This window comes from Pongo abelii, chromosome 9 (assembly GCF_028885655.2).
Source record: "Pongo abelii isolate AG06213 chromosome 9, NHGRI_mPonAbe1-v2.0_pri, whole genome shotgun sequence".
NCBI lineage: Eukaryota > Metazoa > Chordata > Mammalia > Primates > Hominidae > Pongo > Pongo abelii.
Window position 1 is genome coordinate 11,761,832 of NC_071994.2, and position 71,666 is coordinate 11,833,497.

A 71,666-nucleotide genomic window follows, 5' to 3' on the forward strand; every position below is an offset into this window, starting at 1 on the left:
TCATCTTAGGAAAAACTGACGTCTTAATAATATCGAGTGTCCCAATCCATGATATAGTTCTCCATTTATCTAGGTCTTCACAGTGATGTTTTGTATTTTCATTGTATAGGTTTTGTACATCTTTTGTCAAATTTATCCCTACAGATTTCATATTTTTATACTATGTTAAAAGAAAAACTTCAGACAAAATAAATGTAACAGATTTTATTTGAGCATTAAAGCATTAATGAATTGGGCAGCACTCGAAATCAGAAGAGGTTCATGTAGCTGCACTTAACCACTACAAGCAGATCTTCATAGTCTGAACACAGAAGTAAATAACTTAATTGACTACAGGTAAGCATTTGTTTTGTTTTGTTTTCTTTGTAGACACAGGGTTTCACCATCTTGACCAGGCTGGTCTCGAGCCCCTGGCTTCAAGTGACTCCCCCACCTTGGCCTCCCAAAGTGCTGGGATCACAGGCATAAGCCACCATGTTCAGCCACTACTTATCTTATTTGGGTATGATCTTGTGGAAAGTTCCTAGTTATGTAACTAATGGCTAACTGGCTATTTGTGATTGGCTGAAGCTTGGTATCTGTTTTGGTTTCCCAAAATTAATTAGTTACAAAGAATGCCTCTAGGTTAAGTTTCACCACTTTGCTTGTGTAAGGGTTCTGGATACAGAAACAATTCCAGGTTAATAACTTCCTGCTTATTTTGCTTTAACAGCTATTATGAATGGTATTCTTATTTCAATTACCAATTGTTTGTTGCTAGTATATAGAAATACCACTGGTTTTTAATATATCCTACTTGCATCCTAAAAACTCACTCAAATCACTTATTAGTCTCAATAGCTTTTTTGTAGATTCCTCAGGATTTTTGGTATAATCATGCTGTTTGCAAATAAAGGTTTTTTTTTCTCCCTTCCTGGAATTATTTTATTTCTTTCTGTTGCATTATTACATTGCCTAGAATCTCCAGTACACTGTTAAATAAAAATGGTAAGAGTGAATGTCTTTGTCTCTGAACTTAGGGGAAAAACATCGTCTTTCACAATTTAGTATAATGTTACCTATATTTTTTCCATAGTTGTCTTTAATCAATTATCTCTTGAGATGGGATCCTTCTATGTTGCCCAGGCTGGTCTTGAATTCCTGAGCTCAAGGGATCCTCTTTCCTCAGCCTTCTGAATAGCTGGGACTATAGGCATGTACCACCACACCCAGCTTATCTATTTTGAGAAGTTCCCTTTATGCCTAGTTTGCTGAGAAGTTTTATCATGAATGGATATTGAGTGTTATCAAATCCTGTTTCTGTATCTATTGAGATGATTATATGGTTTTTCTTTTTTAGTCTATTAGTATGGTGAACTATATTAACTGATTTTTTTAATGTTAAACAAATCTTGCATTTCTGGAATAAACCCCACTTGGTCAAGATGTATTACCCTTTTTATATATTTTTGTTAAATTTGATAAAATTATATTAAGAATCTTACATCTATGTTCATGAGAGATACCTGTCTCTAGTTTCCCCTTTTGTAATGTTTTGTCTGGTTTCAGTATCAGGGTAATTTCAGCCTCATAGAATGAGTTGTGAAGTATTCCCTACTTTTCACCTTTCTGTAGGTGTTTGTGTAGAGTTGGTATTATTTCTTCCTTAAATGTTTGACAGAATTAATCAGTTAAGTCATCTGTTCCTGGAATCTTCTTTGTGGGGTGGTTTTTAAGTATAAATTTAATTTCATTTAACATTCCTTGCAGTGCAGGTCTGTTGCTGCTGTGTTTTTTCAACTTTTGTATGCCTGAAAAGGCATTGATTCTATTATCATTTTTGAAAGATATTTTTGCTGGTAGAGGGTTTTAGGTTGACAGATTTTCTCTTTCAGCTTTTAAAGGTATTTCTCCATTGTCTTCTGGCTTACATCATTTTTGACAAGAAATCTGCTGCTATTCTTATATTTTTTGCTTTATATGAATGGGTCTTTTTTTCCTCCAGCTGTTTGTGCAAGATTTTATCTTTATCCCTGGTTCTAAGCATTTGATTTTGATGCACCTTGTACTTTTTATAACATTATCATATCAGAGTTAATTTACCTTCTTGGATCTAGGATCTATAGTTTTTATTTTGAACTTTTTTGTTTGTTTGGTTTGTTTGTTTGTTTCCTTGAGACAGTGTCTTCCCCAGTTTGGAGTACAGTGGTGCAATCTTGGCTCACTGCAACCTCTGCCTCCTAGGTTCAAGTGATTCTCCTGCCTCAGCTTCCCAAGTAGCTGGGACTGCAGGCGTGCACCACCACACCCAGCTAATTTTTGTATTTTTTAGTAGAGACGGCTTTCACTATATATTGGCCAGGCTAGTCTCAAACTCCTGACCTCAGCTGATCTGCCCTCCTCGGCCTCCCAAAGTACTGGTATTACAGGCATGAGCCACCACACCCAGCCTATTTTGAACTTTTTTCTGGGTCACAATAAGTTACTTTTCAAGGCTTGCTTTTAGGCTTTGTTAGGTGAGAGCAGAGATGCTGCTAATTTTTCCTCTCCAGTGATCTTTCTGAGTTCCCTACCCAGTGCCCGAATACTATGAGTTTTGTCTTCGCTGTGGCTGGTGGGAAGATAAACTGTTCCTGGCCTGTGTGAACTCTGCGAATCATCTAGGTTCTTTCACCAAATGTATGCATCAACCAATACTCACCTGAAGATTCTATTAATAACAAGACCCCCTACAAATCTCCAGTGCTCTATGCAGCTCTCTCCTCTCCAGTCCTCTGCCCTGTGAACTCTTGCCACCTGGGTCTCCCCAGACTCCCAACTTTGTTTCCTCAACCCAGGGAGACTTCTGGGCTCTGAGTAGATCCTCTCTCCCTGTTCTGCAGCCTGCAAATTTCCTCCAGGAAGTAAACTGGTTCATAAGGCTCATTCTGTTTGCTTCCCTCTCTCAGGAACAACTGTTCTGAACTGCTTATTGTCCAATGTCTAAAAACAGTTATCATACAAACCTAATTTGTCAGGTTTTTTTATTAGTTAAAGGCAGGAGAGCATTTACTATTTACTAGTCCCTGTTCCTCCATCTTGGTTGGAAGCAGAATCCTAACAACTGATATATTATTGTAGTCTCATGACTTCTTGCCAAATACATTTCCATAAACAGAAATGATTGAAGACATTAAAGACAATATTTTCTTATTTTTATGCATAGGATAACAATGGCATTGCAACACAACTAAAGAAGAAGACATCACTCAGAAATCCTTAACTTGGTTCCAGTTGTCAGAGGCATTCAAACCAGAGCAACTCCATCTTTAATAGGGGATAGATAAAGTAAGGCTGAGACCTACTGGGTCGCATTCCCAGAAGGTTAGGCATTCTTAATCACAGGATGAGATAGAAGTTCGGCAGGATTGGTAGCACAAGATACAGGTCATAAAGACCCTGCTGATAAAATAGGATGCAGTAAAGAAGCCCACCAAAACCCACCAAAGCCAAGATGGCAATGAAAGTGACCTCTGGTCATCATCACTGTCCATTATATGCTAACCAACTTTAATGCATTAGGACGCTGAAAGACACTCCCTCCAGCACCATCACCATGGCAACATCCAGATGGTACCCTATATAGTCTAAAAAGGGGAGGAACCCTCAGTTTTGGGAATTGCCTGCCCCTTTCCTAGAAAACTCATGAGTAATCCACCTCTTGTTTAGCATATAATCAAGAAATAACCGTAAAAATAGCCAACCAGTAGCCCTCAGGGAAGCTCTGCCTGTGGAGTAGCCATTCTTTTGTTTGCTTATTTCTCTAATAAAATTGCTTTCACTTTATCCTACGAACTCACCTGAAATTCTTTCTTATGTAAGGTCCAAGAACCCTCTTTTGGAGTCTGGATCAGGACCCCTTTCCAGTAACACAGCTACGTGGAGGATGAGCTGGCAGGATGGCTTGAGCTCAGGAGGTCAAGGCTTCATTGCGTTGTGATCGTGCCACTGCACTCCAGCCTGGGTGATAGAGTGAGACCCTGTCTCAAAAAAAGAAAAAAATGCATCTCTTCTGCACCACGTATGGAACCAATTGAGAGACACAGCTGTCAAATACCTTACCATGTGGCCAAAAACAATAAAAAAACACATGCTCTCTGAAGGTAAAGAGGGCCCAAAAGAAAAGAAGAAGAAAGTAGCTATACATGCCCTGTTCCTTCTCCCAGATTCACTAATCAAATAACCCACTCCTTATTCCATAAGGAAACAAGAAGCCAGAAGAATGGAAGTTTCTCCCTCTACTCGCTACCCAGCATCCCCCTTTAGAGAGGAAGAAAGACACTTTCAATTATACAAGGAACACTGTTGTTTTAAATGCGTTCAGAATGGAAAAGGAAAACTTCCAGTCATCAGAAAATAATAAACTTCTAAAACAACTCTCCCATTGTAAAAAAAAAAAAAAAAAAAAAAAAAAAACCTAGAAAACTGGGCCGGGCACGGTGGCTCACGCCTGTAATCCCAGCACTTTAGGAGGCCAAGGCAGGTGGATCATGTGGTCAGGAGTTCGAGACCAGCCTGGCCAACATAGTGAAATCCCATCTCTACTAAAAATTAAAAATAAAAATAAAAAAATTAGCCGGGTGTGGTGGCAGGCGCCTGTAATCCCAGCTACTTGGGAGGCTGAGGCAAAGAGAATCGCTTGAACTCAGGGGGTGGAGGTTGCAGTGAGCTGGGATCGTGCCACTGCACTCCAGCCTGGCAACAGAGCGAGACTCCATCTCAAAAAAAAAAAAAAAAGAAAAGAAAAAAGAAACCTAGAAAACTGAAAGAAATGTGGAAAATAACAATGTTCAGACATTGGACAACAGGCAGCGCAGGACTGTAATTTCTGTGAGAAGGGAAACAGATTATTTAAGGCCTATTATTAGGTTGATGCAAAAGTAATTGTGGTTTTTGTCATTACCTTTAATTGCAAAACCTGCAATTACTTTTGCACCAACTTTTATCACCCAGGCTTTCTGCCTGGGAGCAACTTCTGGACTGCAGTGTGGAGATGTGGAATCCAAACAGAGCCAGCAACCTCACTGAGCTGAGGAGAATAAAAGAGAAGTTCAGGATGGCCAAGGCAGCTAGATTTCTCAGGCGAGGAGAGAGCTATGCAAACAAATCTGCAGAATATAAAAAGTACTCCTACAACTCAATAAAAAGAAGTCAAACACCCCAATTCAAACATAGGCAAAAAAAATTACACATACACTTCACCACGGTAGATATATGAATAGCCAATAAGCACATGAAAAAATGCTCAACATCATTAGTCATCAGGAAAATGCAAGTAGACCACAATGAGATGTCCCTTCATATTCATATAAATGGTTAAAATGAAAAGACTGGACATATCAAGATGTCGGCAAGAATGTGGAATAACTGGAACTCTCATCCATTGCTGGTAGAAATATAAAATTTGGAAACACTTTGGAAAACAATTTGACAGTTTCTGATAAAGTTAAATATATGACCTAGCAATTTCACTTCAGTTATTTACCCAAGAGATATGAAAGTACATGTCCCCTCACTATACACAAATGTTCATGGCAGCTTTCTTTGTAATAGCCAAAAACTGGAAACAACACAAATGTTCATCAACAGGTGAATGAATAAGCAAACTGTGGTTATACATACAATGGAATACTATTCAGTATTAAAAAGGAATGGGGCCAGGCGTGGTGGCTCACGACTGTAATCCCAGCACTTTGGAAGGCCGAGGTGGGCGGATCACGAGGTCAAGAGATCGAGACCATCCTGGCCAACATGGTGAAACCCCGTATCTACTAAAAATACAAAAATTAGCTGGGCGTGGTGGCGCGCGCCTGTAGTCTCAGCTACTCGGGAGGCTGAGGTAGGAGAATCTCTTGAACCCAGGAGGTGGAGGTTGCAGTGAGCGGAGATCGCGCCACTACACTACAGCCTGGCAACAGAGCAAGACTCCATCTCAGAAAAAAAAAGGAATGAACTACTGGCACACTACAAGGTGGATGAATCTCAAAAACATTTTGCTGAGTAAAAGAAGCCAGACACAAAAGAGGATATACTGTATGATATCATTCATTTGAAACTCCAGAAAAGACAAATCCATTGCCTAGGGTAGAAGATGAGAATTGGCTAGGATACAGTACTAGGGAATTGCTGGGGTGGGAGAGGCAGGAGATGAAAATGTTCTATATAGTGGTTATGTGGTATAAAAATTTATCAGAGCTGCCTGTAATCACAGCACTTTGGGAGGCCAAGGCAGGTGAATCACCTGAGGTCAGGAGCTTGAGACCAGCCTGGCCAACATGGTGAAACCCCATCTCTACTAAAAATACAAAAATTAGCCGGGCGTGGTAGTTCACACCTGCAGTACCAGCTACTCAGGAGGCTGAGGCATGAGTATCTCTTGAACCCAGGAGGCAGACGTTGCAGTGAGCCAAGATCGCACCAATGTACTCCAGCCTGGGCAACACAACGAGACTCTGTCTTTAAAAAAAAAAAAAAATTGTCAGAGCTTGTAAAAATGTACCCCCAAAATTGATGCATTTTATTGCGTATACTAAACCCTAATAAAGTTTCACTCAGGTGCATGAACCATGTTCAACTAATCAGTACTCACACCTAGGGCCTTGACTCTTGCGATAGAACACAAAGCTGCAGGAACATTTGGGAAATGACACACAATAGCAATGACTGTGAGAGTCCAGAGAAGAATGGAAATCTCCAGGGAATACTCCAGTGGCGTCCTAGCCAAACTGTTTCCTGGCCTCCCTCAGCTCCTGCCCATTTCTGAGCCAGATTCTCATCAACTCCATGAGCAGCCCATTATCCTTCCAGTGATTTTTCTACAGCTTACATTAGCCACAGTCTGTTTTTGTTGTTTACACCCAACAACCCTGACTAATACAGCCATTCTATCACTCAGCCTAAGAGGCTTCCCTGGCTTCAGTTTCCCTGTGCTTCCGGGTTATGGCTTTTTTATGGCTCTTTTTTTTTTTTTTTTTTTTTTTTGAGACAGAGTTTCGCTCTAGTTGCCCAGGCTGGAGTACAATGGCACGATCTCGGCTCACTGCAAACTCCACCTCCCAGGTTCAAGCAATTCTCCTGCCTCAGCCTCCCAAGTAGCTGGGATTATAGGCATGCGCCACCACACCTGGCTAATTTTGTATTTTTAGTAGAGAGGGGTTTCTCCATGTTGGTCAGGCTGGTCTCAGACTCCCGACCTCAGGTGATCCACCCACCTCGGCCTCCCAAAGTTCTGGGATTACAGGTGTGAGCCACCGTGCCGGCCTTTTTTTTTTTTTTTTTTTTTTTTCTTAAGAGGGAGTCTCCACTGTTGCCCAGGTTGGAGTGCAGTGGCGTGATCTCAGCTCACTGTAACCTCTGCCTCCTGAGTTCAAGCGACTCTCCTGCCTCAGCCTTCCAAGTAGCTGGGATTACAGGTGCCCGCCACCACGCCCGGCTAATTTTTTGTATTTTTAGTATAGACAGGGTTTCACTATGTTGGCCAGGCTGGTCTCAAACTCCTGACCTCGTGATCCACCCACCTCGGCCTCCCAAAGTGCTGGGATTACAGGCGTGAGCCACCGCGCCCAGCCCAGGTTATGCCTCTTATGATGGAAGTATTAGCCAGGACTCTTTCAGTTGTAAGTGACACAAAACTAACTGGCTTAAGCCCCTGCCCCAAAAAAAAAAAAAGCAGATAGCAGATTTGCTGGCTTCCATGATTCAGGCACCCAACATCATCATGGATCCAGGTTCTTTTCAACCCTCTCCTCAGCAGGTCAACAACTCCCCTCATGAGAGCAAGAGGGCTGCAGTGGCTACAGGCATCACCCCCTCACACAGCATCCAAAGGCAGAAAAGGAAGTTACTCCTCACATATCTGTTTGGAAGAGCAAGACATCTCTTTTGAAGACCTTTCCCAAAAGCCACCTCCCCCACGATGGGCTTCCTGCCACATTTCTTGGCTAGAATTGTGTTACATTACAGATATAAGTGACAGCCTTGGGCTGCCATAACAAAATACCACAGGCTGGGTGGCTTAAACAACAGAAACTTATTTTCTCACAGCTCTAGAGGCTAGAAGTCCACAATCAAGCTGTCATCAGGTTTGGTTTCTCCTGAGGCCTCTCTTTGGCTTGCAGATGGCCGCCTTCCCACCATGTCCTCGCGTGGCCTTTCCTCTGAGCACGTGCGTCCCACCCTGCTGTCTCTCTCTCTTCTTGTAAGGACACCAGTCACACTGGATTAGGGCCCCACCCCATGACCTCATTTAACCTTCATTACCTCCTTAAAGGTCCTATTTCCAAATACAGTCACATTGGGGGTTAGGGCTTCAACATATGAATGAGGGGGACACAATTCAGTCCATAACAGGGGCTAAGATGTCAGAACACCTGGATTCGCCCGGGCCTTGTTCAGGGCGCAGACCCCAGTATGCCCAGACAACTGAAGAATGTTAAAGCACCTGATGGCTCTTTATCATGTCACATACACTGGTACAATTCTGGAAAGGGGGAAAAAATTGGGGGTGAACTACAGAGACTATTATAATGAGAAAAGAGACCCTGCTAACACAAACTTCTAACAAAGAATTCCTCCTTCAAGTGAAGGTTGAGCTGTGTCCTGGCCCTCGTCTAGGGCTGAAGGCCCAGGCTCAGGGATTCGCGCAGAGGTGATGCTCACAGGTTAAGGGATGCCAAAGCCCACGCACCACGGCATTTCTGCATGGGCTCTTCCGAGTCTCCCCAGTTCAGTCTGGCTCAGAGTGAGGTAGGACCTGGCCCTGAGAAAGGAGAGCTCAGCTCAGGCTTCATGCTCACACCAGCTTGGGCCCCCCTTAACCCCTTCGTGCTTGCCCTTCCTGCCCACATGTTCCAGTGTGGTGAAGAGACTCAAACATGTCCCTCCTTCACAGGAAGGTACTTTCCTCTGCCGAATCCAATTTTACTTGCCCATTTGACCTCCTGGAACAAACCACTGACCTGATGAGTCTTATAATTAAATGTCTGACTCTCAAGTCAGTTTAACTTGGTGCTTCAAAAGAAGTTATAAAAACTACCGGGCCAGGCGCGGTGGCTCACGCCTGTCATCCCAGCACTTTGGGAGGCCGAGCCAGGTGGATCACCTGAGGTCAGGAGTTCAAGACCAGCCTGGCCAACGTGGTGAAACCCTGTCTCTACTAAGAATACAAAAATTAGCCAGGCATGGTGGCAGGCATCTGTAATCCCAGCTACTTGGGAGGCTGAGACAGGAGAATCACTTGAACCCGGGAGGCAGCGGTTGCAGTGAGCCGAGATCGTGCCATTGCACTCCAGCCTGGGTGACAAGAGTGAAACTCCATCTCAAAAAAAAAAAAAAAAAACTACTGCTGGCCATTAGGAGGCCTAGGGCTACAGCAGACCCAGGAACTGATAGGTGCAGGAGACAAAGGCAGCCCCTCTCCTCCCCTCTCCTCCTCCTCCACTGGCAGAAAGGAAACGGGTTGCTTGATTTGCAGACCCAGCCCCCAGCCACTTGACCAGGCCTAGTTTCCATGGCCTTCAATGACCTCATGCAGAAAATGGGGGGTGTCAGCTACTTCCAGCAGATCCAAGTCACCCTGGTGGTCCTCCCAGTGCTCCTGTGTTTGCACACTACTCTGCAAAACTTCACTGCCACTGCCTCTCCCCACCCAACCCCTGCTGCCCCCACCTGCCAACGCCAACCTCAGCAAGGACAGGTGGCTGGAGGCTTGGCTGCCCCAAGACTGGCAGGTGTGGCCTCAGTCCTGCCTCCACTTCACCTCCTCCCAATGGGGACCACCTTTTCCTAATGACACAGATGCCAACAACATGGGGCCAGAGCCCTGCACCAATGGCTGGATTTATGACAACAGCACCTTCCTGATGACAACTGTGACTGAAGTGAGGATAGCTGGGCCCTCTGCCCCCTTCCAACCCCTGTGCCCTCATCTTACCATCCCACCTACAGATGCAGACTGTGCAACCTTGACCCAAGTTTGTCTGAATTTGGGAAGACCCTGGAGCTTCTAAGAGTTTTACCCAGGATGAAGCTAGGGAGCTTCCTGGAGGAGGAGACATGAAGTCCTTGCAGAGAGCTGCTCCCTGCCTCCCAGCCCCCACCAGAGAGAGACGCTGCTACAGGAGTTGAATGTTCTACTTCATTTTCTCAAAATGTCAAAAAACCCTGAGGGATAAGACAATCCTGTAAGGTGAAGAGGTGATACAGAGAAAGGGAGAGAGGAGGAGTGCAGGTGGTGAGGGCAAAGGGGACATTCCTGAGCAGGGGATTCTGGACTCAGAGTCTTAGAAACAGAAACAGTTTGCTGACTTCATCTAGAAATAGATCTTAGCAGCTGGGGCCAAGAGATGGAGAGCAGCCAAGGAACTAAGACGGGAAAGAGAAGATGGTTATGGAGCGGGGCCGGGGGGGTCCTTTCATCTCTAGTGATTTAACGCCCCTCCCCGTAAACATACACACACACACGTGCAATTGTAGTCACCCTGGCCTGCTGAGTGGTTCATCAGGCTGCATTCTGTACTTAGTAGCTGTCACATTGATCATGTTCTTAACATCTGTTCTAGTCAATGGTCTTTTGGACATAAAGAAGAGAAACCCCATCGAATCAGCTCTTGGGAAAAGAGGGCATGACTGCAAGGATACAGAGATTACAGGGAATTCAGGAACAAGAAACAAAGTGTGTTCAGGCCTCATGGAAACTGAAACCAGGAAATGGAGCATCTCTGTACACTGACTCCATTCCTCTCTCCTACTTAAATCCATTTCATCTGTGTGCTCTTCTTAAGGGATGACTACCAGTCCCAGCTCTGATTCATTATTTCTCAGATTTAGAGCCCATCAGCAACCAGAACATTTCTGTGTTTCTTAATTCACATTCCTAGAACAGGCTCATATTGATGCGCCTCTCCCTCCCCACTTAAGTCAGGTGTCCACACTTCTCCTTATCAGTGTGCCAAAGGGGAGTGTAGTGAGATTTTGCTGGCCCATTGTCCATTAGTCACAGCTGTGCAAAGAAAAGATTTTCCCCCCTCCCCCCCTTGGCTGGGTGCGGTGGCTCACACCTGTAATCCCAGCACTTTGAGAGGCCGAGGCAGGCAGATCACCTGAGGTCGGGAGTTCGAGACCAGCCTGACCAACATGGAGAAACCCCATCTCTACTAAAAATACAAAATTAGCCGGGCGTGGTGGCGCATGCCTGTAATCCCAGCTACTCAGGAGGCAGAAGCAGGAGAATCACTTGAACCCAGGAGGCAGAGGTTGCAGTGAGCAGAGATCGCACCATTGCACTAGAGCCTAGGCAACAAGAGTGAAACTTCGTCTCAAAAAAAAGAAGAAAGAAAAGATTCCCTGAGAAGGGCTGCAGTCAGGCATAGCCCCACCAAACCTGCCTCATGCAGCAACTCTCTGAAACTGGTAAAAGTTAAGCAATATTCCTACTAGAAAGACCCAAGACACAGATGCAGAAGGTAACCAATATGGCTAGTCTTCCTCTGATGCATGTAGGCATCATATGCAATCTCCTCCACGCATAGTTATGGACACTTTCTTCATTATTTGCTAGCCTCAACCCAAGTTCTTAGATATCCTTGTCCACCCACCTTAACTTGTATGTTATCCTCCCAATTCGGCTTCCCTATTTCCCTTCTTAAACTCTACTCTCTGTGTTCCAAGGCCAACAATACTCCAGGAACTATCAACCTACCTGTTGATCTTCTGTTCAAAACAGCAGGCAGTTCCATCCAAAAGCCTAGATTCCTTGCTGTCCAGAGAATCTGGATGAGTGAGCATCTTGGATTTCCTTCTAAATGGGGACTCGGTAGTAATCTCCTTACCATTTTTGGTAGTAATCTCCTTACCATCAGGTTATCTCAATAGGCACTGTGGATGGGACAATCATCCACTACCACATATGGGCACGGGGCACTAAAAGGCCTATTTTATGAGCACAGCCAAGATACCTCTTCCTTGGGCCAATAATGTCAAAGCCTATGGCTGCATCAGGAGAACATCTCATTAGGAGGATGGTTAGCTTGCATGCATAACCTAATGTGAAGCTGGATTGTTAAGCAAATGAAATGGCTCATAAGCCAACAGGGGTTACTTAAGAACAAAACATTCAGGCTGGGCGCAGTGGCTCATGCCTATAATCCTAGCACTTTGGGAGGCCGAGGCGGGTGAATTGCCTGAGCTCAGGAGTTCAAGACCAGCCTGGGCAACATGGTGAAACTCTGTCTCTACTAAAATACAAAAAATTAGCCTGGTGTGGCGGCGTGTGCCTGTAATCCCAGCTACTCGGGAGGCTGAGTCAGGAGAATCACTTGAACCTGGGAGGCGGAGGTTGCAGTGAGCCAAGATCACACCATTGCACTCCAGCCTGGGCAACTATAGCAAGACTCCATCTCAACAAAAAAAAAAAAAAAAAAAAAAAAACACAAGACATTTTATCATTTCTTTGCAATGAAGACACCCCTGCCCCAAGGCCACGTGGCTATAATTGGTAAGCACAATACAGGTAGGTCACCAGAGAAAGACAAGCCCCAGGATGCCCCTCAGGAGGAACTCCTGAAGAACCCAGTATCCCAAAGGGATACTTCAGCACTCTGAATGCAAAGCAAAAAATTAATAAATATACATGCAGGCCATGGGTTTTAATAAAAAGCCTAGCCAGGTGCAATGGCTTACTTACATAATTCCAGCACTCTGGGAGGTTGAAGTGGGAGGATCGCTTGAGCTGAGGAGTTTGAGACCAGCCTGAGCAACATAGTGAGACTCTATCTCTATTTAAAAAAAAAAATTTAATTAGCTGAGAGTGGTGGTTCATGCCTGTAGTCCTAGTTACTAGGGAGGCTGAAGTAGGAGGATTGTTTGAACCCAGAAGTTCAGGGCTGCAGTGAGCTTGTTACTACAGCAACGTCAATTCTTGCCTCCTCAGAAGAATTCAACTGAGGGACACAAGGCAGAAGAGACCGAGGCAAGTTTTAGAGCAGGAGTGAAAGTTTTTTTAAAAGCCTTAGAGCAGGCATGAAAAGAAAATAAAACACACTTGGAAGAGGACCAAGCAGACACCTTGGAGGTCAAGTGTCCCATTTGACATGGGACTTGGGGTCTTCTATGCTGGCCTACTTCTGGCGTCTTGCATCCCTTTTCCAGTGGAATGCCCCCAGAAGTTTATATACCAGTTAAATTCCGCCATTTTGCCTCTTAATGCGCATGCCTGAACTCGCTCGCCCAACTCCTGAGATCTTGTTGAGAAGCTGCCAATCACCAGTAACAGGTGTTTTTAATCTATGTGAAACTGCCTTTCCCTGGCGATGACTGCAACCAATTATTACTTTAGAGAGGCAGTGTGACAACTGCCTGATCATCACCTGATGGTCGCCTGACATTGCTGGTAGGGTGGGGGGACCCCTCTCCTGCCCCACTCATGCCTGGCTAGCTACCTACAGTAACAAGCTATGATCGTGCCACTGCATTCCAACCTGAGTGACAGAGATATCCTATCTCAAAACAACAACAGCAGCAACAACAAAACCCTGTCTGACCCCCTCCTGTTATTTTATTTTGAATTAAATATCCTGGGTGATATGGTTTGGCTGTGTCCCCACTCAAATCTCACCTTGAATTGTAATAATCCCCATGTGGCAAGGGCAGGGCCAGGTGGAGATAATTGAATCAGGGGGCAGTTCCCCCCATACTTTTTCTTATGGTAGTGAATACGTCTCACGAGATCTGATGGTTTTATAAATGGGAGTTCCCCTGCACAAGCTAAATAGAGATAGGGTCTCACTATGTTGCCAGGCTGCCTGCTACCACGTAAGACATGGCTTTGCTCCTTCTTCACCTTCTGCCATGATTGTGAGGCCTCCCCAGCCATGTGAAACTGTGAGTCCATTAAAACTCTTTTTCTTTATAAATTACCCAGTCTCAAGTATGTCTTTATTAGCAGTGTGAGAACAGACTAATACACTGGGCAATAACTAGCGACATCTATCTGAACCTATATTCATTAGGACTCTTGTTTGCAAGTGGCTGTAATTCAATTCTAGCTAATTTGAGCATAAAGGGGTTGTGTAAAGGCTCTCATTACCAAAGCAAAGATGGATGATAGAGGTGGAGCTGGCTCTAGGGACACTGGGAACCAGGGTCATGTCATCAGAATTCTTGTGTCCTTTCATCTTTGCTTGTCTTTCCATGCTGGGCATGTCTGTTGTGCACAGGATCCTTCACACAGTGGCCACTTACCATTCTGGGCTCACCCCTAGTAACCTCGAAACCAGAGAGAGAAAATAAACGTTTCTGTCTCCCACCTCCAACTTTGAAATATCTCCCACGTCCAACTTTGAAACACTGATTGGCTGGCCTGAGTCATGTGCCTACACATTAGTCCAATGACTGTAGGGCAGGGGGCGTGAGTTATTATGAATGACCCAGCCTAAGTCTCCTGTTCACTCCCACATTGCAGATGGATAACAGGCACCATTTCACCTCTCTGCTTCCTGGTTCCACTGTCATTTGTTTTCTCTTTTCCTCCTTTTCTTTCCTCTGAGGCCAGTCTCATAGCATCTGTCACTGATCACCGCCTTTATCAAGTTAGCAGTGCAGGGCCGTCCTGGGCAGTAATTCTCAGTCTCCCTCAAATCCACCACTGTCTCTTCTTAGGTTTTGGTTCCTGTTAGCGATAAAGTAATTCTCTATACTTGAGGGCCAGGAATACATAGAAATATGAGATCCTCAGGGGTTTCAGGTGTACATGAAGAGAACTCAGATGGTGAAAGCCATAATAACCCCAAGGTGGTACAAGCCCCCATGCAACTATTGCTTTTGCAGATGAGAAGCACCTTAGAGCAAACCAGAGGCTGAGAGATTCTTGCTAAGTATTTTTTATGCATCAGTCAATTGTTAATCTGGACTACATGTAGATTTCATTGTTAAACTGCATATAGATTTTTCTTTGCACTCCTCTGACTTCTTGCCTCTTTCCTACATTCTCTTGCTTCTTATCTTCTCATTCCTCAGTTCCTGTCCAGGCTGTCCTCATCCCACTCACCATGGCGTGTCCCACAGGCATCTCCACAGCCATATTCCATTCATGTATTTCCATTAAAGTGCTGTCAAATCAACTCCCAGTTTTCTTTGATATTACCCCAGAATCTCTTTCAAATAAAAGTTATGTGGCCGGGCACGGTGGCTCACCCCTATAATCCCAACACTTTGGGAGGCCAAAGTGGCTGGATCACCTAAGGTCAGGAGTTTGAGATCAGCCTGGCCAACATGGCAAAACTCCATCTCTGCTAAAAATACAAAAATTAGCCAGGCATGGTGGCAAGCACCTGTAATCCCAGCTACTTGGGAGTCTGAGGCAGGAGAATCACTTGAACCAAGGAGATAGAGGTTGCAGTGGGCCAAGACCATGCCATAGCACTCCAGCCTGGGCAACAAGAGTGAAACTCCATCTCAAAATAGCAGTTATGTGAATAAAGTAGGGGAAAAAAGGCCATTCCTGTTTGGAGAAGGTGTTCAAACGCCAGTATCTCAAATTTTACATCATGTGATATTTGCATCCACAAGATACTAAAAATACCACAGTAATAATTACATTCACAAACAAGGATTTCTTGCCAACAAAATCAACATTATCAAGTAACTATGCTTGAAGGATGAATTCATTTGGATATATATTAACACATTTTAGAGCCATTCCCTAATCATTCTGGTCATTCCAGTCCCTTTTCCTTTTTTCTGTTAACAAAAGAAATGACAGTTTAAAAATCCATTCAAAAATCCATATAGTTAATACAAAAACAAGTTCTTAATTTTAAAGAAAATGCCACAACTATTTGTCATTTTAACTTAATTTTAATGGTACATCCTTCAGCACTATGGATTTTCTACAGGGTATGGAGCTGTTTTACTCCAGCTACAAAGGAAGTACCTTCAAATCAAGAATTTTTTCTTATCTTAATTTAAAAGAACAACAAAATTATTCATCAATAAAAAGAAATGGGAGCCGGGTGTGGTGGCTCACGCCTGTAATCCCAGCACTTTGGGAGGCCTAGGTGGGCAGATCACCTGAGGGCGGGAGTTCAAGACCAGCCTGACCAACTTGGAGAAACCCTGTCTCTACTAAAAGTACAAAATTAGCCAGGTGTAGTGGTGCATGCCTGTAATCCCAGCTACTCAGGAAGCTGAGGCAGGAGAATCGCTTGAACCCGGGAGGTGAAGGTTGCGGTGTGTCGAGATCACACCATTGCACTCCAGCCTGGGCAACAAAAGCAAAACTCCATCTCAAAAAAAAAAAAAAAAAAGAAAAGAAAAGAAAAGAAAAAAAAAAAAGAAATGCGCTATGAAGCCATGAAAAATCTTGAGGGAAACTTAAATGTACATCACCAAGTGAAAAAAGCCAATCTGAAAAGGCTATACCCTGCATGGGTCCAAGTATATGACATTTTGCTTTTTTGTTGTTTTGAGGGGGGCAGGGGTTGTTTGCTTTGAGACAAGGTCTCACTCTCTCCCCCAGGCTGGCATGCAGTAGGATGATAATAGCTCACTGAAACCTCAAACTCCCAGGCTCAAATGATCCTCCCGCCTCAGCTTCCCAAGTAGCTAGCACTACAAGCATGCACCACCACACCTGGCTAATTTTTTTTTTCACTTTTTATAGAGATGGGATCTCACTATGTTGCCCAGGCTGGTCTCAAACTCTTGGGGTCAAACCATCCTCCCACCTCAGCCTCCCAAAGTGCTAGGATTACAGATGTGAGCCCCTACACCAGGCCCAACTGGAAAAGGCAAAACTATGGAGACAGTAAAAGGGTCAGTGATCACCAGAGTTCAGAGGGGACAAAGAGACAAATAGAGCACGGAGGATTTTGTAGGGCAGTGAAACTACTGTGTGATACTGTGATGGTGGATACATGTCATTATACATTTGTCAAAACATGTAGAATGGGAGGGGTGCAGTGGCTCACGCCTGTAATCCCAGCACTTTGGGAGGCCAAAGCGGGTGGATCACAAGGTCAGGAGTTCGAGACCAGCCTGGCCAACAAGGTGAAATCCTGTCTCTACTAAAAATACAAAAATTAGCCAGGCATGGTGGCACGCACCTGTAATCCCAGCGGAGGCTGAAGCAGGAGAATTGCTTGAGCCTGAGAGGCAGAGGTTGCAGTGAGCCAAGATTATGCCACAGCATTCCAGCCTGGGTGACAGAGCAAGACCCTGTCTCAAAAAAAAAAGTATATATTATATATGTATATATAATGTACAACACCAGGAGTGAACCCTAATGTAAACTCTGGACTTAAGAGTTCAATGTAGGTTCATCAGTTGTAACAAATACCACTCTGGTAGGGGTGTTGATAGTGGAGCAGCGTGTGTATGTAGAGACAGGGAATATATGAGAAATCTCTGTACCTTCCACCCAATTTTGCTGTGAACCTGAAACTGCTCTAAAAAATAAAATCTACTTTAAGAAACAACAACAGGCTGGGTGCAGTGGCTCACGCCTGTAATCCCAACACTTTGGGAGGCTGAGATAGGTGGATCACTTGACATCAGGACTTCAAGACCAGCCTGGCCAACATGGTGAAACCCCATCTCTACTAAAAATACAAATATTCGCCAGGCATGGTGGCATGCACCTGTAGTCCCAGCTACTCAGGAGGCCGAGGCAGGAGAATCGCTTGAACCCGGGAGGCAGAGGTTGCAGTGAGCTGAGATCATGCCACTGCACTCCAATCTGGGCAACAGAGCAAGACTCTGTCTCAGAAAAAAAAAGAACAAGAAAATTTACATTATTGGTTTAGTGCCAATTGTTGTTTATTCAGGGTTACAGACAACCATAACTCTCAAATATGCTTATGCAAAAATGAAAAGTTAATGGAAGGATGCAAGAGTATTTCACAGAACACAGGGTCAGGAATTTGAGCCCAGCCTTGTGAAGGACTAAGACCAATCAACTTGACTCTCCATCTACTCTCTAGCACTGACTGAATCCTGGTCCTGACTTCTCTCTAACTAGATTACTTCATTTTACCCTCCCCTCACACCATGACCCCCTCTTCCTCCTCCTACCTCTCTCTTGTTTTCTCACCTCTAATTTCACATTGGCCCAGACTTTGGGTCCCACTCCAACGTTGGGTGTCCTTACAAATCCCACTTCTCTGAGCCATATTTCCTTTTTTTTTTTTTTTTTTTTTTTTGAGATAGAGTCTTGCTTTGTCACCCAGGTTAGAGTGCAGCGGCACAATCTTGGCTCACTGCAACCTCCACCTCCTGGGTTCAAGCGATTCTCCTGTCTCAGCCTCTCAAGTAGATGGAATTACAGGTGCCCACCACCATGTCCAGCTAATTTTTGTATTTTTAGTAGAGACGGTGTTTCATGATGTTGGCCAGGCTGGTCTCAAACTCCTGATCTTAGATGATCCGCCCGCCTTGACCTCCCAAAGTGCTGGGATTACAAGAGTGAGCCACTGCGCCTGGCCCATATTTCCAAATTCATAATATAGACTCTTGTTAGCTCAGTCTAGCCCTGGGGTCAGGTGTCCTCAGTTGTGTTGGGAAGAGACAGGCTCAGGAGGTAAAAGAAGACTTCAGGAGGCCTGAGGAGAATGAGGGGTTAGTGCTCAGAATAGGAGAATAGACTGAGCAGGCACCCCAAAAGCCATCTTTTCCATACTGTAAAATAACTTGGCCAGGTGCAGTGGCTCATGCCTATAATCCTAACACTTTGGGAGGCCAAGGTGGGTGGATCACTTAAATAAGCCAGTTGGAAGTGAGCTGTGGTCCCAGCTACTCAGGAGGTTGAAGTGGGAGGATCACTTGAGCCTGGGAGGCAGAGGTTAGAGTGAGCTGAGATTGCACCATTGCACTCTAGCCTGGGCAACAGAGTCAGACCCCAGAGGAAAAAAAAGAAAAGAAAAAAAGAAAGAAAGGAAAGAAAAGAAAAGAAAGAAATAAAATAGTAACTTGAATAACTCTCACCAGGAAATAATGAGAAAGATTGTGAAGCAGGGGAGGAAGCCACTCCTTATGTGCTAATCCCAATGTAAGATCCTCCTCCCCACCAGGAGAGACAGATTATTTTCCCCAGGCCTTGTGTGGGTGCCCATCACGCCTGGCCAAGCCTGCCTGAGGTCTCCCAAGAAGACAGTGGCAATCCTTGGATTAGAACCCAGGACTCCTGGCCAGGTGTGGTGGCTCATGCCTGTAATCCCAGCAATTTGGGAGGCTGAGGCAGATGGATCGCTTGAGCTCAGGAGTTCCAGACCAGCCTGGCCAACATGACGAAACCCTGTCTCTACTAAAAACACACACAAAAAAAATTAGCTGGACGTCGTGGCTCGCACCTGTAGTCCCAGCTACTTGGGAGGCTGAGGTGGGAGGATGGCTTAAGCCTGGGAGTCAGAGGTTGCAGTGAGCCAAGATCACGGCACTGCACTCCAGCCTGAGCAACAGAGGGAGACCCTGTCAAAAAAAAAAAAAAAAAAAAAAAAAACCACAGGACTCCTCATTCCCACCCCAGAATTTTTTCCATCCCTCCAAGGTGCTTTCCTGCTCGTCTGTGCCCTCCTCAAGCAGCCACACTCTGCCAACCCAGGCTGAAGTCATGCCTGCCCTGCTCCCATCCCCATCCACAAGTTTGTCATCCAATCTGCCCGCTAGCACTCCCTCGGTGGAAGGCTGGACCTTCCCCTGACGGCCCCGCAGACAGTGACCCAGATCAGTAAAAAGCAGGAAGTAGACACCAAGCTGAGACACCAAGGAGGTGAGAACCCCGAGACCTCTGTGACACCCGTCCAGGGCTCTGCCTGCCCCCACCTTCACCCTAGAATCCAGCACATCGTGCTTCCCAGGGCAGGGACTGAGGTAAAGGGCCCCTGGGGAAACCCAGGCCCTGAGCTCCATCTACCCAGGCAGATGCTCCAAGGCAATCTGCAGAAGGCCATGAGCACGGGCCAAGCCCATCACTCAGTGCTGCAGTTGTACGCTACCCTGCTGTTTGCAGCCTCTTCCTCTTCGTCTGTGTTTTGGGTTACATTTAGAAAGGCCTTCCTCTCTCCCTAAGTTTAAAACTATTCGCCGAGATTTTCTTCAAGCACATATGTATTTGTTTGAGCTTTCATGTTGTATCATAGTTTCATCTGAAATTTAGTTTAACATAGGATAGGAAGTAGAATTCTATCTTTTTCTATTAGAAATTCTATTAGAATTATAGTAGAATTCTATTTTTTCTCCAGCCTGGGCGAGAAGAGTGAAACTCCATATCAAAAAAAAAAAAAATGGATTAGTGGTTGCTTAGGATTGGGTAGGGGATAGAGATGAATGTTTGGGGATTGAAAGCTAAAGGATACAGATTTTCTGTTTGAGGGGATGAAAGTGTTCTAAAATCTACCGTGGTGATGGTCGTACGTATGTATGAGTATACTAAATACATTCAATTGTATACTCAAAATGGATGACTTGTATGGTATGTGAATTACATATAAATAAGGCTATTATAAAATATTCACTGTTATTTGAAATTCAAAAATATTAATCAGCATAGACTTGTTCATAGATTTTTTTGCTTTTTAATGACTCTAAGTCTTTAGTTCTGTTTCTTTTTTATTCATAATATTTGCTTATGTCCTCTAGCCTTCATTTTTTGATTATTGTTACCCAAGATTTGTCCATTTCATTGATATTATTAAAGACTAACTTTTTGTTTTGTTGAGCTTCTATATTATATCTTAGTTTTCTATTTAATTTATTTATGGTATTATCGTTATTGTTGATGTTGTTGTTGTCGTTTTACAACTAAGGTAAATTGTCCCAAATGAACTTAATGAACAGTCCCACCTTTCCTGGCTGGTGTGAAACACCACGCTTATCACATACTATTTCTGGACTGTTTCATCCCATTGATTTGTCTGTCTATTCTGGTGCCAATAGTGTTCTGTTTAATTCTTAATTATAGTGTGGCGCATAAATGATTGTCTTCTTGTGGACAGCTTCTCACTGTGCCCTTCACCAGTGCTGAAGCAGGACACAGAACATATCACATCTCAGACAAAGCTTCCCCACAAAGTGTCACTAAACAGTGTCGATTTAGGCCGGGCGCGGTGGCTCACGCCTGTAATTCCAGCACTTTGGGAGACCGAGGCGGGCGGATCACGAGGTCAGGAGAGCAAGACCATCCTGGCTAATGCAGTGAAACCCCTGTCTCTACTAAAAATACAAAAAATTAGCCAGGCGTAGTGGCAGGTGCCTTTAGTCCCAGGTACTCGGGAGGCTGAGGCAGGAGAATGATGTGAACCCATGAGGCAGAGCTTGCAGTGAGCCGAGATCGTGCCACTGCACTCCAGCCTGGGCGACAGAGTGAGACTCCGTCTCAAAAAAAAAAAAAAAAAAAAAAAAAAAACTTTGTAAATTTTTCCAAGACTCCATGGGGAGATAAAGGAGATGCTTATATCACATACCACACAGCATAAAAAACTTAATAGGCATTTCTGTTCTCCTTCAAATCCTTCCTTGGCTAACAGCTATACTTGCTTCCTCTCTCCTGACTCTTCTCCCATTTAGTCTCTGAGGTCTCCTCCACTGTCCTAAAAATTGATGTCTAGCTGTAAACTTGTACACATCACTCAGCAAAGCAAAACTCCTGCCATTAAATAAATCTTTACTTCTTAGAATTCATCAGTTCATCAGATCAGTTATTACTTGAGCTATCCAGTGTGGAGGGACAGACACACACACACACACATACAAAACTTCCCAGTACAATCAATCAACTTATAAATGCAAGCATCCATCAAAAGCTGATCTCTTAGGACAGGGAATTAGGAGGGGAAAAGGGAGACCTATTGCTAAGTAAAAAATATTATTTTTTCCCAGATAATTTTTTTTGGGGGGACAGTCTCCCTCTGTCACCCAGGCTGGAGTACAATCAAGCAATTTCAGCTCACTGTCGCCTCCGCTTCCTGGACTCAAGTAATTCTCATATCTCACCCTTCTGAATGGCTGGGATTACAGGCATGTTCCACCATGCCCAGCTAATTTTTCTTTTTGTAGTTTTAGTAGAGACAGGGTTCTGCCTTGTTGGCCAGGCTGGTCTTGAACTCCTGGCCTCAAGCAATTCACCCGCCTCAGCCTCCCAAAGTGCTGGGATTACAGGCATTAGCCACCACACCTGCCCTTTCCCAGATAATTTTTAAATGTTACTAATTTCTGGCCAGGCACAGTGGCTCGTGTCTGTAATCCCAGCATTTTGGGAGGCCAAGGAAGGCAGATCACTTGAGCTCAGGAGTTCGAGACCAGCCTGGCCAGCATGGTGAAACCCTGTCTCTACTAAGAATACAAAAATCAGCCAGGCATGGTGGCGCGCACCTGTAATTCTAGCTACTCAGAAGGCTGAGGCAAGCGAATCACTTGAACCCGCGAGGCGGAGGTTGCAGTGAGCCGAGATCGTGCCACTGCACTTCAGCCTGGGTAACAGAGTGAGACAGTCTCAATAAATAAACAAATAAATAGAATTAAGGGAATATTTTCTTATCTGCAATTGAAAGATTAAAAATTCCACTCACACACAGCACAGGGCTGATGTAAGATCTAAAGGAGAGAAGAGATGTGAGAGTAGTTTGCCAACTGCAATTGCTATGTAGATGTGTCATGGCTCCTACCCAGAGTACATCCTCTCTGCTCCTGCCCCGGGTCTATATTCTCCTTCAGCTCCTGCCCCAGGTCTATAATCATCTTCAGCTCCTACAGTTCAGTCATAAGTCTGCAAAGTTTGGAAATCAATATCTACCTGATCCAAGTATTCTTTGCAACTGTGAATCCACTATTTTATTTACTGGGCTTTTTGGTCACCAGATTTCTGGGCCGCAGGACTACCCAAATGGCCTCCTTGCTGCTTTCAGAGATCTATATTCTGGCTTGTGCAATGGTACTCCTGGGTAAGCAACTGCCGCACCTCTGCTCCTGTCCTAATTCTTTCCCAGACCCAGACCCAAATCTGCCCCAGGCCAGCTACCTAGAAGGGTAGAAAAGACCCAAGATTCCTTCAAACTTTTCCTAGCACATTGCCATCATCTTCATTCCCTTCCATATCAGTTATTCCTCTGCATTACAATGGTCATGTTAGGAAAAGACTATGCTACTGGATCTCTGAGCTGCATCTTCATCTATGCAAGAGAACTATGCCTATAATAATACAGTGAGTGAGGTTTTAGGGAGGGATCCTGGGATAGGACGATCAGGCCCTAGAGCAGATTTCAAGTTGGAAAGGGCACAAAGGTCAATCAACTATTTTTTAAGGCAAGAAAGGAGGACAAAAACATGAAAATCAAGGTAAATAAAAGACAAAAGGTAAGATGGTATCAATAACTCCAAACATCTCAGTCACCGCAATAAATGTAAATGAATTAAATTTACCAATTCAAAGGCAAAGATATTCCAGGTAACATTTTTTTAAAATCTAGTTCATGCGGCCGGGTGCAGTGGCTCATGCCTGTAATCCCAGCACTTTGGGAGGCCGAGGCAGGCGGATCATGAGATCAGAAGATCGAGACCATCCTGGCTAATACAGTGAAACCCCATCTCTACTAAAAACATACAAAAAAAAATTAGCCAGGCACAATGGCGGGCGCCTGTAGTCCCAGCTACTCGGGAGGCTGAGGCAGGAGAATGGTGTGAACCCGTGAGGCAGAGCTTGCAGTGAGCAGAAATCGTGCCACTGCACTCCAGCCCGGGCAACACAGCGAGACTCTGTCACCAAAAAAAAAAAAAAAAAAAAAAAACTAGTTCATGCTATTTACAAGAAATTCATCTAAAATTTTGTATATATAAATGTTAAACGTAGAGAGATGGAAAAAGATATAGCAGACAAATATTAACCAGAAGAAAGCTGATTAGCTACACTAATAGTAGTCCAAATAAACTTTAAGACCAAAAAAAGGTGCAATGGTTAAGAATCTGGCTCTGGAGCCAAAGTTTTTGGTCCAAATGCTCAGTTACCTTAGTTGTAAAACAACAACAACATCAACAATAACGATAATACCATAAATAAATTAAATAGAAAACTAAGATATAATATAGAAGCTCAACAAAACAAAAAGTTAGTCTTTAATAATATCAATGAAATGGACAAATCTTGGGTAACAATAATCAAAAAATGAAGGCTAGAGGACATAAGCAAATATTATGAATAAAAAAACAGAACTAAAGACTTAGAGTCATTAAAAAGATGCAAAAAATCTATGAACAAGTCCATGCTGATGAATTTAATATTTTTGAATTTCAAATAACAGTGAATACTTTATTTCATAACAGCTTTATTTATATGTAATTCACATACCATACAAGTTATCTATGTTGAGTATACAATTGAATGATATTTAGTATGCTCATAGATATGTACAACCATCACCACGGTAAATTTTAGAACACTTTCATCCCCTCAAACAGAAAATCTGTATCCTTTAGCTTTCAGTCCCCAAACATTCATCTCTATCTCCTACCCAATCCTAAGCAACCACTAATCCTTTTTTTTTTTTTTTTTTTTTTTTTGATATGGAGTTTCACTCTTTTCGCCCAGGCTGGAGTGCAATGGCGTGATCTGAGCTCACTGCAACCTCCGCCTCCCGAGTTCAAGCAATTCTCCTGCCTCAGCCTCCCAAGTAGCTGGGATACAGGCACCTGCCACCATGCCCGGCTAATTTTGTATTTTTAGTAGAGATGGGGTTTCACCATGTTGGCCAGGCTGGTCTCGAACTCCTGACCTCAGGTGATCCATCCGCCTCAGCCTCCCAAAGTGCTGGCATTACAGGCATGAGCCACCATGCCCGGCCCCACTAATCCATTTTCTATCTCTATAGATTTGTCTTTTTTGGACATTTCATATAAATGGAATCATATACTATGTAGTCTTTTATGACTGGCCTCTTTTAACATAATGTTTTAAAGTTCATTCATGTTGTAGCATGTATCAGTACTTCATTCAATTTTATAACTGAGTAATATTCCATTATATGGAAATACCAATTTTGTTCATCCATTTATCAGTTGATAAACATCTGAGCTGTTTATACCTTTTAGCTATTATAAATAATGCTGCTGCTATGAACATTTCTGTACACGTTTTTGCATAGACATATGTTTTCATTTCTCTTAGGTATAGATTGAAGTGAAATTGCTGAGTCCATTGGGTAACAGTATCTTTAACTTTTTGAGAAACTGCCAGACTGTTTTCCAAAGTGGCTACCCACAATCAGCATGTATGAGGGTTTTATATCCAACACTCATTACTATCTGACGTTTTTATTATAGCCATTCCTAGTGGGTGTGAGGTAGTATTTTTTTCTTCTAATTTTTATTTCAGGTTTGGGAGTTCATGCACAGGTTTGCTATATAGGTAAATCGCATGGCACTGGGGTTTGGTGTACAAATGATTTTGTCACCCGGATAGTGAGCATAGTACCTGATAGGATCGAATGTTTTTTTTGGGTTTTTTTATTTTTTGAGATGGAGTCTTGCTCTGTCACCCAGGCTGGAGTGCAGTGGCACGATCTTAGCTCACTGTAACCTCTGCCTCCTGGGTTCAAGCAATTCTCCTACCTCAGCCTCCTGAGTAGCTGGGATTACAGGCACACACCACCACACCCAGCTAATTTTTGTATTTTTAGTAGAGACGGGGTTTTGCCATGTTTGCCAGGCTCGTCTTGAACTCCTGACCTCAGGTGATCTGCGCGTCTCAGCCTCCCAAAGTTGCTGGGATTACAGGCATGAGCCACCACACCCAGCCTATAAATTCAATGCAATTCTGATCAAAATCCCATTGGCCATACTCAAGAAACTGGCTAAGCAAATTCTAAAATTTGCATAAAAATGCTAAGGGCCAAGTGGAACTAAGATGCTCTTTTTAGAAAGAACAAGGTAGAAAAAATTGCCCTACCAGAAGTTAGTACATATTATAAACTCTTACTTTATCACTATAGTGATTAAGACAGTAGATGATGGTGCAGGAAAAACAAAATAAGCCAGTGAAGAAGATCAAGCCCAGAAACAGACCCACACATAGAAGAAACTTGAGGCCGGGTGCTGTGGCTCATGCCTGTAATCCCAGCACTTTGGGAGGCTGAGGTGGGCGGATCATGAGGTCAGGAGTTTGAGAACAGCCTGGCCAACATAGTGAAACCCCGTCTCTACTAAAAATACAAAAAAAAAAAAAATTAGCTGGGCGTGGTGGTGGGCGCTTGTAATCGCAGCTACTTGGGAGGCTGAGGCAGGAGAATTGCTTGAACCTGGCAGGTGGAGGTGGCAGTGAGCTGAGATCAGATCAGCACTCCAGCCTGGGTGACAAAGCAGGACTCCATCTCAGAAAAAGAAAAAAAAAAGGGATCTTGGGAAGTGACAGAGGAGGCACTGCAGATCACTAGATAAAACACGGGCTATTCAATAAGTAGTACCAGGACATGTATTTACCCACATAGGAAAGAAATAAAATGCAATCCATATTCCAACTTTAAACAAAAATGAATTCCTGCCGAAGGGAGGAGAATTTAAGATATAAAAAAGTGCTAGCCAAAAAGAAAAAAATTGATAAATTTTTCTGCTTTAAAGTGTTTTAATTTGGGTCATCTGTTTTACTATATATAAGGTGAAAAGAGTAAAAGACAGAATTTACAAGGATTTGTATTCAGAATTTATAAAGAATTTCTGGAAATTGATTAGAAAAAGGATTTCTATTTCCATTAAAATAACAAAATTACACCGAAATCATCCCAAAAAAAAGGTATAAAGTATTTTTAAATAACCTTAAAAGCACCAAGGAGCTAGAAAGATAGTAAGGAAAAGATAACCTTAAAAGCACCAAAAAGCAGCCAGGCACAGTGGCTCACGCCTGTAATCCCAACACTTTGGGAGGCCGAGGTGGGCAGATCACGAGATCAGGAGTTTGAGACCAGCCTGGCCAACATGGTGAAACCCCGTCTCTACTAAAAATACAAAAATTAGCTGGGTGTAGTGGCATGTGCCTGTAATCCCAGCTACTCAAGGCAGGAGAATCGCTTGAACCCAGGAAGTGGAAGTTGCAATGAGCTGAGATTGCACCACTATACTCCAGCCTGGGTGACAGAGCAAGACTCCGTCTCAAAAAAAAAAAAAAAAAAAAAAAGCACCAAAGAGCTAGAAAGATAGTAAGGAAAATGGGGCTGGGTGTGGCAGGTCACACCTGTAATGCCTTTGGGAGGCAGAGGTGGGCAAACTGCTTGAGCCCAGGAGTTCAAGACCAACCTGGCCAACATGGCGAAAACCCATCTCTACAAAAAATACAGAAATTAGCTAGGTGTGATGGCATGTGGCTGTAGTCCCAGCTACTCAGGAGGCTGAGGAGTGAAGGATCACTTGACCCCAGAAGGTTGAGGCTGCAGTGAGCCAAGATCATGCCACTGTACTCCAGCTGGAGCAACAGAGTGAAACTTTGTCTCAAAAAAAAAAAAAAGAAAGAAGATAGTAAGGAAAATCTAGGCCAATCATCTAAGGAAAAGTGCAAACCCAGAGAGGTAAGCAGAACATCTGAGCACAAAACCAAACACTATATATAATGAGAAAACGTATATGCATTCTCTTCAGCATCAGAATCAACTATTTAACACAGTATTGGGGGGCCTGACCAATACCGCTCTAGTAGGAAAGAAAAAGATATAAGAAAATTAAAAATTAAAAAAGAAAAGTTAAAAATCTCATTAATTAGAATATGTTCTAAAAATCTCATTACTTGGAATATGTTCATCTACCTAGATAAACAAACAAAATCAACAAACAATTAAAACTAATAAGAGAGTTCTGCAAGGATGCTGGATACAAAATCAAATTACCAAAATATCAATAGCAATAACTTAGAAGCAATAATCTAGAAAATATTGTTTGAAAAGTAAGACACCATTCAGAATAGCACCAAAAGATATAAATCATTAGGGAATTAACAAAGGACACCCTGTTAAATTTGTTTGCAGCTTTTCTTGATGCAACAAGGAACAGAATTGAGAAGAGAGCTTGGAGATAGACATGTAAATATGTAAATTTGATTATATCAAAAAGGATTTCTGCTTACTGAAGGACACAATGGACAAATTTAACAGATAGATGACAGATTGAGAGGAGAGATTTGCAACTCTTTTTTTTTTTTTTTTTTCGAGGCAAGGTCTGGCTCTATTGCCCAGGCTGGAGTGTAGTGGTGTAATCTCGGCTCACGGCAGCTTCCACCACCCGGGCTCAAGCCATCCTCCCACCTCAGCCTCCTGAGTAGCTGGGACTATAGGTGCTCACCACCACGCCCAGCTAATTTTTGTATTTTTTGTAGAGACAGGGTTTTGCCATGCTGCCCAGGCTGGTCTCAAACTCGTGAGCTCAAACGATCCACCCGCCTTGGCCTCCCGAAGTGCTGAGATTACAGGTGTGAGCCTCTGCGCCTTTAACACTGACAAGACTCCTTCAACAAGAAAAAGAAAGGAACACTAGTAGTAGACGCATGGGCAAAGAAAATGAATAGACATTTTACAGAGAAAGAAATCCAGAAGATTAATCACCATGTGAAAAATGAGATAGTGGCTGGGTGCGGTGGCTCACACCTATAATCCCAGCACTTTAGGAGGCTGAGACGGGCGAATCACGAGGTCAACAGATCGAGACCATCCTGGCCAACATAGTGAAACCCCATCTCTACTAAAAATACAAAAATTAGCTGGGCGTGGTGGTGCATGCCTGTAGTCCCAGCTACTCTGGAGGCTGAGGCAGGAGAATTGCTTGAACCCGGGAGGCAGAGGTTGCAGTGAACCGAGGTCGCACCACTGCACTCCAGCCTGGTGACAAAGCAAGACTCCATCTCCAAAAAAAAAAAAAGAAAAAAGAAATATGAGATAGCACTTTACACCCATTAAACTGGCAACATTAGAAAGCCAGGTAATGGCAAGTGTTACTGGCCACGTTAGAATACAGGACCCCTATATCCTCACATGTCTCAAATGCACTGCTGATGGGAGTGAAATTGGTACCACCATTCTGGAAAGCAGTTGGCAACATTCACACCCACGAACACACACACACACACCAGTAATTCCCTTCTTGGGCCTGTATCTCAGAGAACTTCTCACAAAGGCCCCTTATGGAGACGTGTACAAGGATATTCACTGCAGTATTGTTTGAGGTCATGGGTGTTGGCAACAATCTAGATCCCCATAGCCGGGGGAATGAGTGTTTAGGTAAAATGTGGAGACCGGCACACCATGGCATAGTATGCAGCAGCAGGTAAACACCATAAAATCTCTTTAAAACAAAGTGCTGAATGGAATGAAAAATAGAATAAGATCTATTGCCTATACCACTTAGGTAAATTATTTGCACACAAAACAATACACATTTTTTTTTGAGACGGAGTCTTGCTGGGTTGCCCAGGCTGGAATGCAGTGGCGTGATCTCGGCTCACTGCAACCTCTGCCCCCCAGGTTCAAGCGATTCTCCTGCCTCAGCCTCCTGAGTAGCTGGGATTACAGGCACACACCACCATGCCCAGCTAATTTTTGTATTTTTAGTAGAGACGAGGTTTCACCGTGTTAGCCAGGCTGGTCTCGAACTCCTGACCTCAAGTGATCCGCCCATCTCGGCCTCCCAAAGTGCTGAGATTACAGGCATGACCCACCAAGCCCGGCCAACAATACACATTTTACAAGAACATACACAAATAAAAGAGTGCACATCAAACACAATACACTAGTTGACTTTGGCAGGAAGGGAATTAGAAGTGGGTAATGGTGATAAAGGGGAATAAACATTAAAGGGTAAAACAAGGGGCCATTGCAAAGACAAAAATAGAGGGTCATGAAATGAGGAGTATGATTAATTCAACCCTCTGCACCTGACGTTAAAAGAGACATGCAGAGAAGGAACCATCAGGTAGCTAGTTTAGATAAAATGATCAGGGCAATCAGGAAAGTCTCCTCAGTAAATCAGTAAAGATCAAAAGTAAAGACCAAGTTAAAGATCAAGTCTGGGCTGGCCACGGTGGCTCACGTCTGTAATCCCAGCACTTTGGGAGGCCGAGACAGGCAGATCACTTGAGTCCAGGAGTTCAAGACCAGCCTGGCCAACATGTCAAAACCCTGGCTCTACTAAAAATACAAAAATTAGCCAGGCATGGTGGCAGGTGCCCGTAATCCCAGCTACATGGGAGGCTGAGACAGGGAGAATTGATTGAACCCAGGAGATGGAGGTTGCAGTGAGCCGAGATCGCGCTACTGCACTCCAGCCTGGGTGACACAGCAAGGCGTCCACTCCCAAAAAAAAAAAAAAAAGACCAAGTCTGATGGTTTTAATGTGTAAACAAAGGGACAGGGAATAAGATAAGAGAAGAGGTAGGCAGAGACCAGTCATATAAGGACTTATAAGAACGTCAAAATGGCCGGGCATGGTGGCTCACGCCTGTAATCCCAACACTTTGGGAGGCTGAGGTGGGTGGATCACTTGAGGTCAGGAGTTCAAGACCAGCCTGACCAATATGGCGAAACCCTGTCTCTACTAAAAATACAAAAATTGGCCGGGCGTGGTGGCTCACACCTGTAATCCCAGCACTTTGGGAGGCCAAGGCGGGCGGATCCCGAGGTCAGGAGATCGAGACCATCCTGGCTAACATGGTGAAACTCCATCTCTACTAAAAATACAAAAAAAAAATTAGCCAGGCATAGTGGCGGGCACATATAGTCCCAGCTACTCGGGAGGCTGAGGCAGGAGAATGGTATGAACCCGGGAGGTGGAGCTTGCAGTGAGCCAAGATCACGCCACTGCACTCCAGCCTGGGCAACAGAGCGAGACTCCATCTCAAAAAAAAAAAAAAAAAAAAAATTAGCCAGGCATGGTGGTGCATACCTGTAATCCCAGCTACTCGGGAGGCTGAGGCAGGAGAATTGCATGAACCCAGGAGATGGAGGTTGCAGTGAGCCAAGATCACGCCACTGCACTCCAACCTGGGTGACAAAGCAAGACTCCATCTCAAAAAAAAAAAAAGTAGGTCAAATTGTATTCTAGTAATACAATGGGACACCACTGGATGGTTTTAAGCAAAGAGTGAAATGATCTGAATTATGGTTTTAATTTTTAAGAGAACACTTTGGCTTCTGCATAGAGAATGGGGTGGGGCCAGGAAGTCAGGGTCAAGGCCAACAGTAGAAATGGGAAGAACTGTCAGGAGGCTACTGCAATAGTACAGGCAAGAGGTGAAAATCACTTGAAGTGACATGTTTGTGTTAGTCCATTTTCATGCTGCTGATAAAGACATAGCCAAGACTGGGCAATTTACAAAAGAAAGAGGTTTAATGGACTTACAGTTCCACATGGCTGGGGAGGCCTCACAATCATGGTGGAAGGCAAGGAAGAGCAAGTCATGTCTTACATGGATGACAGCAGTCAAAAAGAGAACTTGTGCAGGGAAACTCTTGTTTTTAAAACCATCAGATCTGGTAAGGCTTATTCACTCATAAAAACAGCACAGGAAAGACCCACCCCCATGATTCAATTACCTCCCACTGGGTTCCTCCCATGACACATGGGAATTATGAGAGTTACAATTCAAGATGAGATTTGGGTGGGGACATACCAAAACCATACCAGTGGTGGACAGAGGTTGTAGAGATAGAGAGAAGGGAACTAACCCTGTTTGAGTTTGGGAGGAACAGCTATCCAAATTCTTATTTTGGATGTAGAAAAATAAGGTAACAGGAGGCATCAAGGATAATTCCTAGATACTTGAGCTTGAGCAAGTAGGTGGTTAGAAGTGCCATTTACTAAGATGGGGAAGTCTGGGGGAGGAGCAAGCTTGGAGGAAGAAATGAAGAGTCCCTTGACCATACAAAATTTGAGAGGCCTTTTAGACATCCAAATGAAGTTGTAGAGTAGCTTGATATGTAGCCTGGAGCTGGAGAGACAGGCTGGTTAGGAATTTGTTCACAGTCACACAGTAAATTCAGATTAGAACTGGAACCTAGACTTCTTAGGTCCAAAATCATTTGCTCCCCCTTTCCTTTTAGCTAAATTAAATGCAATCATTTGACCCTGTAGCAAATGTGAAAAGAGGAAGCCAGGGTGGCAGGCAGTGTAAGCGCACCCACAAGTCCCACGGTCCTCACCAAGGTGCTCCTCCTTCCCATAGGCAGATGGGTCTGAGCATGACAACAACTGTGACCAATGGTGGCACCATCCTAAGCCTACTGGTGGACATGGCTGCTGAGTTCTACCCTTCTCTGCCTCTATTCATCTATAGTGTGGTCCTGTGGCTGCCAGTATCATCACTGTCCTCCTGCCAGAGACCCTTGGCCAGCCACTGCCCAACATGGTGAAAAGGTAGAAAAGGACCTGGAGAGAAGGTGGGCTGCACCCTCCCCCAAGCTTCTTTTGTCATAAAAGGCCAGACCAGGGGAGAGCAGGGACTTAGCCAGGGTCATGCAGCTGGTCCCTGATGGAGTCAAGGCTGAAATCCAGGCCCCCTGAATCCTATTCTCACACATTGGCTGAGTCCCAGGAAATCTCCCTGAGACTCACAGCTCTTGGAAATAGTGGGTGGCTTTGGATATAAAGTAGGACGACTGAGCACAGACACCTAAAAAGAATCCCCAAACTCTACTCCTGAACGCTGCTTCTCCTTCCCTCCCAGGTGGAAAGAGAAACTGGGGCAGCAGCAACAGGAACAGCAGATGGTCCCACTCCAAGCCTCCTGAGGACTGAGAAGGAGCAGAGGGTGGAGAGGAGGAGCCCTGTATCTCTTGGATATCCATGCCAGGAGGTGGATGCAGAAATGGCAGCCAGTAGAGGGCAGGGCCTGTAAGGTCTCAGAGAAATGCTTCCCATGGGCCCCACACTCCTGGCCAGACCCACCCAAGACCACTTCATTAAAAGTAACTATGGAGCCAGGCATCTAGTCCCGGCTACTTGGGAGGCTGAGACAGGAGGATCTCTTGGGCCCAGGAGTTCTAAGCACTATGCCGATGGGGTGTCTGCACTAAGCTCGGCGTGATGACCTCCTGCAAGCAGGGGACCACCAGGTTGCCTAAGGAGGGATGAACTGCCCCAGGTCAGAAACAGAGCTGACCAGAAGTGGGATCACACCTGTGAACAGCCACTGCTCTCCAGCGTGGGCAGCACAGCAAGACCCTATCTTTAAAAAAAAAAAATGCACAATTCATCCCATTGTTCCCCTCTGGCCCATACATAGTGGCCACTCCACATTAGCCAACCTTTGGTTCAAAATGTCCTTCAGTGATTATCTATGTAGAAAATCCAGTGGAATCTACAAAAATACTGCTACAACTAAAACATGATTTTAGCAAGGTTGTAGGTTATAAGATCAATATAAAAAAGGAATTGTGGCCAGGCACGGTGGCTCACACCTGTAATCCCAGCACTTTGGGAGGCTGAGGTGGGCAGATCACAAGGTCAGGAGTTCAAGACCAGCCTGGCCAATATGGTGAAACTCCATCTCTACTAAAAATACAAAAATTAGCCAGGCATGGTGGCTCACGCCTGTAGTCCCAGCTGCTCGGAAGGCTGAGGCAGAAGAATCGCTTGAACCCAGGAGGCAAATGTTGCAGTGAGCTGAGATCACATCACTGCACTCTAGCTTGGGTGATAGAGTGAGACTCCATCTCAAAAAAACAAAACAAAAAGAATTGTGGCCAGGCGCAGTAGCTCACACCTGTAATCCCAGCACTTTGGAAGGCCAAGGTGGATGAATCACCTGAGGTTGGGAGTTCGAGACCAGCCTAGCCAACACGGTGAAACCCCGTCTCTACTAAAAATACAAAAATTAGCTGGGTATGGTGGCACATGCCTGTAATCCCAGCTACTCGGGAGGCCGAGGCACAAGAATCACTTGAACCCAGGAGGCGGAGGTTGTGGTGAGCCGAGATCACACCACTGAACTGCATCCTAGGCAACAGAGTGAGACTCCGTCTCAAAAAAAAAAAAATTGTGTTTCTATATACTAGCAATAAACAATCAGAAATTGAAATTTAAAAAACAATGCCATTTACAACAGCATCAAAAAATATAAGGAGACAGCAAAAAGATTAGTGGTTGCCAGGGGTTCAGAGGGAGAGGAGAGAGATGAGTAAGCCAGCACGAGGGATTTTTTAGGGCACTGAAACTATTCTTTATGGTACTATAATGGTAGATACATGATATTATACATATCAAAACCCTCAATAACCTATAAGGTAAGTAATAGCATTATCCTCAAGGTGAGGAAGGCTAGGAGATACACTTGAACCTGGAGAGTTGGCTTGGCAGAATTCAGGGATGTGTATACACACACACACACCCACACACACACACACACACACCCCTTACTCCTTACCTTTCTTGTCATTTTCTCTGCTCCCTTAAAGGTTTTCTTTTGGTGATAGAGGAAAAATGTTATGTGTCTTGCTCCTCCTCCTCCCACTTCAGTCTTTCCTGGAAGGGTAAAAGGAACTAAAATGAAGGCAGCCAATAAGGAGGCTTTGTTTGAGGCTCTTCCCCTCCCTGAGGCAGGTGCAAACATCTGGAAACAGGAGGCAAGAAGAAAGGAGAGAAGAAGGCCAAGGCAGGGGGCAGTAGCCCCTCCTCCCTAGGCCAGATCCTGGCTGCAGGAGCAGTTTGCCACCTTATATCTGGGCCTTTGCCCAGGAAGTTCAACCCCCCAGCTAACCTTAGCTTTTCTGTTGCACTTTTGGACTTTTCTGTAGCACTTCTGGACTTTTCGGTAATCTGCCTCTAGAGAGCCCTAGGCTGGCAGTAGTGAGGCCCCAGAAGGAGCTGGCAGTAGTGAGGCCCCAGAAGGAAAAACACAGCTGGGAAAGTGCCTGAGGTCTGATCTCCTCCATCCTCCATCCTCAGGTCTTGCCTCCTCCCCAACCCCTCCCTGCCCTTCCTGGGCTGGTAGGAGCCAGTGCTGATGGCACTGGGGAGACCACATGAGCAGGATGAAGGACAGCCACGATCTGCAGTCCAGGACAGAACCCAGGATGCCGGTGCCTGTTCTGCTGCTCACATCAGGAAGGACCTGAGGGTGCAGACCATGAGGTGCTCTGGCAGGGACTGCAGAGTGGCCAGAGTCGGGTGGGATGCAAGCTGTGGCTGCCCAGCACAACAGTTAACCATTCATCAGGTCCATCTGCCCACCCAAGGCCTGCTCTGGGCTAATGAGACCCTGCCCTGGTCCTAGGAGCCTGACTCCAGCCACATCCAGAGACAGGCATGCACTGTCCCAGCCCCAAGGAGAGGAGGAAGAGGGCTGGCATGACCCACACCTGGCCCTGCAGGGGAAGGGGTCAACCATGCTAAGGCTAACCCAACACACAGGTACTGGACAGGTGCTAGATTCAGTCTCCAGACCCACCCTTCTTCCCTGCCCTGATCCCATCCCCTAGCCTTGGCCTGACGACCCCCAATCTACCAGCCCAGCCTTCAGACCCTAAATGTGGCTCTGACCCACCCCCCAACCCCCCGCCTCTCAGCCTTGGTGCTGCCCCTGAGACCCTATCGCCAGGGTCAATCTAGAGGCCTCATTCCCCTGGTCCTGCCTCAGCTGAGAATGCGAGGACCTGCACGGCCTTCTCTCTCAGCTTCTCCACCTGCTGCAGGTGGCTTCCTGATCGGATGGCTGATTCAGGGCAGTCCTCAACGTGAGCCAGGTGAGTGCCCCTTCCTCCACGTGGCCCCACCCCGTCCCTGATGGCCCGCCCTTCCTTGGTCTTTAACTGCCTCTCAGCCAAACTTGCACCACCACCAAGAACAGAGTTTCTGTCCATTACCTCACCAAGACTCGCTAATACAGGCCGGGCGCGGTGGCTCACGCCTGTAATCCCAGCACTTTGGGAAGCCAAGGTGGGTGGATCGCGAGGTCAGGAGATCGAGACCATCCTGGCTAACACAGTGAAACCCCATCTCTACTAAAAATATAAAAAATTAGCCAGGCGTGGTGGTGGACGCCTGTAGTCCCAGCTACTCGGGAGGCTAAGGCAGGAGAATGGCATGAACCTGGAAGGTGGAGCTTTCAGTGAGCCGAGATCACACCACTGTACTCCAGCCTGGAAGACAGAGCAAGACTCCATCTCAAAAAAAAAAAAAAGACTCCCTAATACAATTTCACATGCCAGAAACGTCTTGTGCAGCCCACTGCCATCCCCTGGGCCAGGCTTCTCCACCTAATTTCTTCCTGGCCCATTGTTTGGTGTCCCTGTCCAGTCCATCCTCCCACAACCCCAGAAGGATCTTGAGTCACTGGCCGGCAGTCTAGGGCCAAGACTAGCGTACACTAAGTGAAGCAGTGAAGCAATGGACTTACCTCTCCTGTCTGAGCCCTGCATGATCCAGTCTCTTTTTTTTGAGACAGAGTTTCGCTCTTTTGCCCAGGCTGGAGCCAAGGGGCACCATCTCGGCTCACTGCAACCTCTGCCCCCCTACCCCCACACCCAGAGTTCAAGCGATCCTCCTGCCTCAGCCTCCCGAGTAGCTGGGATTACAGGCACCCGCCACCACGCCCGGCTAATTTTTTTCTATTTTTAGTAGAGATGGGGTTTCACCATGTTGGCCAAGCTGGTCTCGAACTCCTGAATTTGTATCTGCCCGCCTCAGCCTCCCAAAGTGCTGGGATTACAGGCATGAGCCATCGCGCCCAGCCCTGATCCAGTCTTTAATTGAAAGTTTGATATTTTATTCATCATGAACTTTTGCATTAATTTTGATTTTTAAAATACTACGTGAAAATATTATTCATCATAATTATTGAGGTTTTTGGCACCCTCTTAAATTTGCACCTCACCTCACCCTAGTCCCAACCCTGCCCTGCACACATACCTTCCTCAGCTGCCTACTGCTTAAGGGACATTTAGTGACTTTTATGACCGGCTCGGGCCAAGCTCTCTGGGCTCCTCTCTATGTACCCACTGCCCCAACTCCCAAACCTTTGCATGATCTCTAACATAATCTTTATCTTGTAGAATCCTGATGGTCTGTTTGCTATTACCTGGCCAAAGATAACACTAGCACAAAGTCCTTGAGGCAGGAAAGTGCTTGGCAGGTTCTTGGAACCACAAGGCCAGTGTGGCTGGGGCAGAGCAGTGAGGAGTCAGTGGTAGGAAATGAGGCTCAGGGGGAAGCAGGAGCTGCTCCTGTGGGAACTGAAGCTTTACTCTGAGAAAGCTGGAGAGTAATTAGAGCATTTTGAACAGAGGAGAGACATGATATAACTTACATATCAAAAGGGCCTGAGACAGTAATCCAGGTGAGAGAGAACACTAGCAAAATCACAGTGGTTGCACTCCGGATGTATTTAAGGAAAAGACGAGAGGATTTTCTAATGGATTAGATTTGCATGTGAGAGAAAGAACAGAGTCAAGGGTGACTCCAAGGTTTTTGGCCTGAGCTACTGAAAGGACAGGGTTGCCACCTGCTGAGATGGGCAAGGCTGAGGATAGAGCATGTTTGGGGTTTGAGATGAGTCATGACTGAGATGATTCTACACATCCAAATGGAGCTGGCTGGCAGGCAGCAATAATGACAGTGGTAATAATAAGCATAGCTCCAGCCGTAGTGCTCACTCTGAGCCAAGCATTTTTCCAACACTTTCCATGTCTAAACTCATTTAATCCTCATCATGGCCCTAGGATGTAGAGCTATTATTATTCCCATTTTACAGAGGAAGAAATATTGGATAGACAAGACTGGTGTTCAGAGGACAGCCTGGGCTAGACATATACATTTGGGAGTCATCAGTGTGTGGGTGGCATAAGCTCACCTGGAAAGTGGGTATGAAGGTCCAAAGACTGAGCCCAGATGGGCGTGGTGGCTCATGCTTGTAATCCCAGCACTTTGGGAGGCTGAGGCGGGTGGATCACCTGAGGTCAGGAGTTCAAGACCAGCCTGGCCAACATGGCAAAACCCCATCTCTACTAAAAATACAAAAATTAGCCAGGCGCGGTGGTGCATGCCTGTAATCCCAGCTACTCAGGAAGCTGAGGCAGGGAGAATTGCTTGAACCCGGGAGGCAGAGGTTGCAGTGAGCGGAGATCATGCCACTGCACTCCAGCCTGGGCGACAGAGCAAGACTTCGACTCAAAAAAAAAAAAAAAACCTGAGCCCAGACACTCCAAAGTTCAGAGCAGGATGGCGAGGAACATCAGCAAAGGAGGAGGTGGAACAACAGCCAGGGGAGCAGGAAGAGACCCAAGAGGGGGTGTCCCCAGAGGCTGAGCACAGCAAGGATTTCTAGAAGGAGGAGATGCTGAAGAAAAAGCACTTTGGAAACTGCACATTGAGATCATGACATGAGGAGACAATTTCGAGTTGGGCACTGGCCACTAACGTCTGGAAACAGAAGGCAAGAAGAAAGGAGAGAAGAGTGCAGAGGCAGGGGCAATAGCCCCTCCTCCCTAGAAGGGAGACTTTGGCAAATCACAGGGCCTCAGCTTCCCCATCTGTAAAATGGTTCTTTAGAGATTCCCCAGCTAGGACACCCTGTGGCAGGCCCTATCATCAGCACCATCTCAGGACTGAACCAGGCTGAACCAGGCTTACCACCCCCATCCCTCTCCTGCCTTCTCCTTACCCTGCCCTTGGCCCCAACCCCCACCTCCCACCATTTAGCTCATTAGAATTTTCTGTTCATAATCTGTAATTTTGCCTCTAAGGGGTTCCCTTACCTTGAACCAGGCGGGGGGGTTGGGGGCAGTGTTACTCTAAATAGTTGTCCTCAACTCCTGAGATTCACCCCTCACTCTGCCAGGGTGCTCAATTGCTCTCCTCTGGCCCAGGCCCCTGGCTCAGGCCCAAAAACCAAGTAGGTTGCAGCTGCAGCTGGAGAGAGGAAAGAGGCTGCCTATTAACCCCCTAGAACCCAGAATCTCAGAAACTGCTTTGGAGAGGAAGGCTGGACGCCACGGGTGGGCAGTGGGACTAGGGCTTGGAGCTGCAGATTAAGGTGCAGGAGCCTGGAGCTGGGAGACAGGAGACTTGGGGCTAGAGGCCTCATGTAGGGGATAGGGAATGAGGTCTGTTGATTGAGGGCTAAAGAGGGAGGCTTGAAGTTGAGCCTGGGAAATTTGGGACCAGGTCCTGGGATTAGGAACCAGAAAACCACGTACTGGGGCTGAGGGTGGCTGTCACACTGACCCTACTGGAAGAGCCCAGACAGTGCCCCTCAGGTCCTCTGGGAACTGGAAAGGACCAGGGAAGGGGCAGCGGGATGAAGTTGAGCCCTCTAGGGGGCTGAGTCAGGGCGGTCACAGGACGCCGGGCACAGGAAGGGCTCCCTAAAGAGAGTACAGTGAGGGATCCAGAGGTGGGCAGTGTCCAGGACAGGTTGGGGCCAGGGAAAAGAATCCTTCAAGGGGGCAGGAGTAGAGGCCGAGTGGGTGACGGGTGGTGCCTAAAACTATCACATCAGACCTGGAGGTTTTCTAGATAAGCCAGTCCAGAGTGACCCACCTGTGTTCCTCAGAAGCCAGTCCTACGAGACGCTCCATGTGAAAAAAAGATCCTGTGGCGAAATAAGTTTGGGAAATGCTGATCGTTCTCGTTGCCTCTCAGAGATTCTCAACACACGTTTGCCGTTTATTTGCTTGGAGAGGTTCCTGCAGTAAAGAAAGCCTAATTAATTTCCCATTTCATCACAGAGGCCTTTTTAAAAAAATAAATAAATGACACCTACTAACATCCACAAAATAGACTGAGGAACACTGGGCTAGCCTGAGTTCCCATTTTACTTTCAGAGAAACTGAAGCTCAGAGAATGGAGGGATCTGCTAGGCCACAGAACAGTCAAGCCCCAGGTGTCCCATCTTCAAGGAACATCAGAGCTGGGAAAGCCCACTGAGGCTACCAGGTCTGACTTTGCCTCCATCTCCATTCCAAGTACAGGATAGACTGAGGGCAGGAGAGAGGCCATGACTCCTCTTCTACAAGGCGCTAGACAGGGCCCCACGACTTGACTCAGTCTGGCGCCCTGACATACCACACAACCTCCAAAACCAGATCACCCTTCCTGGGCAGGCCTGCACCCTCCGCATAGGGCCAGCTTCTATTGACCATCCTTCTACCTTCCTTCACCTTTTTATCCTGTTCCTGGGAAATGCATGGGCTCCAGTGTGCCCTAATACCTTTCCCAAAATCATTTTGTCTCCCCAACAAGCTCATAAGTCCCATGGTTTCTGGGCTCTGGTTTCTCCTGTTCCCTTCTCAGTGTTGAGCACAGTGCTGGGCATAGACTCCAGTCTGAACCCTTAGGATGGAGCTTCATTACCAATCTGGAGGAGGCAGGACATGCTATGGGCTGCACTGTGTGGTTTTTAAACTAGTGAAACTCTGGTGACCTGTCTCCTGAATGCAGGACAAGGGAACAAAGGGTCCCCATAAGGAGGGCTACAGCTGGGGCTGGGCTTTTATTCATGTGTTCCTTCAGGCTAGGCTGTTATAACAAGAAAACTATAGCAGACTGGGCATGTGCTCAAGAGAGAAGTTGTTCACGCCTGGGGGAAAGACACAGGGATACAAGTGAGGAGGCTTGGGCCCAAGCAGAGCTGTCCCCCACCATCCAAACCCCAGACAGACCCAGCCCTGCTCCTCCCTCTCTCCCTGCATTGCTACCATTTCCTGTTGAGAGGTTGCCCTTTGGGAAAAGTCTTCCTTCCTCCTTCCTTCATTCCTTCCTTCCTTGGACAAGGTCTGGAGCTGAGACACGCCCAGCCCCACTATCTCTGTGGAAAGGGGGCTGGGGCAAGAAGGACAGGGAAGGTTGTCTACAAGCACCCTATACCCTCTGGCCGGGCACTGCTCATTCTCGGTCTCCTGGAGGGGCTTCTTGCAAACCCCCAAGATCCCCAAGGAGCAGAAGCTCTAGGCCGCAGGCCCCTCTCCCTGCCCCGGCCTCCAGCTGCAGAGCTCAGGTCCTAACTCGATTGTGCACCGTTAATCACTGCGTGTGCCTGCCAGCAGAGTAAACAGGTGGCCTCGGAGATCCTCTCATTCTCATCAATCTCTACCCCGTCAGGCCTCCGTCAGCAATGGGGCTGGCAGGAGGCGCCAAGGGGGCGGGGAAGGGGGGCTGTGGGGCCAAGGTCATGTCAGGTCCTAACAAAAAGGCTGATTGCCCCACAGTGGGAGCCAGAAGGGGAGAAGGAGGCAGGAGATGATGTGGATACATCGCCATTGACATTTGGGGAACCTTTAGGATAGGGGCAAAAGCAATGATTGGAAGTCAACTAGTCTGGCTCTGGCATGTACTAGCTGTGTGACCTTGGACAGGTTACAGAACCTCTCGGTGCCTCGGTTTCTTCATCTGTAAAATAGGAATAATAATTCTACCTGCTTCGTCAGGTTATTACGAAAATTAAATGAGTTAAAACGTAAAACACTGAGAGGGTGACAGCACGTTGCTGGTGCTATGCAAGTGTTTGTTATTATAATGGGACCACAAAATGAAGCACTGCAGGAGACATCGATTTAGCAATTTCCCAGGAAACTCCCTCTTACAGATAGCAGACAGTGTTCTCAGATAGTTAGGCTCCAAGCTGGGGGCAAAACCTGCAAACTGGGAAGGGGTTAAGAGGGCAGATTGTTACCTAACCTCCCTGGGCCTCAGTTTTCTGTCTGCAAAATGGGGACCTTAACTGCGCCTACATCGTGGGGCAGTCGTGAAGATTAAATGAGAAAGTGCACGCAAAGATGTTATGAATGTGGTAGCCAGGAGCAAGCCCTCAATAAAGGGCAGCCAGCTCCTATCGCCTTCCTAGCGTTAGCTCTGCACAACCCCTTACCCACCCCCGCCAATAAAAGGCCTGCACTGGGGCATGAAGGGGATATAAGTGCTGTTATTCCTCTCCCTGAGAAAGAGAGTGGGCGCTTGGCACCAGGCCCTTCTCCCAGCCCAGGCACTCCAGCCCGTCGCCCGGCCCCTCCTAGGCACGGAGCTGGGTGGGCCCCTAGGAGCCGCGGCAGGGGCGCGGAGGGTCCTGGGCGTCACCGAAGCGGCCCCGGGCGGCGGTGACTGAGGTAGAGAACCGCTGGGAGCCAATAAACAAAGGGTAGGGTAAAGGGTAGCCCCCGACCCACCGACGTACTTGCGGCGCCTGCGCAGGGGCGAGGGTCTCGCGGAGACGCGAGTACATTTGACACTGGGGGGACCTTTAGGATCGGGGCAAAAGCAATGATTGGAATTCTACTGGCCTGACTCTGGCACCTACTAGCTGTGTGACCTTGGACAGGTTACTGAACCTCTCGGTGCGTACTTGCGGCGCCTACAAGTGTATCAGGAGAGGAACCGGGCTGAGGCTCCACTCGCCCGGTGCCTTCCCACCCACCCTTCGTCATCGTGGGCTTCAAGCTTTGGCCTCCGCCTCGCGGGGCCGGGGGGAGACTCGAGGACTCGGCGTCCAGGGAACTGGGGGAGGAAGCCAGCAAGGGAAGGAAGGGTGAAACTTCGCCGGGCTGGGAGCAGGGGGACCCTGAAATCCGCACTGCCTCACCCAGCTCACGACCCTGGACGAGCGGATTCCACTGTACAGAGTTGGGGGTTGCCTGTTCTGACCCCAAATTCCCGTCCGAAGCTCCGCCGGGCTCCAGCAGTTTCACGTGGGACCTACACCCGCCTGGGCCCGGGCGCGTACACCCTGTGGCGGAAAGCTGGGGAGCCCAATGTCCGCAGACCCAGCGAAGCAGGGTGGACGCCGTGAATCAGGTGTTTCGAGCAACGAGGGGCGCGAGCTTCCATAGTGCTGGGGAAGGTGCCTGCTTCCTCCGTCTGGGCCGCACATTCACGGTACGTCCAACTCCAAGGCGGCAACCAGTGGCCTGGACTTCCAGGTCGTGTCCTCATAGGCGGGGACAGAGGACGCTTAGGGATGCCCTGTGGGAACGCAGCTCCTCTCCACGGCCCAGTCCGGCGGGGAGTCCGAAACGCCACGTTGCGTTATCTCAGTTCCCAGCATTCACTACCCCTGGCAGGACCCTGGGCGCCGAGTCAACTCAGCGGAGTCTCCGGCAGGGCTATAAGGAGGAACTGCAGGAAAACACAAGAGGCGCAGCTTTCGCGACCGCCCCAAACCCATCTTTTCTTCCGGAACTGCCCGCAAGACTTGGGGCGGGGGAATGGAGCTGCTTCTCCGCACTCCCCCTGCCCTCCGGAGCCCAGCACGTAGCCGGGCAGGAAAGGTGAAGCGTCTACAAGGCCTCAATTTCGAAACCGGACTCGGAAAATCCCGATTTCCTGTCCCAGTAAGATGCCTTTATTGTGGCCGCGTCCGCTCTCGCCTCGGACGGCGGGGACTCTGGGGGCCCCTTGCTGGGCCTGCTCCATGCGCTGCCCTGCCCTGGATTTGAGTTTCTTGTTTTACATCTGGGAATTAGTCTCTCCAGGAGTCCTGGCAGGAGGGGGTGGGGGAGAGAGGAAGTTGAGGACCTAAGACCACATTGAAGATGAAGGTGCGAGGAGGGGCGCCCTCAGGCCAACCCGCTGCCTCCCACCCGGACTCAGAATGCATGCCCCAGGACAGAGGAAGCGGCACTGTAAAAGTGGCACATTTAGCTGGGTTTGAGTTTCCGACACAGATTAAAACCAAGGGCGAAGACTTACACTCCAGGTCTGTAGCGCACTCCCGCAGCCTGCTCACTTCATTCCTCCACCCACCTGCGGCCTTGCCGGACCCTGGGAATCTTAAAAATGCTGTCCCACAGTCCCTGCCGTCTCCGGAACGGCAGCCGGTGCTCAGCCCCAGGATGGCTCCAGGCTCACTGACCGCAACCTCCATGAAACCACAGGGACCCACGCCTCTTGTAAATCTGCTCATCTGTAAAATGGGAATAATGGAACCTCCCTCATAGAGTTGTGAAAGTAAGTTAAAGAATATAGGCCGGGCGCTGTGGCTCAAGCCTGTAATCCCAGCACTTTGGGAGGCCGAGGCGGATGGATCAGGAGGTCAGCAGATCAAGACTATCCTAGCTAACAAGGTGAAACCCCGTCTCTACTAAAAATACGAAAAATTAGCCGGGCGTGGTGGCATGCGCCTGTGGTCCCAGCTACTCGGGAGGCTGAGGCGGGAGAATCGCTTGAACCCGGGAGGCAGAGGTTGCAGTGAGCCGAGATCGCGCCACTGCACTCGAGCCTGGAGGAAAGAGCGAGACTCCGTCTCTAAATAAATAAATAAATAAAATAAGAATATAGAGGCCGGGCGGATGCGGTGGATCACGCCTGTAATCCCAACACTTTGGGAGGCCAAGGTGGGTGGATTATTTCAGGTCAGGAGTTCGAGACCAGCCTGGCCAACATAGCGAAACGGCGTCTCTACTAAAAATACAAAAATTAGCTGGGCGGTAGTGGCGCGCGCCTGTAATCCCAGCTACTCGGGAGGCTGAGGCAGGAGAATCCCTTGAGCCTAGGAGGCAGAGGTTGCCGGGAAGCCGAGATCACGCCACTGTACTACAGTCAGGGCGACAGAGTGAGACCCTGTCTCACAAATATATATATATATATAGAGAGAGAGAGAGAGAGAGAGAGAGCACTTAGCAGTTCCTGACACATAGTAAGTGCTCAATAAGTGTTATAAAAAAGAACTGCCGGGCGCGGTGGCTCAGTAATCCCAGCACTTTAGAAGGCTGAGGGGGGCGGAGGCGTGCGGATCACTTAAGCTCAGGAGTTCAAGACCAGCCTGGCCAACATGGTGAAACCCTGTCAATAAAAAAATTAAAAAAAAAAAAAAAGCCAGTGGGGTGGCGCGCACCTGTAGTCCCAGCTACTCAGAGTGGGTGAGGGGGTAGGGTTGCGGTGGGAGGATCGCTTGAGCCCGGCAGGCAATTGCAGCGAGCTCTGATCGCGCCACTGCACTCCAGCTTGGCCAAGAGACCGAAACCTGTATTTAAAAAAAAAAAAAAAAAAAAAAAAAAAAAAAAAAAAAACACCACAATGATGGCTTTCGCTTTTTGCAGACGCACGTGCCACGTTTTACCTGCAGAAGCTCAACTAACCCGTCAAACAACCTGGTCGGGGAGGTATTTCTACCCTTCTTGTCATTGATGAAGAAACTGAGACCTAGAGAGGGGGCCTAGCTTGCTCAGGCCGCTTCAACTAGAAAAAGGCCAAGCTGAATTCGCATTCAGGGCACTCTCCTCTTCCACAGTAAGGGGGCCGAGACTGCGGCCGAGCCGCGCAAGGGCGACTCCACGTTCCCTCGGTGGCCTGGAGGAGTGAATTCTCGACCAGGCGACCAAAAATAACAACCAGCAGGAGCCGAGACCCGAGAATCAGACCCCACCCAACCCAGCCAGAAATGAGGGAGAATTGGAGGGGGTCGCGCGGGGGCGGGGCCAAAGCCCCACGTGCGCCGCCTGCAGCCGCTTCAAGAAGCCCTTTGTCGCGAGCAGCCGCGTTCGTGCCGCACTCGGCGGCTTAAAATAAAGACAATGTTCCCAGCCTCCCTGCGGCTAAATCGGGCGCGAGTGCGGGGGTGGTGAGCGAGCCGGGCGGGAGCGCTTCTCCAGGCCGTATCTCTCTTCTCCCCTCCTGCCTCAGTTTCCCCATCTGATAAGGGTGACCTAGCCAAGTCTGTGCGAGGAAGTCAGAAGAGTGATACAGTGGTGGGGGTGGCGGGGGGCGTCATCCCCCTGCATCCGCAACTGCACAGACTTCAGAAGAAAGCCGCGTGGGACAGAGGGGGGCACTCAGGAGGAGGCAGGGGAAAGCTGGACACCCTCCCCACCCGCCCACAAAATAAGTGTTTTTATTTCTAAAGGGACGTGTGCAGAGGCGGTGGGAGAAGAGAAAAGGGAGACCAAGGAGATTGGGGGGAGGTGGCAAAGAGGGAGCCTGATTCAGATTCGGAAATGGATGTTGAGCGTGGAGGCCTAACACCCCCACACTCAGCCACGTGTACGCGCACAAGTACACGCAGCCCCACCGCGCCGCCCAAGCCGCAACCGCAAACCCAGGGCAGCCCAGCAGGGGGCATCCCGAGTCCGCGCCCAAGGGTAGGGACTGGTCAAGTTCTGACCCAACCCTGACCGGCTGGGTGACCCTGGGATGGAAAGGGGATGCTCACTTAGATTTCTCTCCAAGCTGCTTGACTTCAGCAGGGAGGAGGACTGGGTACCTGCTGGAACCCCAGCTGGCTTTGAGAAGCACAGATGCCCCCACATGTACCTGCATGCAGCAGCCCACCAGTAGCTGCTGACCAAACCCCAGGAACTCCAGTTTCAGCTCCACTTGGCTCCATTGGCCAACTGGACTCCTGGGTGAGAAAGCCCCAGGTTACCCTCAGGCACCAGCATTGGCGGGGTTGTGGGGAGTGGGGAGTGGGGGGCGGCACTTGGTGGGGAAATGAGTAGGGGAAACCCCTGCGCCAGACTCCAGAGCCCTGGGCTTAGAGCCAAGCGACCCGAGTCCAAACACCTGCCCACCACATGCTAATCATACCTCTGCTCTTCAGATTTCTCACCTACAAAATGGGGATAATTGATGCTCCCATTCCTTCCCACCTGTCACCGCAGGACTTTGACACAGCCCAGTGGGGCAAAGAACACAGCAGCCCCAGCAGGCAGTCTCTGCAGCCTCCAACTCTCCTCCCCAGTCAGCTCCCAGGGAGGTCTCTAGGGCCAAACGGAGGCGGTGCAAGACCCACATCTCTATGGCAAACTGCCCCCCAGGGGTTCTATCTCTGAGGAAGCTCAACACAGAAGTCCAGACCAGCCTGGCAGGGAGAGATGCTGGCCTCACCCAGTAGGGCTGAGGGAGATGGGGAGGAGGGCTCATCTCATCCCAGGTACACCCCTGTGAGCCCTGAGTGGGAGTCAGGGGAGACAGAGCTTGACAAGCTGGGAGGAGAGCTGTCTGTCTGCCTGTCTGTCTTCCAAGTGGAAGCTTGGGGTGGAGCAGGCAGGTGGAGGCTGCCTCACTTGTCAGAATTAGCAAGTTCCACAGTTGGGCAACACTCAGCCACACATCAGATACAGACACACGTGTGCACACGCGTCCTGCCTCCAGACTGATAGGGTCACACCTGCACTTACACAGGCTGCATGGTGACATGAGTACACAGGGACACAAACATGCAGGGCACTCAGCCGCACATGGGACAGGCACCTGGCCCTCTACTCATCCCCAAAAAGCAGACACCCGTATACCCTAACAACGGGCTATGCATAGCCCAATGCTAGCGCACACAGCCCAGCACGCGGGCACATTCACTCAGCCCCCGGGCGGGCGGGTGCACCAGCCCTCTGGGTCTGTTCCAAGTTGGAGCCTCTCACGTGAGGCCCAATGTGTCATTTCCAAACAGAAGGAATCTAGCTCTCTCGCAGCAGGGAGGAAGAGCAGGGTGTGTAGTTGGGTGGGTGGGTGCGTGGGCATGTGCAGGGGGGAGGGCGTGTGTGCGAGGGAAGCAGGCATGTGAATACCGGGGGGCATGTGTGTTGGGGCACAGTGCACACTATGGGGCTGGGGGCTCTAAGGTTGGGTGGGGGGAGGAGCCCAAGGAAACAGTGTGCCTTTGTGAGGGTGTGTGTGCCGCCGGGTCTGTGCAGTGGGTGTGGGTGTTTGTCTCCCTGTATCCGCCTTCTCTCCCGTCCTGGACTTTTAGCCTTCCTGGGCTCGCCTTCCTCATGTCCTTCCTCCTCCCTCTTGGGGCTCAAACTGGGTGCCCTGGTGAAGGAGGGGGCACACTCCAGAACCTAGTCCAACCCCAGACGCTGCCTGAGGCTTCCCTCCAGCTCCCCTCCCTTCCTTTTCTCTCTTCCTCCCTCCCTCTCTTTCCCTTTCTCCCTCCCCCCTAAGGCTGGCGTGCCAGGGGGTGGGACATGCCAATCACTGGCTGTGCCTCTCCCGCTGCCAGCACAGGGCGCAGCTCCCCCTGGGAGCCAGGTGTTTGGGTCCCTGGAGACGCTGCCGGCCCCCAGGGAGGCAGTGGGGCTGAGGACCCTACAGACCCCTCTTCAGCCCCGTGGTGAGTACATTTGGGAGGGTTTGGGAGGGGCTGCACTGAGGTAGAGGGTAGGAGGGTCCTGGGGAGCGGGGGAGGGCAGGGACCAGGATGAGATGGAAATAGGGACGGACTCACAGAGATAGGAGGAGGCCAGGGAGGGTTCTAGAGGGCAAGGGGGCTCTGTAGCATTGAACACTGGCTGCTCCAAACACTCGGCCTCCTGGCTTTGAGTGGATATATCTGATGTTTTTCTGGGCTTCGGCTGGCAGAGGAGATGGAGACCCCCCTCAGGAAACTGGACCTGAGGCCCAGAAGGGATTAGGCTGCCTGGTAGCAAGCAGAGCCCCCAACACCCTAGGGGCAGAGTGGGAAGGGCAAAGGGCCAGGAAGCAGCCCTTGCCACCAGCATCCTGTGGGAGGTTGACCCCTATCTTGATGGGGGTGCCAGTCCCAGAACCTCCTCCTCTCCTCCCTCAGGGCACCCTGAAACCCACCACCCCCGTCCACCTCAGCTCCCCCGAGATGGACTGAATCAGGCTGCTGGTGTCAGGCCAGAAGCCAGCAGGAGACCAGGCAAAGAGCCCCAGGGCTCTTTGGGGACAAATGGGCATGTGGATGGCCACACTGGCCATGGAAGGTGGCCCTGACGTGCGCAGGGGCCCAGAGGACCCTCCTTATGTTTCTAGTATCTTGGGCTCCCACAGGGTGGATCTCAGTCCTATATCCAGGCAATGCATGGATACCAATGGGCACCCATGCCAGGTACTCACCCCAGTGCCCGCAGACTGCACAATGTGGGGATGGGCTAGGGGCCAGGAACTCTGATGCTTGTAGAGTTGTCAGCTCCTGGGCAGGCCAGCTGGGGAGGGGGTCGTCAGCTCTCATTAGGTCATCCAGACATGTGCAGCTTAGAGGTTATCAGAGTCAATGGAGAGGGGTTCACATCTTTGCACAAAATACACCTGCAGCTCCACCTAGACTGACCCAGGACCCCTGCCCAACTGGCTGGAAGGAGTCGGGCAGTCTCCAGTGGCCAGACAGTCTCCTTTCTCGGGGTAATCAGCTGTTCACTGGGCTGTCAGATGAGAGTTCTCTGCCCTCTGACCTCAGCCACCAGGCAAGCTGCAGTCGCTATCGCGGCTGAGATATGAAAGGGAAGGAGGTAGTGAAATGGGCTGCAGAAGATGTGAGTCTTGGCTCGCAGCTGACAGCTGGCGGTTGGAGTTCTGAGAACTGGATTCTGAAGTGTAATGGGGAGTCCAAAGTGTCAAGAAGGGGCTAACCAGAGGTCATGTCAGACCTAGAAAGGAGGCTTTCTATTGTATGGAGGGACTGAGGCTGAGAAAGGGAAAGGGACATGCTCATGGTCGGAGAAGGGATATGTAGGGATCCGGTTGGAGCTTGGACCCCTTCTCCGCATCCTCAGCACAACACTGCACTGCCGCCTCCATGAGCAGGAAGATGGGGTGGGAGAGCAGGGGGCGCAGTAAGCTCTCAGACGCAGAAGCTTGGGTTCCCAGCAGGCGGGGAGAGGTGGGTGAATTGCGCTGGGTTTCTGCTCTGCTGTGGTGCCATGGTGATGCCTACAAGGATGGAGGAGGGAGGGAGAGAGAAGAAAGGAAATGAGGAGGAGAGTGCAAGGAGCCAGGAGCAGGGGGCTTGCGGAGAGGAGGATGAGGGACCCAGAACCTCTGATGCCACACTGGCAGAGTGAGGTCTAGGGTCCAGCTGCTCATGCCCAGGCTCTGGCATGGTCTGGCCAAAGTCAGGCAACTGCTTAAGATCCATCATGGGTGAGCAAATTTGGCAGTGATTCTAGGGCTGATGCTCCTTTTCCAGCTAAGCGGTGTGTTTTATGTAGCATTTAACTGATGGCTGCTGCCCTCCACAAGGCTAGTTGGCCCTCCCAATGGCAACTGTTGAGCCTTAAAAATGTGATAAATTCTATCTGTTTACTCCCTCATTCCCAAAGCCAGACATCAGGGGTGGAAGTTTTGTGTACCTTAATGGGTCAAGAGCTGCTGTCAAGGAAAAGTTAACCCCGAGGGTAGAGCTTCCTTGTATGGGCTGGCTTCTGGGGTCAGGCCCTAGCAGAAGGGATCAGTGAGTAGACCTGGCCAGAAGGAGTGCCCTCCTCATTGCATATGTGAGGCCTCAGGTACCCAACCCCACAGCCCCCTCCACATATCTCCCGCTCCCCAGTGTTATCCCCTCTTCCTAACCAGGACTCTACCAGCTTCCAGGCCCAGAATCACAAGATGGCTCCGCTCCTCCCTCCTAAATATCTTCCCCAGCATCCCCTCATGCCCTCACTGCTCTTCTGTACTCCTTGGCCAGTGGTAAGTTCAGAAAAGCCTGGTGTTCAGGAATCCCTCTCCCCATTTCTCTTTCCCTGCCTCCCCCATTGGTTCTCTCTGCTCCCAGTTCCTCTCACGAGCCAGATCCCCAGCCCCTAGGGATTGGTCCTGGGCGCTGGCAGTCAACAGTCTGGCCTGCTGTAATAAAGTCTCTGACCTCATCCCTTAACCCTTTGAGCCCAGGCTAACATTCTCCTCTCCCCAGTGACAAATGCTTTGGTACGTCCATGTCTGTCCTGGCACCTCACTTAGCTTCCCTGCAGCCGGGTGAGGCAGGGTTTCCTTGGTCCATTTTACAGACAAGGATGCTCTTGGCTGTTTTTCTCCTATGCTCTCCAGCCAGGCAGGGCCTCACTCAGGGAAGCAGGGACCCGGCAGATGAGATGTGGGAGCTCAAGGGAGAAGAGGGGCCTCCGGACCATGTTCTGGACCTGGTCCTGACCCCACAGGCTCACCCTCAGGCTCCAGGGTCTGAAGTTGAGTACACACACGTACATTTAGTCCACAGGTATTTATTGAACAACTACTATGTGCCAAGCCCTGGGATAAAGCATTGAATGAGACAGACACAGCCCTTACCCTGCCCTTTAAAGAGCTCCAGTAGACCCACCCTCTTCCCACAGCACTGTCATCACACATCACACAGATATACAACAGACACTGCCGCGCACACAAGGAGGCCAGATTCCGAAAGAAGGACCGATTGCTCATCGTTAACTGATTCAAAGTAGGGCTTGAGTAAGCTAGCTGAGGTGGGCAAGGAGGCTGGCAAACCCCCCCAACCCCTCAAGAGCAGGAGGAGGGTTCAAGAGGTTGATCTCGGAGGCAGACGGCCTGGATCCAAATCCTGGTTGCATCGCTGATGAGCTGTAAGGTCCTTCAGGTCTTGAAGCCTCAGGTTAGGCCTTTTGCAAACTGGGGATAGCAGGACCTACTTCACAAGGAGTTGTAACAGGTAGATCAGATCGAGTTTATAATGTTTATGTATATAATGCTTACAGCCATGTCTGGTATATAGTATGCAGCCAGTAAATACCAGTTACTATAATATGAGTAATTTTTCTTTGCTGCTATTATGTGTAAGGAGTATTAGTGATACTATTAAAGGCTTCTAACAGCCTTCATCAGGAGGCCGCAGTCCTGGAGAGAAGCCCCTCCTTGCTTCCTCACTATCTTCCTGAACTCCAGGTGAAACACCCTCTGAGGATGAGTCCCCACAAAGCTATGGACTCACCTCCACCATTCCCAGCCTTGCTCAGCAATGCATATACCCTCACACACAAACACTCATCCTAGGAGTTCACCGTATTCCACAGAAGGGCCACCAGGTCAGGACGGTCATTTACCCAAGGTCACATAACAAGACAAGAGCTGGCAGCTAGGCAGAGGCAGTGCCAAGGACTGCCTCAGGGGGTCTTCCTGCTGCCCACTGCAATCCCCATTGACAAACTCACTGCATATATGAGCCTCAGCCCCCATGGATGCCTTCACAGGATGTGCCCTGCAAATGCAGCTTCAAGCCCCCTTTTCAACCAGCTGGCTGTCCTAAGTCCCTCCTTTTTTAGGGATTCTAGAGCTACCACTGAACCCCATACCCTAACCCTCAGCCTAGGGCTGGTCTCCCCAGGGGAATCCGCCACAATCACGGGAAACCAGGTTCTTTCACAGCCACCATCTCACTGATCCCACAGGAACCTTGGACAGGTAGAAGACTGCCCCACATCAACAGTTAAGGAGATTTGGACAAGGTCACACAGAAGGGACTAGAGCACGTCTCCAGGAACCTTCTCCTGAGCTCTTTCCCTGTCCAAGAGAGGGCTGGGAGTGAGGACCTCTGCTTCTGATATAGAGGAAAGGCAGTCATTCATTGATGGGTCTGTTCTTGGGCTGCGTCATAAGGGGCAGAAGATCTAGATGGTGGCAAGAATCAGGTTCCAATTCTCTGGAACCTCTGGCGACTTCTCTACCTGCCACCTGCCCCGGGTGAGAGGCCTTAGCCCTCATCCACATAAGTGGGGCAGAGGGGTTTTGTCGAGGTGGAAAGCACACAGGCTTGGAGCCCACAGGTCTGGGTCAGAATCCCACCTCCACCACTTCTGTGGGACCATCAGAAATCTACTTTGCACCCTGAGCCTCAATGCCCTTACCTATAATATAAAGATAGAGCCCCCCATGGGATGTCCACCGAGGTGTCCTGTGATTAAGGGAAAGAATATATATTAAGTGCCTGCCAGCCAGGAGGCATTAATTATGGTGGTTAGCAATATGACCATTAAAATGGGAGATTTGGCAGGAATTTCCAGACATCAAGGCAAGGGACTGCCAGCTTCCTCACCTCCAAGGACCCCTCTAGGAGAGGTCCTCATCTCCAAGGACTCCTTGAGTTACTTCTTCTCACAAGCCCCCTGTTCTGAAAGCATTTTTTAATTCACCAAAGTTATAGCTAGCCTTGTGATAGGCACTGTATTTCCAACCTGAGTTGATGTCATTTCCAGCCCCAAGTGAGATAATGTAAGTGAGCCTTCAGCCTTGCCTCAGGGACTTGGGTTCTTTCTGTTCAGCACCTTGAGATGTTGGTTTTCTGACTCTGTAAAATCTCCCCAGACACCAGGCTTGTCCAACTCCTCCATTGCAAATGAGCAAACTGGGAACCAGAGTAGGGGCGTGCCTGGGGTCTGGAGGGGAAGCGGCGTGGTGGGAAGAGGCTGGACACTGGATCAGGAGAAGGAGTGGAGAATAACACCAGGGCCAGGCGCAGTGGCTCATGCCTATAATCCCAGTACTTTGGGAGGCTGAGGCGGGCGGATCACCTGAGGTCAGGAGTTTGAGACCAGCCTTGCCAACATGGTGAAACCCTGTCTCTCCTAAAAATACAAAAATTAGTTGAGTGTAGTGGCAGGAGCCTATAATCCCAGCTACTCGGGAGGCTGAGGCAGGAGGATCGCTTGAATCCAGAAGGCAGAGGTTGCAGTGAGCTGAAATCACATCACTACACTCCAGCCTGGGTGACAGAGTGAGAGTCCATCTCAAAATAATAATAATAATAATAACAATAAGGCTTTAACTTTTAAACTGAGTGTCTGTTTCAGTGCCAGGCACTCTGAACGGTATCATCCTCACAGCTGGGGATGAGGGCAGCAGGGGAATGAAAGGTTGACTGGTTACTGATGGTCACACAGCAAGGAAGGCTCAGCGCCAAGCTTCAAACCCAAGACTGGGAACTACAAGGCCAGGACTAGGGTGAATCAAGCGAGGCACTCACTTAGGAGCAAAATTTAAGAGGGGGACATAAAAATACTCACTAAACAAGAGAAATAATATCATAATAATATTTTTTTAAATCAAATAGCAAATTCCAGCCCACAGGCTGGCTGGCTGTTTTTGTAACTAAAGTTTTATTGGAACCAGGGTCAGGATTAGGGTGAGGTGAGTGAGAAAGGGCTGTGCAAGTGCAGAGTGGACCCTGTCTTTATTTAACATGTTGTTCATCTTGGATTTTTTTGCATTAACTTCCATTTTTGTAAATATTACATTAAAATATTTTCTTGATTACTAAGTTTTGGGGCACCCCTTACATTTTGCACTAGAGGCAAGTGCCTGATTTTCACCTTACCCTAGTCCTAGCCTGCTGAGGTATAAGGAGTCAAGCTTCTTTTTTTTTTTTTTTTTTTGAGATAGGGTCTCACTCTGTCACCCAGGCTGGAGTGCAGTGGCGTGATCGCAGCTCACTGCAACCTCTGCCTCCTGGGCTTAAGTGATCCTCCTGCCTCAGCCTCCCAAGTAGCTGGGACCATAGGTGCCCACCACCATGCCCGGCTAATTTTTATATTTTTAGTAGAGACAGGGTTTCACCAAGTTGCTGAGGCTGGTCTCGAACTCATGAGCTCATGTGATCCATCTGCCTCAACCTCCCAGAATGCTAGGATTACAGGAGTAAGCCACCACGCCAGGCCTAAGGAGTCAGGCTTTAAAGGCTGCACCATGCCCAGGCAGATGAGAGGCCCCTGCAGCAGGGCAGGGTGCAGCCTCTCAGGCTAGCGACCTCCTCTTGTCTAACTCAGCCTTTGCAGGTCTTTGCCCAGGGCCCAGGGCTACAGAGCTGATCCAAACTACCAGGAGAGTATGGCATGGGGCGCAGTACCCAATCTAGGAGCCAGGAGACCTTGGACTAGACGATGCATTCTACTCCCTTTTCTCTGGGCCTCAGCTGCTCCCTGTGAGCAATGGGCACTAGATAGCACTGAACTCAGAAGATGACAGTGACAACAGTTGCACAAATTCTCAAATTCTCAAGGGTAGTGTCTACCAGTGGCCTCACTGGGGAAAGCCCCAGCCTAATCCCAGCCTCCAGCCCAGTGGCTGACTTTGTTTAAGGGAAAGGGTACAGCAAAACTCAGTAATCAAGACAAATCATATTTTAATGTAATATTTTTAGAATTCAAATTAGCAAACTATGATCCCCAGGCTGGCCTTCGGTTTTTGTAAATGAAATTTCAATGGAACAAACTGCTTGGGCTCAAATCCTAGTTCCTACCTTCCTTGCATGATCTCGTACAAATTCCCTTGCTTTTCTCAGTCTCAGCTTCCTTATCTATAAAATGGAGACAATAGGCCAGGCGCAGTGGCTCACGCCTGTAATCCCAGCACTTTGGGAGCCCGAGGCAGGCGGATCACAAGGTCAGGAGATCAAGACCATCTTGGCTAACACGGTAAAACCCCGTCTCTACTAAAAATACAAAAATTTAGCCGGGCATGGTGGTGGCAGGCGCCTGTAGTCCCAGCTACTCAGGAGGCTGAGGCAGGAGAATGGTGTGAACCTGGAGGCGGAGGTTGCAGTGAGCCAAGATTGTGCCAGTGCACTCCAGCCTGGGTAACAGAGCGAGACTCCATCTCAAAAAAAAAAAAGAAAAAGAAAATGGAGACAATAGCTGCAGTGAGCCGAGATCGCGCAACTGCACTCCAGCCTGTATGACAGAGTGAGACTCCATCTCAAAAAAAAAAATGGAGACAACAGCCATCCCTTGATCCTAGGCTCCTGTTAAGATTAAATAAGATTATGCATATAAACCCTTTAACAGCAACTGGCACTCAGGGAGCTCGCAATAACAACAATGAGCATTATTATTACTAGTTGCTATTGTCATAGTATCAGACATTTCTCTTTTTTTTTTTTTTTTTTTTTTTGAGACAGAGTTTCACTCTTATTGCCCAGGATGGAGTGCAATGGCACAATCTTGGCTCACCACAACCTCTGCTTCCTGGGTTCAAGCAATTCTCCTGCCTCAGCCTCCAGAGTAGCTAGGATTACAGCCATGTACCACCACGCCTGGCTAATTTTGTATTTTTAGTAGAGACAGAGTTTCACTACGTTGGCCAGGCTGGTCTTGAACTCCTGACCTCAGGTGATCCACCCGCCTTGGCCTCCCAAAGTGCTGGGATTACAGGCGTGAGCCACCGCACCCGGCCAAGAAGTAGACATTTCTAGGCAGCCTAGCACCCTCATTGCTACACATCCTGAGAGTTAAAGGAGACCTACTGTTTACCATGTGCCAGGGCCATTCTAAGCACCTTACATGCATTGATTCATTTAATCCTCATCACCTGAAAAGAGGTGACAGTCTTGCTAATGGGTATTATCCCATTTTTCAGTTGAGGAAACCTAGGCATATAGAAGTTATATCACTAGCAATAATCACACATCCAGTGAACAGGATAGACTGGATTCAAATCCAGACAGTCTGGCTCCGGAGTCCAGGTTGCACATGCCGCCTCATGTGCAAACTGTCCCAGACACACAAGCACACACTGCCAGCTGCAGTCCTTGCTCATTCTGTCCCCCACTGAACTCACCACGCTGTCAGTGACTTGCACACACTGAGGGTTCACAGCAAGCCATGGAGATGCCCTCAACCACAAACCACCCAGGCCACCTATCACAGCAGCCTGTCACAGGCCAGGTGCCCAAGGAACACCAGGGCTCAGTGGGCCCTTGCCCAACATCTCTCCCTTGGAATTTTCCCAACAATATAGCCCCTGGAGGCCACAGCTGAGGGTCAGGGGACCCTCAACCTCTTCAATGGACAGACAGATGCCTGAGACCCAGAGCAGGAATGGACCCACCAAATCACATGGCAGCAAGCCCCTGGCTGAGCTGCCTGGACCCTTACCCTTCCATCTGGCTTCACTGTGGCTGTGGGAGCCTCCTGCCCAGCCAGCAGGTTGTTAAGGGCCCTGGCCTTTCTCTTTACCCAGCCTTAGTGCCTGGACCAGATTCCAGATCCAAGAAAAGTCTGGGGGATCTTCCCATTCCCCTTGCTTCCCCCCACTCAGCTGGGGCCCAGGAACAGAGCCAGGAGAGGGAGGGAAGCCCCCCACACCCCATGGGTCCAGACCCCCACCGAGCTAGGAGCTGAGGCCCTCATCCCTGCTTCCTGCTTTTGCCCCAAACCTTCATTTTTTTTTCCTTTTTTTTTTTTTTTTTTTTTGAGACGGAGTCTCGCTCTGTTGCCCAGACTGGAGTGCAGTGGCGCAGTCTTGACTCACTGCAACCTCCACTCCCAGGTTCAAGCGATTCTCCTGCCTCAGTCTCCCAAGTAGCTGGGACTACAGACGCGCGCCACCACACCTGGCTAATTTTTTGTATTTTTAGTAGAGATGGGGTTTCACCACGTTAGCCAGGATGGTCTCGATCTCCTGACCTCATGATCCGCCTGCCTCTGCCTCCCAAAGTGCTGGGATCACAGGCATGAGCCACTGCGCCGGCCTGCCCCAGACCTTCTTACTACCAACTGAGTGTCTGAGTCCAGCACAATTTTCCCTGCTGCCCTCATAGAGAATTCAATTCAGCCCCAAATACCACCCCCTACATACATATGTAAACCCACATGCGCAGAAAAACGGGCAGAAAAAAATACACACACGTGCACACCCCTAAGGCCCCACTGTTCCCATCTCTCTCTGTCTATCTTCTCAGGAGCTCCCCTTTCTTCCCATCTCTCCTTATTAGTGGAAGAATCCCACTGGAGCACCACATACCCAGGGAGATTGAGAACGGCTTCTTTTCTTTTTTTCCTCTTTTAGGACAAATTTCCGTTCTCGCGGGTTCTTATCATATCTCTGTCACCATGGCCAAGTCTTGCAGCTGCTCAGAGCCACAGTTCCCTCACAGTGAGATGGGTATGATAAGAGCCCTTTCTCCTAGAGATGTACAACAGTTAAATTAGATAATTCGTTTAGGTGGTTAGTAACTGTGTCTGGCGTGCAGTGACTACTCAGTAAGTGAGGGCTTTAATAAAGTTGAGTGAAATGCTTTGAGAATCTGGCAGGACTGTATACAAAGTGAGTTTCCCAACTCCTGCAACCCGAGTTATGTAAGACAGGAATTTGTAGTAATTTCCCAGTGAGAAAATGGAGGCCCGGAGTCTGAACGGTAAAACTGGAATGAAGATTCAAATCCCTGGATCCCAAAGCCACTCCACGCTGCTGGCAAATCCACTTATGGCTGGGAAAGTGCATGATAAATGACCATGAGTGGGCACCAGTAAGGGAGGGCAATGCTATCTGGTCTGAAGCTCTGCAAGGGCAGGAATTACATCCCTAGCATTTTCCAATAAGGCCTATCAGAAATGCCCAGTGGCCCAACCAAAGCCCATGTCCTCTCTTTTCAGGTGATGACTTTCCTCTGAGGAAGCCCTGTAGTGTGCCTGGAGGAAGGGGCTCTCCAACCCCAGCCCCACCTAGCCACCATGAACACCTCAGCCCCACCTGCTGTCAGCCCCAACATCACTGTCCTGGCACCAGGAAAGGGTCCCTGGCAAGTGGCCTTCATTGGGATCACCACGGGCCTCCTGTCGCTAGCCACAGTGACAGGCAACCTGCTGGTACTCATCTCTTTCAAGGTCAACACGGAGCTCAAGACAGTCAATAACTACTTCCTGCTGAGCCTGGCCTGTGCTGACCTCATCATCGGTACCTTCTCCATGAACCTCTACACCACATACCTGCTCATGGGCCACTGGGCTCTGGGCACACTGGCTTGCGACCTCTGGCTGGCCCTGGACTATGTGGCCAGCAATGCCTCCGTCATGAATCTGCTGCTCATCAGCTTTGACCGCTACTTCTCCGTGACTCGGCCCCTGAGCTACCGCGCCAAGCGCACACCCCGCCGGGCAGCTCTGATGATCGGCCTGGCCTGGCTGGTTTCCTTTGTCCTCTGGGCCCCAGCCATCCTCTTCTGGCAGTACCTGGTAGGGGAGCGGACAGTGTTAGCTGGGCAGTGCTACATCCAGTTCCTCTCCCAGCCCATCATCACCTTTGGCACAGCCATGGCTGCCTTCTACCTCCCTGTCACAGTCATGTGCACGCTCTACTGGCGCATCTACCGGGAGACAGAGAACCGAGCACGGGAGCTGGCAGCCCTTCAGGGCTCTGAGACACCAGGCAAAGGGGGTGGCAGCAGCAGCAGCTCAGAGAGGTCTCAGCCAGGGGCTGAGGGCTCACCAGAGACTCCTCCAGGCCGCTGCTGTCGCTGCTGCCGGGCCCCCAGGCTGCTGCAGGCCTACAGCTGGAAGGAAGAAGAGGAAGAGGACGAAGGCTCTATGGAGTCCCTCACATCCTCAGAGGGAGAGGAGCCTGGCTCCGAAGTGGTGATCAAGATGCCAATGGTGGACCCCGAGGCACAGGCCCCCACCAAGCAGCCCCCACGGAGCTCCCCAAATACAGTCAAGAGGCCGACTAAGAAAGGGCGTGATCGAGCTGGCAAGGGCCAGAAGCCCCGTGGAAAGGAGCAGCTGGCCAAACGGAAGACCTTCTCACTGGTCAAGGAGAAGAAGGCGGCTCGGACCCTGAGTGCCATCCTCCTGGCTTTCATCCTCACCTGGACACCGTACAACATCATGGTGCTGGTGTCCACCTTCTGCAAGGACTGTGTTCCCGAGACCCTGTGGGAGCTGGGCTACTGGCTGTGCTACGTCAACAGCACCATCAACCCCATGTGCTACGCACTCTGCAACAAAGCCTTCCGGGACACCTTTCGCCTGCTACTGCTTTGCCGCTGGGACAAGAGACGCTGGCGCAAGATCCCCAAGCGCCCCGGCTCCGTGCACCGCACTCCCTCCCGCCAATGCTGATGGTCCCCTCTCCTGCATCCCTCCACCCCAGTCCCCGGGAAAGGCCGGTGGGAAGAGGGCAGGGGCTGCATCCTCAGCCCCAGGGCCCTGCTCAGGCCTCACCTGGCTTCCCAGGCCCCTGGGTCACCTTCCTGGGCAGCCCAGAGAGACCCTGCCAACTTTCCAGACTTCGCTATTCCCAGGCAGGGAGGGAAACCCGGGGAACTGGTTTTTCTGTTCCCTGCTGGGTGGGAATGCGCTCTTCACCAGGAAGAAGGCCCGGGAGGAGGATCCGGGCTTTGGACTCCTTGTTTGCCTTTAGGCAGGAAGTCAGGAGCCAGCAGGGCGGGCCAGGAGAAAGAAGGCTTAACATTAAGTATTCCTTGGCCCAGCGGCGGCCCGGATTGCGGTGTGAGATGGTGCCCCCTGCGGGGCACAGCCAGAAACTGAACTGGCCACTGGGAGAAAAGCCTGATGACAGGGAGCTGGGGAATCCCCTCGCTTCATAGGCAGAGCCCGCCCACCTGGGCCCTAGGCATACTCTCCAGGATTGTCCACAAATGTCCTCAGAGGGTCCGTAGGTGGGTCAACTCCAAGGCAAATGGCCAAGCATCAGCAAGACAATGACACTGGAAGGGTCCGGCTTGGCTAGTCACATATCAAGTCCCAAGGCAGCAACAGGACCAGGAGCCAGGTGTCCTGACTGTCCTACAATATCATTTTCCTGGGAGTGGGAGTCAAGTGTGCCTGCTATCCAGCCCCAAATCCATACCCCCTGCCCCAGAGAAGCCTCAGTCCCTCCCTCCTGGCTCACAGCCACCACCTGGATGGATCTGCTCCATGCAGATCTAGCCAGGCCTCCCGCATGCTGCCTGCCTCCGGCCCTGCCCCACACAGGCCTGGCCCAGCCAGCAGGTTCTCTCCTGTGAGCTCCCCAATCCAACCCATGCATGGCCTCCCAGCCACCCGGATCTCCAGGCCCAGCCTGGCCCCAAATGTTCTTTCCCTTCATCCTCAGCAAGTGCTGAGTCTGTGAATAAAGCCACATAACCAGCGGGCACTAAGGGGCCTTCCTAACTGTGTTGGCTCAAGGCCTTGGTCTCAGGCCAGGGCTGGATGGGGCAGGGAGGGCCCAAGTACTTTGGAATGTGGGCCGTGGCCCTGAAAGTGGTTCTAGGAGGGCCAGCACTGCATGGTTGGATCTACTAAAGCCTGGGGACCCCAGCACCGTGGAGTCCCTGGCTCAGGTGAGTGGGGCTATAAAAGGCAGACCTGACCTCTGGAAGTGAGGCAGCTAAGTGAAATAAACCAACCCTGCCCATATCCCTGCATATTCTCTATTGGCTCTGCCATACCCAGGGAGAACAGAACTCTTCCAAACCCCCATTTACACATGAGGAGATAAGGCCCAGAGATCCAGGAGGATTGTTCAGGGTTACCCCACAGAGCAACACCCAGCCTTCCAGGCAATTCATAACCTCCTGACCTCTGGACTGAGTAGATGAGAGCCTAAAGTATTTAGGCCAAAACACTTCATCAGGATGACCCTCAGGTCAGGTTATAAGGCACTTCTTTGGTGAAGGGTCCCCAAAGCCCAACGCAAAGGAATTCTAGAGAGGTTAATCCCGTAGCCTGGAGTAGAGGTTTCCAAGACCATCATTGGGTTCAGTGATTTGCTAGAACGATGCATAGAACTCAGCAAAGCTATTATCCTCACAGTTTATTACAGTGAAAGAACATAGAGCATAAAACAGCAACAGCAAAAGGTGCACAGAGCAGAAACCAGGAGAGACCAGATACAAACTTCCAGTTGTCCTCTCCCAGTGGAGTCGTGCAGTGCCCAGTCTTCCAAGCAATGATGTATGACCAAAAAAATGAAGTACTGCCAACCAAGAAAGCTCACCAGAGCTTTGGTGTCCAATGTTCTTACTGGAGGCTGATCATGTACGCATAGCTGACCACCCACAAGGTTGACCTTACTTAGTCTCCAGCCCTTCCAGAAGTTAAACTGATACCATGTGGCCCAAAGAGCAAAGGTAAGCAAAAACACTTACCAGGCAGGATATTCCAAGGGTTTAGTGTTATCGTCCAGGAGCCAGGCAAGGCCGCCAAACCTTTCTTTGAAATGTGCAAATGTGCAGGGTTCAGATAATCCAGACCTGCTGAGTGAATCTTTCAGTTCACAGTGGTACTGACCGGTAGCCCCAGTATCACCTGGGAACTTGTTAGCTATGAGAATTCTCAGGGTACCCCTAGATTTACTAAATCAGAAACTCTGTGGAACTCGCCACCTATTTTTAACAAGCCCTCTAGGTGTTCTGATGCAGGGTAAAGTTTGAGAATTGTTGGCCTAGAGGGATGAGGTCCTGGGTGGAGCTAAGCCCTTGCAGAGGGAGGAGCGGGGATTCAGCCCACTTGCAGTCATTGGGACTCCCAGAAGCCTTTGGAAGAAAGCTTCCAACACGATGGGAAATGGTATCCATTGAAGATCTAAACAGGATAGGCTAGCCAGGAACTACAGCACTGGGAGAATGACCCTGCTGTTTGGACCTTCACGTTTGCAAGGATCCAAACCCCATATCCCCTTCCCACCAGCACAGCTTACTGGGTTGTGAGCTCAAGATCCTAAGAGGGCCCCTCCCTTACCACTGCTCCTTCACAGCCCTAAGACCCCTTTAAGGCTAAATGCCCTGCCCCATGTTAAAGGCGTTGAAACTGAGGTCCTAGGAGGCAGAAGGACTGAGCAAGCTGAGCAGTGCTGGAAGAACAGGAACTTTGGGGCCAGATTAACCTGGTCTCTACTGAAGGCCAGAAGTGGAGGGGGGTAAATCTGGTATTCATATCAGGAATGGAGCTAACAGTTCACACTTGTCCCTTGTCCCAGATGCAGGTCTGACCTGCCATGTACCTCACTGAACAACCTTAGGCATGTCTCTTCTCAGTGTCTTCATCTCTGAAACGGGAACAAGCCCTTTGCAGAAGTGTTAGGAGGATGAGAGCGATTGTAGGGAAATGCCTTCAATGGCTTTATGATCAGTGTTATCACGGGACAGGGCTGCTCACCAGTAAATGCCAGAAACCAAGACTAGTTTCACACCCAGCTCTGACCCTACACCTCCAGCCTGAGCTTTGAAAAACCCATGCCCCCAATCCAGGGAGAAGAAACTTAAATCTCATCATGGCTTGGTTAAAGGAGTTTGGGGGAACAAGTTTCGGCGGGAGACGGTGTGTGCATTCCAGGAAGGCTTCCCGGAGGTGGGGTTTGTGCCCTCAGTCCTCTGAAGCTAGATTCCTGCAGGCCCAGCTGCCAGAGAATTGGGGAAATAGGATAAACCCAAAGAGAGAGGGTGGCTGGACGTGGCAACTGTCCACCCCAAACACTCCAGCACTCCCCCGTTCTGAGAGTCTTTCTTGGCCCCAGAAACAAGGGCGACTATGCGCCTGAGCTGGAAATAGGGAAAGAATGAAGCGGCTTTGTGAATGCTGTCTTCCCCTCTACTGCTACCAACCCCTTCTCCGGCCTGGAGAAGTTAGGATCCTCTCTCCTCCTGCGCCACCGTCCTTCCACTCCCACCGTATTGCTTTAGCGCCATCTTCTGGCAATCACAGGAATAGCTCTGCCAAAACACGGCCCTTGGAACCTGCCTGGGCCTGCTTATCAGACAAGACCACAGGACAAGATGAGTAGGTGGTTTTGGCCACCCCAGTCCCTGCCCCCAAGTCTCAGCAGGTACATCAGACCCCAGAAGAATCAGCTTCCTTGGATACCACTATAAACTTGCAGAGACAGGCCCTACCTCTCTGGCCAGTATACCAAATTCACCAACAAGGAGATAAAAGGTAGGGGGCTTGGCATCTAGGAACAGCTCCATTTTCTCCTAATGCCCCATGGCCCCAGGCCTTTGGAATCCTTGGTTTTATTCTTAGGACACTGGCTGGGATTTCACAGGACTCTTGCTGACCCAAGTGGAAACTTATTTATTTATTTATTTATTTTTATTTTTTATTTTATTTTTTTTTTTTTTGAGACGGAGTCTTGCTCTGTCACCCAGGATGGAGTGCAGTGGCGCGATCTCAGCTCACTGCAAGCTCCGCCTCCCAGGTTCACGCTATTCTCCTGCCTCAGCCTCCCAAGCTGCTGAGACTACAGGCGCCCGCCACCACGCCCGGCTAATTTTTTTTATTTTTAGTAGAGATGGGGTTTCACCGTGTTAGCCAGGATGGTCTCGATCTCCTGACCTTGTGATCTGCCCGCCTCGGCCTCCCAAAGTGCTGGGATTACAGGCTTGAGCCACCGTGCCCGGCCTCCAACTGTAAATTTAGACAAGTACCTGCTCACCTTTAGAGCACAAAAGTCTTTTGAATGGCCAGGTGCCCCACACCAGCCTCAGGCTCTAAGGGGCTTGAGGGAGCTTGAAGTTATTGCTTCTGATATCATTGTTGTTAGCATCTTTGGTAACATACACAAACTGGATAACCCCACAAATCAGACTATCACACAAAATGAGCCTGAAAACAGTTCTCACTCTTCACTGTGAGTCCCTGTCCTTCCCCTGCCCTTGAGTTTCACTTTCTCTCTTGATATTCCTGGCCTGGCTAGCACCACCATTCACACAGTTGCTCAAACCAGAAAGCTGGGAGACATCCCAGACTCCTTCTGTCTTTTACTCCCTGTACTCAGCCTATATCCTGAATAGTTCCCAAATTCATCCAGCTTTCTGCAACTCCACTGCCTCCAAACTAGTCCAGGCTTCTTGCCTGAAGTGCCAAAACAATCCCTTAATTCAGGGATTAGCAAATTTTTTCTACAAAGGGCCAGACAGCAAATATTTTAGTTTTAGACTCTGCAGACCAAGAGAGAAAATCAAGAATATTATGAAGGTACTCCAATATTACACAGTCTCTGTCACAACTATTCAACTCTGCTGATGTAGTCAAAGGCAGCCATAGACAATATATACTTAAATGAGCATGGCTGTGTTCCAAAAATATTTTCTTTGAATATCACTGAGATTTGAATTTCATATAATTTTTCTTGTGTCACAAATACTATTTTTGTTTATTTTTCAGCCTTTTAAAAATGCAAAATTCAGGCTAGGTGTGGTGGCTCACGCCTGTGATCCCAGCACTTTGGGAGACCAAGGTGGGCGAATTGCCTAAGGTCAGGAGTTCGAGACCAGTCTGGCCAACATGGTAAAACCCAATCTCTACTAAAAATAAAAATAAAAATATTAGCCAGGCGCGGTGGTGTGCACCTGTAATCCCAGCTACTTGGGAGGCTGAGGCAGGGGAATTGCTTGAACCTGGGAGGTGAGGGTGGCAGTGAGCCGAGATCGCGCCACTAATGAGTGGTACAAAAACAGGCCCACCAGACATAGTCGGCCAACCCTGCCTTAATTGGTCCCACTCCCATCCATTCTCCATGCTCTAGCCAAAGTGATTTTGCCAAAACACAGATCTGATGCTTTCAACTCCTTGCTTACAGCTAGCCAATCACTTAAAATAAAAATGCAAGATCCTTAGCCTTCAAAAGCCTTCCCATTCAGCCCTACTTAATTCTTCAGCCTCTTCCGTGACACCCCCTCCCACAGACCTTAGTCCCAGCCTCTGGAATTCTGTCCTCACACAGGTCCTCAGTTTACTTCTTCATGGTTTTACTCCTTTCAGTTCCTTTGCTTGGAACGGTCTTTTCCTGCTTCACTCGGAAAATGTATATGCTTCCTTCAAGAGCCAGAGAGAAAAAAACAGCCCCCACCTGAGAGGGTTGCAGGGTGTCCTCGGGGGGACAGCAGGTTTCGGTTGAAGCCGGATGGTGGAGGAGATGGTCAGAGAAGAGGCTCAGATGCAGAGGCACTGGCAGACCACTAAACAGAGAGGGTAAAGCAGAGAGGTCTGGGAGGAAGGGCCCAGGCAGTAGAGGGAGGGGATATGTGGGACACGTGGGGAAGGGTAGGGAAATGGCAGTTAAAGCAGAGACAGGCCGGGCACAGTGGCTCACACCTGTAATCCCAGCACTTTGGGAGGCCGAGGTGGGCGGATCACCTGAGGTCAGGAGTTTGAGACCAGCCTGACCAACATGGAGAAACCCCGTGTCTACTAAAAGTACAAAATTAGCCAGGCATGGTGGCACATGCCTGTAATCCCAGCTACTCAGGAGGCTGAGGCAGGAGAATCGCTTGAACCCAGGAGAGAGATGTTGCGGTGAGCCGAGATTGTGCCATTGCACTCCAGCCTGGGCAATAAGAGTGAAACTCCGCCTAAAAAAAAAAAAGCAGAGACAGACCCACATGAGCCTCCAGCAGTCCTCCCCGAAGACCCATCCTGGAGGGCTTTTTGTGCACTGGGCCAGCTCCAAGGTCCTGGAGAGGATGGATAGTGTCTTTTTATGGCAATCTCTGCCATCACCTCACTCCCAGTGCCATTCCCCCACACCTACTGTGGTCCTCTCTTCTAATTATCTGGAGAGATACCTCGGCTAAGGCAATGCTTAGAAAGGGGTCCATCTGTGGGCTGTGGAGGTGCTTACTTAGAACCACTTTGGTAATGGCAGGGCCAGGACAACCAGGGCTGTCCAAATCCAGAGCTAAACCAAGGTTTTATCTCAACACTAACTCTGCTCACAAGCTGGATGACTTTGGGCAACTTTTTTAACCTCCATGAATTTTCATTTCCTTACTGGGAAAAAAGAGCTGCTATACTTTCCTGATGGGGAGTTCAGTTCAGATAAATATTTGCCAGGCTCCCACTCTGTTTCAGAGACTGTAGGAGCAGGGAGCAGAGAAGTAAACAGAACATAGTCTCTGCCCTGGAGAAGCTCACATTCTAAGAGTTTTTCAAAATGTGGGTTGTGACCCCATTAGTGAGTCATAAAATCAGAGTCATGATCAGCTTTTTTTTTTTTAATGAACTTGTTTAAAATAGATTTGAAAATACCGGGGGGTGACACATAATGAGGGTAAGTAGTACTTTTTGAAACTTTTGTTTCACTTTAGAAAGAGAAAACAGATACATGTTTGCATGCACCAGATCACTAGGTAAACTATTTCTAATGGTGGAACATGGTGCTAGGAGTTTGAAATCCCCTGGACTGGGAGTCACTGAAACGGCTAAAGGAGATAAAGTACATGGATTAGTTTCCTAGGGCTGCCGTAACAAAGTACCACAAGCTGGGTAGCTTACAACAGAAACCCATTGTCTCACAATTCTGGAGCCTAGAAGTCTAAAATCAAGGTTTTGGAGCAGCCATGCTCCCTCTGAAACCCATAGGGAAGACTCTTTCCTTGCATCTTCCACTTCTGGTAGCCACAGGCATTCTTTGTCTTACAGCTGCCACACTTCAATCTCTGCCTCAGTCATCACATGGTGTTCTCCCCTCCTCTGTCTGTGTCTCTCTGTCTCTTCTTTTCTTATAAGGATACCAGTCATGTTGGATTAAGGGTCAACCCTACTCCATTGCGACCTCATCCTAATTAACCATATCTGCATTCTGTGGTCCTGAGGGTTAGGGCTTCAATGTATCTTTTTAGGGTACACAGTTCAACCCATAACATTATAGGACAGTGCCCAGCACCACGTCAGGCTCTCAGGGAGAGTTCTTTGAGCTTGTCCCCCGCAGAGAGCCAGCCCAGGAGCCTTCAAGCACCTGTAACTCTAGGGCTTCAAGTCTGGGTGCTTGAGTTGGGAAGTACTAAACCATCAGAACCTCTAGTTTCCTGTTCTTGAAACCCAATGCAGAAATCTTGCAAAGCCAAAAAATACTATGCCTCAACATACTTCTCAGAGCATACCAGATCTTGAGCCTCTCCTTCCTAATTCAAACTTCCCTAATGCCTGGAATCCCACCCTCTTCTTTCCTCCTCTCGTCTCCCAATCCCCCCAAAGGAGATGATACGGAGTATAGCAAGAGTTTGGGAGCCAGAGTTTTGTGAACATGGACAAGTCACTTCATTATTCCAAGCTTCAGTTTCCTCATCAATAAAAGGGGGACAAATCATGCTAAGCCTGTCATATGTTAAACACTCAGAAAACACTGGTTTCCTTCCCTATTCCCTGCAGTCTTCACTTTCCCTTTATTCCTCTCTGCCTCTGCCCAACCAAGTCTTGGCCAGCACACTTCAGACCCTGACCTCTCAGGATCTGTAAGCACCTGGCATATTGTCTGTGACATAGTAGGCAATAATTTTTTTTTTTTTTTTTTTGAGGCAAAGTGTCACTCTGTCGTCCAGGTTGGAGTGCGGTAGTGCCATTTCAGCTCACTGCAACCTACACCTCCTGGGTGCCAACAGTTCTCCAGCCTCAGTCTCCTGAGTAGCTGGGATTACAGGCGCGCACCACCACACCTGGCTAATTTTTGTATTTTTAGTAGAGATGGGGTTTTGCCATGTTGGCAAGGCTGGTCTCGAACTCCTGACCTCAAGTGATCCACCCACCTTGGCCTCCTGAAGTGCCGGGATTATAGGCATGAGCCACGGCGCCCGGCCAATAAATGATTACTAAATGACATTTTTGCTGCCTTGGACACCTGAGAACCAGACAGGAAGTCTATCTGCTTCTCTGACTCTACTAGCATTCTTTTTTTTTTTTTTTTTTTTTTTTTTTTTGAGAAAGAGTCTCACTCTGTCACCCAGGCTGGAGTGCAGTGGTGTGATTTCGGCTCACTGCGAGCTCCGCCTCCCGGGTTCACGCCATTCTCCTGCCTCAGCCTCCCGAGTAGCTGGGACTACAGGTGCCCACCACCACGCCCAGCTAATTTTTTGGTATTTTTAGTAGAGACGGGGTTTCACTGTGTTAGCCAGGATGGTCTCGATCTCGTGACCTTGTGATCTGCCTGCCTCGGCCTCCCAAAGTGCTGGGATTACAGGCATGAGCCACTGCACCTGGCCTAGCATTCTTATCCCTCTAACATACAGACAAACTCTGAGTCTTGAGACTCCCTCAAGATGGATGTTATTGGCCCTATCTCACGGAGAAGGAAACTGAGGTTAAGAGGTTCAAACAGGGATAGAGCAAGGATTCCACCCCCAAACGATCTCACAGCCCATGCTTTCCTCTTTTTTTTTTTTTTTTTTTTTTTTTTTTTTTTTTTTTTTTTTTGAGACGGAGTTTCACTCTTGTCGCCCATGCTGGAGTGCAATGGTGCAGTCTCGGCTCCCAAGTTCAAGCAATTCTCCTGCTTCAGCCTCCCAAGTAGCTGGGACTACAGGCACGTGCCACCACACCTGGCTAATTTTTGTATTTTTAGTAGAGACGGGGTTTCACCATATTGGCCAGGCTGGTCTCAAACTCTTGACCTTGTGATCCGCCCACCTCGGCCTCCCAAAATCTCATGCCTGGGATTACAGGCATGAGTCACGTGCCCAGCCTCCTCCTCTTAAATCTGGCCACCATCCTGGCTGGGTGACCCACTCAACTCAATAGTGCCAGTGTTATGATGTCTTCAGCCCCAAGGACCTTACCCTCTACCCTGTGTCAACCAAATCCAGAGCCCTCAACTGCTCCCACTTCAAGAGCTAAAACCCCAATGTCTTCCACTCTCACTCTCCCACCCCTTCAAGCCTCTCACCTTCCTCCAGGCCCTGTCCTTGCCCATCCTCAGCAAGCGTTTCCTTCCCTGAGCAGCCTGGACCCTGCAATCTTTCCTCCGCAGCACCAGTACTCACAATCCCCTGGCCCCTTGCTTCTACCACAAATTCACCACCCTGGGTCAATGCTGCCATCCATCTTCTCTGACCCGACACATGGGCAGTCAGGCACTGCTGGAAAAAGCTCCCACTCTCTAGCAGATTGGCACCAGAACAAATGCAGAGTTCCTGACCTCTGCTCAGGAGCCTCATGGCCCCACCTCCCATCTTTGTGCTTGTCCTTAGTCAACTCCCTTGCCTTAGTCCCAAAAGTGCTTGTTCTCAACTTCCACCTCTCTTCATGGCTGCTACCTCTGGCTTGCTGCCTGCATGATTTTTTTTAAGAGTTGGGGGGCCGGGTGTGGTGGCTCACACCTGTAACTGCAACACTTTGGGAGGCCAAGACACATGGATAACCTGAGGTCAGGAGTTCAAGATCAGCCTGGCTAACGTGGTGAAAACCCGTCTCTACTAAAAATATAAAAATTAGCCAGCCATGGTGGCAGGCACCTGTAGTCCCAGCTACTCGGGAGGCTGAGGCAGGAGAATTGTTTGAACCCAGGAGGCAGAGGTTGCAGTGAGCCGAGATGGCACCACTGCACTCCAACCTGGGCAACAGAGCAAGACTCTGTCTCAAAAAAAAAAAAAAAGAGCTGGGGGGGTCTCGCTCTGTCACCCAGGCTGGAGTGGCTCACTGTGACCTCACATTACTGGGCTCAAGGGATCCTCCCACCTCAGCCTCCCAAGTAGATAGGACTACAGGAGCACACCACCGCACCCAGCTAATTTTTTTTATTTTGTAGAGACAGAGTGTCACTGTGTTGCCCAAGCTCGTCTCAAGCTCCTGGGCTCAAACAATCCTCCTACCTCAGCCTCCCAAAATGCTGGCATTATAGGCGTGAGCCACCACACCTGGTCTCCATGTTGATTTAAATGAGACAATATTCTCAAATTCTTTGTTTGATTAAGAAATCTTGCAGTCACTGGGTTTATTCTACCTCATGCACGTGGGAGAAGAGGAATGTGTCAATGCTCCCCCTCTGGCTTAACAAAGAAAACTCACAGGTATTTATACCTTCTAGAAAACACAGATGTGAATTTAAATATTATTGCCGGGGCAACACAGTATTAAGGAAGACAAGCAATCAGAATCACAAGCTTTTTAAAAGTTAAAGGTTACTTTCGCAGGACAAAGCAAGTCTCATAAATTTAATTGTCTGACAAGACTCCCTTATTAGAAATAACATTTGCAAAGATGGTTTTACGATGCACAAAAGAATCTGCTTTTTATTTCTGCTGCTGCAGAAGAAGAGGGCACATTTTCTCTTTCTTATCATACTGTGGTTTTTTTTTTTTTTTTTTTTGTCACCACCAGTTAGAAGGACCTGGAGTCTTCAAGGCAGCACCAAGAGAAACAAAGGCAGGCTGAGAGGTTAATCTCAAGCCAGTTGTTCCCGCCACCCACTACATGGCAATCAACTTGCAAATCTCTCAAACAGTGGCTCTCCCACACTCCTGCATCAGAGCTTGTCAAATTTGAGTATGCATAGGAATCACCTGGGATCTCATTAAAATGCAGATTCTGGGCCAGGCGCGGTGGCTCATGCCTGTAATCCCAGCACTTTGGGAGGCTGAGGCAGGTGGATCACCTGAGGTCAGGAGTTCAAGACCAGCCTGGTCAACATGGCGAAACCCCACCTCTAGTAACAATACAAAAATTAGCTGGGCAATGGTGGCACGTGCCTGTAATCCCAGCTACTGGGGAGGCGGAGGCAGGAGAATTGCTTGAACCCGGGACGGTGGGGGGTTGCAGTGAGTGGAGATGGCACCACTGCACTCCAGCCTGGGTGACAGAGCAAGACTCAAAAAAAAAAAAAAACCACACAGATTCCGGCTGAGCACAATGGCTCACATCTGTAATCCCAGTGCTTCAGGAGCCTGAGGTGGGAGGATTGCCTGGAGCCAAAGGTTTGAGACCAACCTGGGCAACGTAGTAAGACCCCATCTCTACAAAAAGTTAAAAAAAAAAAAAAAAAAAAAAAAGCCAGGTGTGGTGATGCATGCCTGTAGTCCTAGCTATTCAGGAGGCTGAGATGGGAGGATCCTTTGAGCCCAGGAGTTTGACGCTGCAGTAAGCTATGATGGCACCACTGACTCCAGCCTGATTGGCAGCAAGACCCTGACTCAATAGGTCTGAGTAGACCTGAGAATCTGTATTTCCAACAAGTAAGTTGTTACTGTGGTTGCTACTGGTCCCCAGACAGACACTGTGAATAGGAAGGTCTGAGGTGTTTATTCACAATTTCTCCTTCTTCCCCAAACCTCTGACACTTGGAGGTTTATCACACCCCATAAATCTATACAATTATTATTAATTCTCAATTAATTTTTTGTTTTTTGAGACGGAGTCTCACTCTGTCACCCAGGCTGGAGTGCAGTGGTGCAATCTCGGCTCACCACAACCTCCGCCTCCCAGGTTCAAGCAACTCTCCTTCCTCAGCCTCCCGAGTAGCTGGGATTACAGGCATGTGCCACCACGCTCGGCTAATTTTGTATTTTTAGTAGAGATGGGCTTTCTCCATGTTGGTCAGGCTGGTCTCAAACTCCC

At 48.6% G+C, this 71,666-nt stretch overlaps 1 protein-coding gene and 1 long non-coding RNA gene across 2 annotated transcripts; one reads left to right on the top strand and one right to left on the bottom strand.

Moving 5' to 3' along the window:
• Nucleotides 1–1,821: 1,821 nt before the first annotated feature.
• LOC129048578 (uncharacterized) lies at nt 1,822–38,857 on the bottom strand. Its single transcript, XR_008511014.2, has 3 exons — nt 38,715–38,857; nt 34,388–34,485; nt 1,822–3,998 (listed from the first exon to the last, which is right to left on the bottom strand). It is a non-coding gene; the product is annotated as an uncharacterized LOC129048578 (long non-coding RNA).
• A 9,023-nt stretch (nt 38,858–47,880) lies between these two features.
• Nucleotides 47,881–60,498, top strand: CHRM1 (cholinergic receptor muscarinic 1). Its single transcript, NM_001132522.1, is given in 2 exon segments — nt 47,881–47,995; nt 57,999–60,498. A coding segment is annotated over 1 exon segment (1,383 nt). The 5' UTR covers nt 47,881–47,995; nt 57,999–58,076; the 3' UTR covers nt 59,460–60,498.
• Nucleotides 60,499–71,666: the final 11,168 nt, after the last annotated feature.